We start from the raw sequence: 59403 nt of genomic DNA, 5'->3' as shown, positions 1-59403 counted from the left end.
AAAAAATAAAGTCTGACACTGTTTCCACTGTTTCCCCATCTATTTCCCATGAAGTGGTGGGACCGGATGCCATGATCTTCGTTTTCTGAATGTTGAGCTTTAAGCCAACTTTTTCACTCTCCTCTTTCACTTTCATCAAGAGGCTTTTTAGTTCCTCTTCACTCTCTGCCATAAGGGTGGTGTCATCTGCATACCTGAGGTTATTGATATTTCTCCCGGCAATCTTGATTCCAGCTTGTGCTTCTTCCAGTCTAGTGTTTCTCATGATGTACTCTGCATAGAAGTTAAATAAGCAGGGTGACAATATACAGCCTTGACATAATCCTTTTCCTATCTGGAACCAGTCTGTTGTTCTATGTCCATTTCTAACTGTTGCTTCCTGACCTGCATACAGATTTCTCAAGAGGCAGGTCAGGTGGTCTGGTATTCCCATCTCTTTCAGAATTTCTCACTGTTTATTGTGATCCACACAGTCAAAGGCTTTGGCATAGTCAATAAAGCAGCAATAGATGTTTTTCTGGAACTCTCTTGCTTTTTCCATGATCCAGCGGATGTTGGCAATTTGATTTCTGGTTCCTCTGCCTTTTCTAAAACCAGCTTGAACATCTGGAAGTTCACGGTTCACGTATTGCTGAAGCCTGGCTTGGAGAATTTTGAGCATTACTTTACTAGCGTGTGAGATGAGTGCAATTGTGCGGTAGTTTGAGCATTCTTTGGCATTGCCTTTCTTTGGGATTGGAACGAAAACTGACCTTTTCCAGTCCTGTGGCCACTGCTGAGTTTTCCAAATGTGCTGGCATATTGAGTGCAGGACTTTCACAGCATCATCTTTCAGGATTTGAAAGAGCTCAACTGGAATTCCATCACCTCCACTAGCTTTGTTTGTAGTGATGCTTTCTAAGGCCCACTTGACTTCACATTCCAGGATGTCTGGCTCTAGGTCAGTGATCACACCATCGTGATTATCTGGAACATGAAGATCTTTTTTGTACAGTTCTTCTGTGTATTCTTGCCACCTCTTCTTAATATCTTCTGCTTCTGTTAGGTCCATACCATTTCTGTCCTTTATCAAGCCCATCTTTGCATGAAATGTTCCCTTGGTATCTCTCATTTTCCTAAAGAGATCTCTAGTCTTTCCCATTCTGTTGTTTTCCTCTATTTCTTTGCATTGATCGCTGAGGAAGGCTTTCTTATCTCTTCTTGCTATTCTTTGGAACTCAGCATTCAGATGCTTATATCTTTCCTTTTCTCCTTTGCTTTTCACTTCTCTTCTTTCCACAGCTCTTTGTAAGGCCTCCCCAGACAGCCATTTTGCTTTTTTGCATTTCTTTTCCATGGGGATGGTCTTGATCCCTGTCTCCTGTATAATGTCACAAACCTCAGTCCATAGTTCATCAGGCACTCTGTCTGTCAGATCTAGTCCCTTAAATCTATTTCTCACTTCCACTGTATAATCGTAAGGGATTTGATTTAGGTCATACCTGAATGGTCTAGTGGTTTTCCCTACTTTCTTCAATTTAAGTCTGAATTTGGCAATAAGGAGTTCATGATTTGAGCCACAGTCAGCTCCTGGTCTTATTTTTGTTGACTGTATAGAGCTTCTCCATCTTTGGCTGCAAAGAATATAATCAATCTGATTTCGGTGTTGACCATCTGGTGATGTCCATGTGTAGAGTCTTCTCTTGTGTTGTTGGAAGAGGGTGTTTGCTATGACCAGTGCATTTTCTTGGCAAAACTCTATTAGTCTTTGCCCTGCTTCATTCCATATTCCAAGGCCAAATTTGCCTGTTACTCCAGGTGTTTCTTGATTTCCTACTTTTGCATTCCAATCCCCTATAATGAAAAGGACATCTTTTTTGGGTGTTAGTTCTAAAAGGTCTTGTAGGTCTTTTTAGAACCATTCAACTTCAGCTTCTTCAGCGTACTGGTTGGGGCATAAACTTGGATTACTGTGGTATTGAATGGTTTGCCTTGGAAACGAACAGAGATCATTCTGTCATTTTTAAGATTGCTTCCAAGTACTGCATTTCGGACTCTCTTGTTGACCCTGATGGCTACTCCATTTCTTCTGAGGGATTCCTGCCTGCAGTAGTAGATATAATGGTCATCTGAGTTAAATTCACTCATTCCAGTCCATTTTAGTTCACTGATTCCTAGAATGTTGACATTCACTCTTGCCATCTCTTGTTGTGGCCCTAGCACTCTTCAGTTGACACATTCACATTAGAACATTAGAGGAAGGACTGTTTACAAAGATGTGGGGAACCATAGTACAGTACCCCAGGAGCAAAAGAGGGCTTGGTACCTCTCTTAAGTCTGAAGGGAAGAAGTCAGGGGCTACCTGAAATCCAGAAGGAGAGTTCCATCGAGAGGGCTGCCCCCAGAGGACTTGAGACTTTAAATCCAATGATTCATCAGCTCAAGGCAACCAAAGCTCAAGCAGGTAGGGATCCCTGGAGGAGAGCATCCTAAAATCACTCTCCTCCCTCCTTCTTTTCTCCTGCCAGGATTCCTTGTTGTCCAGACCCATCAGAAACCAGAGGACAAGGAAACCTATTGAAAGGAAATAGAAATTGGCAGACTTTCCCTGTAGGGAGCTAGATGGTAATATTTTCAGCTTTAGGGGCCATACAGTCTGTCACAACTACTCAATTCTGACATGGTAGCATGAGAAAAGTCATGGCCTGTAAATAAATGAATGGGTGTGGTTGTGTTTCAATAAAACTTTATTAACAAAATAAACAGTGAACCATATGTCCTCGGGCTGGATATAAAACACTCCAGATAATCTACCAGGTCAGAAAATAGGGTGGGAGAATGTGAGGAGGGTCTCTAGGGTTTAACAGAATGCATCCAGCATCTCTTCTCCAGCCACCCCATCGAAAGTATAAAGTACCCCACTCCCCTCAGAGATACAGAAAAGCTGCTGCTGCTAAGTCGCTTCAGTCGTGTCCAACTCTGTACGACCCCATAGACGGCAGCCCACCAGACTCCCCCATCCCTGGGATTCTCCAGGCAAGAACACTGGAGTGGGTTGCCATTTCCTTCTCCAGTGCATGGAAGTGAAAAGTGAAAGTGAAGTTGCTCAGTCGTGTCCGACTCTTAGCGACCCCATGGACTGCAGCCTACCAGGCTCCTCCATCCCTGGGATTTTCCAGGCAAGAATACTGGAGTGGGGTGCCATTGCCTTCTCCATAGAGAAGCTAGTGGTTACCAATGGGAAGAGCGGCAAAATGGAGGTAGGGAATGAAGAGGTACAAAGCACTATCCATAAAATAAATATGCTACAAGGATACATTGTGGGCTTCCCTCGTAGCTCAGTTGGTAAAGAATCTGCCTGCAGTGCAGGAGACCTGGGTTCGATTTCTGGGTCAGGAAGATCCCCTGGAGAAGGAAATGGCAACCCACTCCAGTAGTCTTGCCTGGAGAATCCCACGGACAGAGGAGCTTGGCAGGCTACATACAGTCCATGGGGTCACAAGAGTCAGACACGACTTAGTGACTAAACCACCACAAGGATATATTGTACCAAACAGGAATATAGCCAGTATTTATAATAACTCTAAATGGAGTATTATCTGTAAACATTCTGTATCTCTATGTTGCACACCTGAAACTAAAATAACATTGATTGTAATCAACTGTACTTCAGTATAAAATAGAGGGTAAGAGGCAGTGGGAAGGCTCTAGTAAACAAAGAGTCCATGACTTGTCATTGGCTGAGTCCTTGCCAGGAAAGAAGAGGGATCTTTCTTCTTCCTGTTGGGCTCTATTATCTTCACAGGGCATGAGAGCTACCACTTCTGGTCTCCCACCTCTGTTTAATTAAAAAGTAAAGTGAAAGTTTTTGTCGCTCAGTCGTGTCCAACTCTTTGTGACCCCATAGACTGTAGCCCACCAGGCTCCTCTGTCCATGGGATTCTCCAGGCAAGAATACTGGAGTGGGTAGAGCCATTCCCTTCTCCAGGGGATCTTCCCAACCCAGGGATCAAACCCAGGTCTCCTGCTGCAGGCAGATGCTTTACCATCTAAGCCACCAGGGAGCCTTATTTTCAGAAACTATTTAATTGAAGTTTCTGATTATTTTTTATAGCAGGTTCATCCATGAATTGCAGAGTATAATCCAAAACGGAGCATTCTTATATATTATTAGTATATATATGTCATCCAATCAGCAAGGAAAATGATGGGATAGATACAGTTCTTCTCTGGTACAATGGAGGATGAATGGGAAAAGGATTGCATTTTAAGTCAGAGAGTTGGTGTTTTATCCCCCTCCATCCTCATGTGGCTTTACAAATTAACAGTCCATAATCTCTCTTCCCCTCATACTCCCTCTCCCACATTTTGCTCTTTTTTGCCCCCTTGTAAGAGGATCAGAACTGTTGGAAATTTGAAAGGTAAATGATTTTCTTATCATATTAGCCAAAAAGACACAGTTCTTTTGTAGCAAACTCCTGAGACCACAGCAGTTACTTTATGGCTAAAGCCGGGTAGTTGAGACTAATGCAAAATTTGGCAGCAAACACACTGGACTTCTTACCATTCCTAAGATCTGGAACCTTTCCCTTGCATTTTCACAGATCAGCAGATTCTCAATCAACGTCTCTCTCTTTCTTTCTCTCCCTGCCCCCTTACTCTCTCCCTCTCTCCTCCTCTCTCCCTCTCCTGTTTCGCCCCCTCTCCCCTTCTCCTGTTTCTCCCCCTCTCACCTCCCTCCCTTTATCTCTCTCTCTCTCTTCCTTTCACCTTTCTTCCCTCCTTCTATAATATTATGGAATCCTAGACATAACTACGGAGAAGGCAATGGCACCCCACTCCAGTACTCTTGCCTGGAAAATACCATGGATGGAGGAGCCTGGTAGGCTGCAGTCCATGGGGTCGCTAAGAGTTGGACACGACTGAGCGACTTCCCTTTCACTTTTCACTTTCATGCATTGGAGAAGGAAATGGCAACCCACTCCAGTGTTCTTGCCTGGAGAATCCCAGGGATGGGGGAGCCTGGTGGGCTTCCGTCTACGGGGTCGCACAGAGTCGGACACGACTGAAGCGACTTAGCAGCAGCAGCAGCAGCAGACATAACTAAGATCAGAAAGCATACATTCAGTGTCAGCCCCATTGAGTATTGTAGTTCTAGGGATCTATCTAGCATTGAGAAGTTGTTCTTTGAATACATCTCATTTCATCTCATTTGAATCCTCTCATTTCTGTAGTCCATTTAATCTCTGATTGTTTCCTTGGGCTAAACTTTAATTTTACCTTTGGTACATATCTTATACTGTAATTTCTGAGCCAGCAAGTCGGAGTTTTCTTTGCCTTTCAAAGACAGGCATCTACCCTATAAGGTCATGAGTCATAAAGAAATGATCACAAATGCTCGTCACTGGGTACAGAAGATGTCCATGACAGCATTTTCCATGTTTTCTTTAGTAACAGAAACCCACTAAAAGTAACGTAAATACCTGATTATCAGGGAATGGTTACCTAAGTAGTAATCCATCTAATAGAAAATGATGCAGACTATGAAAATACCAGCAAAGAATGTTAAGAGTGATATAACATACATGCATGTAGAAAGAGAATTAGAAGGAAATAATCCCTTATTTTCATGGTGGTTAACATTGGATGGTAGGATACATGTGATATTTCTCTTATTTATGCTTCTATTCATTTCCCAACTTTTCTAGAAAGAATATATATTATTTTTACATTTGGAAAATAAAACTTTTTTTCTGAAGTCAAAAAGGGTGAGTTGCTACATTGGGGTCCAGAAGGCTAGAGTGAGTTCTTTGCATCTTCTAGACTGGTCATTAGGAAGTCACTTTTTTTCTCTCCTTTTAAAAGAGGGAAGGTATTGCTACATTATTAAGCAGTCAGCCAGCCAGTAAGGTTCAAGAGCAATAAATTGACCTCTCAAGAGAAAATTAGTGAAGCTCAGGAAATATGAGCTAGAAACCCCTACCGAGTGGTCTAATGCATCCCTCAAGAATCAAGGCCATATACATTACACTTTCTGGTATGGGCACTTTCTTTTCAATCTAATTGTGAATATTTCAAGTGATTGCAGTTTCACTGCTACAATTTAGACCAGTCAACAAGCTATTAATCCATCTTCCCTGAACAGTATATCATAACTCTAGCAAACTTTAGAGATGTCCAACTACCTCTCTGACCTGGACAAGCTTGCTGAACAAGTATCCTAGTCATGGTTCAAATCCTGGTACCTCCACTAAGCTATAATGCCTTCCACAAGACCCTTTACCCATCTGATCTTAGGTTTCCTCAGCTTTAAGAAAAAGAAACCTCTCCACCTACTTTGTAAATGGGGAGCCTGGTGGGCTGCCATCTATGGGGTGGCACAGGGTCGGACAAGACTGAAGGGACTTAGCAGCAGCAGGGATTAAGTGAGATGATGCATCTAGGGAATGCATTGAACGCACACAGTAGGAAATGTTTGGTAATTCCAGAGTGTTGGACCAGTGTTGAGCAGTTGTTTTCCTGACAGAGGAGATGGGCGATTCTGAGTCAACAACCAATTATCTTTTTGTGTGTATTTTCCAGGATGACACAAGTGGGTTGGAGTGGATGGTGCAGTTCATGACCTTTACGCAGCAAAATTCCATGTGGTGCCCGATCCTTGGGTTTTATTATTCAGTCACTAAGTCGTGTCCTACTCTTTGCAATCCCATGAACTGCAGCAGGGGCTTAGTCACACTCACTAAATTCACCAGCCTCACATCACAAATATAGCTCATACAGCCCCCACTGGAGCTTTTTCATTGTTGATAAGAGCTGTAACTGGAACACTGGCCATGGGATGGGAAAAGAGGATGGGGTGAAGAGTTGTGTTTGATATGGAGTCAGTAGGGTATGAGGAATTGTTCGTGTAGAGGCTGAAGGAAAGAAAAGAATTAACGCCTTCAAGTTCCTAATGTGGGTGACTGCATGCACAATTTGTTGAGTAAGTATCTGTTTAGCACCTACTTAAGGCCAGGAACAAGGCCTAGGAGACACCACGGTGAACCAAATGAAAAACTCTGCTCTTGTGAGTTTGCCTTCTACTGGGGGAAACAGATAATAAATAGCAGACAAATTAGACAGTCTCTGGTTGTGATAACTGTGATGAAGGAAATAAAGAGGGTAATAGGATGGTGAATAAGACTATGGAAGTCTGCTTTATTTTTTTGTTATTGTTGCTGTTTTATTAACGAAGTATAATTGCTTTACGATGTTGTGTTAGTTTCTGCTGTTCAACAAAGTGGATCAGCTATATGTATACATATGTCCCCTCCTTCTTGAGCCTCCCTCCTACCCGCCCCCATTCCACCCCTCTGGGTCATCACAGAGCACCTAACTGAGCTCACTGTGCTACAGCAGCTTCCCACTAGCTAGCCGTTCTGCACATGGTCGTGTATATGTGTCGGTGCTGCTCTCCCAGTCTGTCCTACCCTCCTGCCTACCCTCCCTGTGTTCACGTGTCCATTCTGTGTGCCTGCATCTCTGTTCCTGCCTTGTAAATAGGTTCATCTGTACCATTTTCTATATTCCACATATATGCATTAATATATGATATTTGTTTTTCTGACTTACTTCACTCTGTATGACAGACTCTAGGTCCATCCACATCACTATAAATGATCCAATCTCATTCGTTTTCATGGCTGAGTAATATTCCATTGTATATATGTACTGCATCTTTTTTATCCATTCATCTGTTGATGGACATTTAAGATGTGGGAACATGATTTAGATATGATGGTCAGGGAAGGACTCTCTCAGAAGATAATACATGAATTGATGGGTCCTTAAAATTAAAAGGAGCCAACGGATGAAAGGGAGGAAGAGACGCATTCCTGGAAGAAGGAACAAGTCCAAGACCTTGGGTTAGAAAAAGGCTAGATGTACTCCTTGAGAAGGGTGGGGGGGGGGAGTCTTATGTAACTGGGCATAGAGGAGAAGATTGACTAGAGAGAAGGTTAGAGAAATGGGCTGGACCCATTAGCCACAGACCAAGCCTTGAGAAGTAGGTTCTTAGGGAGAACACTTTAATCTTTGATATGCTGAATTTGAGGCACCAGAGGGGACCTAAAAAAGAAATATCCAGGCCTACATCCTGAGAGCTCGAGATGGTATTGGGATTTGAGAAAATGTTCAGTTCCATCAAAATTACTTGGGAATGTTCTAAAAATACAGATTTCCCATGCATTCTAAATATAGGTTTCTGGGGTACCACTCTGGGAAATTCTAATTCAAGTAGATCTTGATCAAGGTCTGGAAATCATTTTTCAACACTCATAGGTAATTCTGATCCATTCATTCAAGAACTATTTCTTGCATCCCTAGTATGTGCCAGGACAATTCTAAGTTCTGGAGATACAGCCCTGCACAGGTTACAGAGCTTATAGTCTCAAGAAAGAGTAGACGGCAAACAAGTACACAAATAAATTACAGTGGTGATAAATGTCACCCCCCCAAAAAAGCTAATATATAATAATTATGGGGACCTACACTAGATGAATGTAAAGAGAAACTCTCTGTCTATCTGAGGAGGTGGCATTTCAGTTGACAGATAAGAAATAAGGAGGAGCAGCCATGTGACAGTCTCAGGGAAAAGCATTCCAGGCAAAGGTTTGGTTGAGAACTCAGTAGGTGAATCTAATTCTCTGGCTTATTCCTACTTGATTAACCATCCAAAATGGGGGAGAAGGCATGGTGGGAAAGATACTGTGGTATTTTCCCTTTTTTTTTTAAATCATTTTTTTAATTGCAGTATAGTTAACTTACAGCGTTGTTTCGGGTGTACAGCAAAGTGCATCAGATAGATATAGATACTCCTTTTCAGTATCCAGTATAAGTTAACATGATACTGAATATAGTTCCCTGTGCTTATACAGTAGGCTTTTGTTACAATTATCTGTTTTATATATAGTAGTTTGTATATGTTAATATCAAACTCCTAATTTATCTCTCCCCCCACAATGGGATCTCCTGCTATCCCCTTTGGGAACCATATAAGTTTGTTTTCTATGTCTGTGAATCTATTTCTGTTTTGTAAATAAGTTCATTTGTATCATTTTTTGTAAGATTCCCCATATAAGTGATGTGTCATCTTCATATGTTCACCCAGAAAGCTATGCTAAGCACATGTTTATTACAAAATATAGATATGTGCCAAGTGTTGACACAATGATGAGCAAGGCAGTTCCCTCTCTCAGGGAGTTTGCCATCCAGTGAGGGAGGTAGATATTCAAATCAGAGAGGGCTATGCAATGAGTGAGAACATCCCAGACCATCAATCAGTTTATGTTCTGAGTTGGTGAATGCATACCGCTTCCTCATCGCATCTCATTTCTCCATGTGATGGTGTGAGCAACTGCTTTTGAGACTGTGCACACTAAAATTATTTGCATTTCTTTGTGGTCCTGCCAACTCATACTAGCTGAATTTTTCATGAATTGTTTACAGCAAGAGATACTGGGTTTGAGATACTATACGTGTCTGTGCTAAGTAGCTTCAGTTGTGTCCGACTCTTTGAGACCCCATGAACTGTAGCCCACCAGGCTCCTCTGTCCATGGGATTCTCCAGGCAAGAATACTGGAGTGGGTTGCCATTTCCTCCTCCAGGGGGTCTTCCCAACCCAGGGATTGAACCTGTGTCTCCTGCATTGGCAGGTGGGTTCTTTACCACTAGCGCCACCTGAGAAGCCCTATAATAACTATATTTGGGGAAAATATCATCCTAATAATAGGTAAAATTTATTGAACACTTAGAATCTCCTGACTTAACATGCAGTCTCATAGTATTTAACAATATCTGTGATGAGGCAGGGACTCTCATTATTCCACAGTTGTTGTTATTTCTTTTGGACGAAAACATTGGCCGTCAGCAAGGTGAGGGAATTTTTCTGAGGTCATTCAACTCAGATGTGATTATTTCCCCACTACATCTGGTTTGGAGCCCCAGTTCTGGTCTATACCATCTTTCATGAATTGCTCAGACTGCTCATCTATCTCAGCTACCTTCACTCCAGTTACCAAAGTGGATCCCTCTCTCTCCTTTCCATTCCAGGTAACCACCTGGGTTGTCTGCACAAGTTAGATATACCTGCTTCTCTCTCCTCCAAGGTGGAAAAGTGGAGAGGAGAAGGACTCCTTGACGGCACACTTGGGAGAAAGTAGAGGGTACCGGGATAGGCCCTGCCTGGGTGGTGCCCGCTACCTGTCGACACACCCCCTCAGTGATGTTAGGTGCCCCAAACTGAGCACCTTGCTCCCTGCCCACCTGTTGGGGAAGATAAATCAGTGAGGCTCAGTGTTCAAACTCTTAGAAAAAGAATCATAGAGCAGGGAAAGCAAGTCATTAAAGTCAAGAGGAAGTAGTAAGTCTGCTACCTCCTGGGTAGGGCTGGGTGCGCAACTGGATAGAGTTGGGTCACCTCCTGTGATGCTGAATGAACTCAAATTCAACTGCTTTAAAAGAGGAGCTGGTCATCTTCAGCCTGTAGGTCAGTTAGTCTGCCATGTAAAGGGTCTTCCCTTTCCCTTCCCTGTAAGACTCTTAACCTGTAAATCTTTGTGTCTGCTTGATGGCCCCTGAGTGTGTCCTCAAGGGGTTGCCTTTCCCCTGTTTCTCAGGCTGGCTGGCTCCCTCTCTCCTCCCCCGCTGCCTCCCCCACGCCCTCGCTGGCTCGCTCCCTCCCTCCGGTGCCGGAGGCTCTTGGCCCAGGTCCCTGAGCCCAGGCAGGTGCAAGTGGAAGGCGCAGAAGGGGTGAGATTACGTCTCCCGGGAGTCCCGAGCCACTGGCTTTTCAGCGACTCGTCAGGAGCCTGCGGCCAAAGCCCCAGACCGCGCCGCCGACCGTGCGCTCTTGCGCCTTCCGGCACCGCCGACCTCGCCCATGTCTCAGTACGCTCCCAGCTCGGACTTCAAGAGGGCTTTGGATAGCAGTCCCGAGGCCAACACCGACGATGACAAGACCGAGGAGGACGTGCCCAAGCCCCAAAACTACCTGTGGCTTGCCATCGTCGCGTGTTTTTGCCCCGCGTACCCTATCAACATCGTGGCTTTAGTCTTCTCCATTATGGTGAGTAAATTAGGACCCGCAGCAGCCAGGCACAGAAGACCCGAGCGGCAGGACCCCCTCGAGGGGACTCCTCACACTCTCCGCTCTTCACCGCTCCCTTCTTCACTGCCCGGGGCACTGGGGCTTTTCTGTCCTCTGCTCACCTTTCTCAGACTCTCCGCACTCTCCCTCCAACCATCAGCGCCTCATTTGTGCTCCGGTGTTGCTCAGAACCCTGACCAAGCCTCCCCCGGGGCAGCTTTCCACTTCCAGCAGTGCTGTGCATTCTCTCCAACCCAAGCAAGTTCTTCCTTGGACTTTCTGGCTTCCCTCCCGCCTCCTCCGACATTCTTGGGCGCCCATCCACTTCTTCTCAACCTTTTTTTCTGGAGCCTCAAAGCGCACCACTCTAACAGCAACAGCGCACCCCATTCTCTGAGCGCGCAGACTCTGCGCCCTCCTTGCCTCTCTCTCCCTTGCTCCGGGTCTCAAAAGGCAGCACCGTCTGTATTTTTTAGCACATAGTCTTGTCTTTGCTGCTCCTGGGGCGCCGCCTGGGCCACTCTCTGAGGGTCCCTAAGCGATTCCCAATGTCTTCTAGATCCCTGGTCCCACACTTGAGTAAGCCCTCTCTGGGACACCAGTTCCTTTGTGCTTCTGCCTCCGCCAGCTGACCCTTCTTCACTCTCTTCCGCACCTCTTGGTCCCTCTATTCCAGTGAGCTTGCTCCCTCTCCAGGCATTTCTTCCGTGCACCCTGTGCCGCTCTCTCCTCTCTCTTACTCTTTCTACCCCAGCACGTAGTCGTTCCTCTCTCACTGGCTGCACAGGACCCTACCTGCGCCTCTCTTCAGTTCAGTCGCTCAGTCGTGTCAGACTCTCAGCACCTCTCCTGCCGTCCCCCAAAGGCTCCCAGGCGCCCCTCCAGGCCCGGGAATGCACTGGGGAACTCCTGCACTCCGTGCAGCTCGTCCTTTTTGCTGGCCTCCGCGAACTCTGTGCCTCTCTGCAGTAGAAGCAGCTGGTGCTACTTACTGAGCTCACTTGCACTACCTTCTTTAACTGCCCAGGTAGGAGCTCTGTGAGAACCCCGGTGGGCGAGGAGCTCTGGTGAGGTCCTAACCTTATTGACTGGGGCAGCTGGCCCAGGACAACCCTGCAGCGAGCTCCCTCCCCCTCCCACCCACCTCGCCAGACCCAGCTTCCCAGCCGCAGACTCTCGCAGACAGGAGAGTCCCAGTAAACTCCGTAAAGATCAAGAGCCTCTACCCGCTTCCCCCCTGCAAGTCCACCCACAGTTGCCCATGGGTGGCACTGTACTGGCTTCCTAGGTGCACACAGAGGCCTCATTTGCACTCACAGCTTGCCCTCTCATACCACATTTGTAGGCTGTCTGCACCAACATTCAAGTGTTCAGCCACTGAACTTCAGACTGCCTGAGTTCAAATCCTAGTTCCATCATGTACTAGCTGTATGATCTCCAGAAATCACTGCATCTCTCTTCACCTCTGCCTCTTTGTGAAGTGGGGATAATCATAGCCATATTTCTCAGGGTTGTTGTATTAATGAGATAAAGTGGGAACCTCTTGGAACAGGGCCCAGCATGGTGGTGCCCTTAGATCTTTACTCACATGTCACTTGCTGAGAGCTTCTCTGATCACTTTTAAAATCAACCTCCCTACCCCCACACACACACTCACAAGCTCTGTTCTCCCTTCCCTGTAATTTTTTGCTCAGAGTACTTATTTCTGTGTAATATATTATTCCATGTATTAATATGCTTATTGTCTGTGTCCCCTCATTAGAATATAAGCTCAATGAGGGCAGGGGTATTTGTTTGTTGTTTTTTTGTTGGTGTAGCTTCACCTAGAAGAAAATCTGGCTGGTGGTAGATGCCCAATAAATATTATGAAGTGAATGAATGTATGAATGTATGAATGGTGTTAATGGGTCACAATGTCTGTTCTCCTGCTACTTTATCCGTGCTGGAACCCCGGAACCACCGTATCAGTTTCCTTAGGACCAACCAGTCAGTTTCCTCTCTTCCTTCCTCTTCTGAGATATCCGGTCTGGGATGGTTTTTTGCAGCAAAGCAGAAAGGGGAGGTTGTAGCAGCCAAATTCTCTAGGCGGTAGCAGAGAATTGACTGGTATTGGTGCCCACACTCTGTCCTGGTTTATTAATGAGTCAACAGCCGATTTACTCCTTTCCCAGTGCCAAGTAGAAAAGTGCCTGCAGAGGCTCCCCCTCCCCCCCCATCCCACATTCATCTGAGATGGGCTGGAGCTCCAGCTGGTGGTGACAGGTTGGACGCTAATGATGCCACTTGCTGTGTCCTGGGGGATAAGACTTCTATGTGCTTTGAATAGAAACCTTTTTCTGGCCCTCCTATTTCCATTCCCTTCTGCAAAACTTTTTTTCACTAGATTTACAGCAAGAGACCATCCTATTGTCAGAAAGTAGATATTGGAATCAGAAAGTTGACTGGCCAAGTTTCATACCTTTTTTTTTTTGCTGAAGTATAATTGCTTTATAGTGTTATGTTTATTCTGTACAATGAAGTGGATCAGCTTTATGTATACCCTTTTAAAGTGTTGGCTTCTTCATCTAGAAAGTGGGAATATAAAAAGCATTTTAAGAGGCAGCAAAAATGTTGTAAGGATAAAAGAGAGTAAAAGTGTGTTAAGCCACCAGCGTTGCACTCGATATAGGCAATAACTGTCAGACAGATGGATAGATTTGGAGCCTGGAAACATCATATGTCATGTATGAAAACAAACAGAACATCAAACTAACGTCAAACTAAGCTTCCTACACTCTCCAAATTGTGCTCCCTCTAAGGTACTGGAAGCATTTTCCCTTTGAAACAGTGCAGAACTCAGTTTGACAGGTTTCATAATAAAGACTCTAAAGGATAAAGAGGAAGCGGAAGGGTGCATAGGAGGAGGATGGCTGACCAACTGCCAGGTGTATGCTTTCCCTGGGGAATCTGGTGATGTTCAATCGTGGCTATTTTCAAATCTCAGTCATCTGTAATTTGTGATCAGTTGAGGCACTAAATAGTGGTGCCATTGCCCTGGAGGTGCTTGGAACTATGTGGGAAATGCCTGTATATCAGTGATTTGGGGCGCTACAGGCATTTGGGGGGAAGGGCTAAGAATATTAATATCCTGCAATGCTAGAGACTGTTCTTCCAATGAAGAACTGACCCACCCCAAACATCAATAGCACTCCAGTCAAGAAACACAGGGAGATAATGCAAACTGACATAAATATTGACAAGGCTCAATATAATTCATTCCCAGAACTGTAAAAAGAGCCAGGAATCTCAAAACAATCAATATCTTTATTTATTAAATCAAGTCTGAAAAGCCTTCTGTCAAATTACAAAGTTGAAGTAGGTGCTAGGGAATCATAAAGCCTCTTTGAAAAATACACATTTGAGAAGAGTGTTCTTCAGGCTGTTGGCACCTGTGGTCTTTCCACCATCCCGGGCAGAACTAAGGGAGTCCTGGGGGTTGTGAGGAGTTCACCACTGAAGAGAATTGGTATGGCTTGTCATGTCAGAACATTGGTGGGTCAAGCATTGCCAGAGGCAGGGACATGGAAGTCTTTGCTTCCCCAAGTATTAAAGTCTATTTGTTGAAGGTGCATTTAGGGACTTCCCTGGTGGTCCCCGTGGTTTCACCTTCCACTGTAGGGGGTGCAGTTTCCATCCCTGGTCAGGGAGCCTCAGAGCCAAAAAAATCAAAACATGAAACAGAAGCAATCTTGTAGCATATTCAATAAAGACTTTAAAAGTGGTCCACATAAAAAAATATATATATATTAAAAAAAGTACTCTTAAACCTATACTCAGTTTCAGGGACACATATCTCATGAACTTCCTGCAGGCTGGATCACTGCTATCCCATATTACACGTGTGGATTTGAAAATAGCACTCCTCTTCCATACAGATGGGGTACACGACTTGGGAAGTAGAGCCCGGAGTGGTTTTAAGATCTCGTTCATTGTACTCCCGCCCATTCCAGGCTATCTGTTTATTCCATATGAAAGATGGAATGTGGAGACTGTCCATATGACTTTTACCCTGGAGAAAGATTGGTTGTTCATTCAACAAATATTTGTTGAGCACTGTTACTAAATGCCAGGCTCTTCCACACTTCCCTGGGCTTTCCTGGTTTCTCAGAAGGTAAAGAATCTGCCTGCAATGTAGGAGATGTGGGTTCAATCCCTGGGTCAGGAAGAGCCCCTGGAAAGGGAATGGCTACTCCAGTATTCTTAGCTAGAGAATTCCATGGACAGAGGACCCTGGCAGGCTACAGTCCATGAGGTTGCAAGGAGTTTGACACAACTGAGCAACTAACACTCCAGGCATTGGTATACTCCTTTACCTTTATTAAGTGATAAATAAGATCAGCAAGGTCTCTCCCCTCCTAGATCTGCAAGAAAAAACTTGCAAGAGTGTTGGCAAATTTCGGTTGAGATCTCCATCTATTAATATTAGTTTTGTAGCTGGAATTTGCTACCTGGCTCAAGAGACCGAAAGCAAGTCCATGCCAAGTTTCCATTTTTATGATATGATAAAGTCTTTTGCATAGGTGAGTCAATTTGGTCACTCTAAGTATGAATATATAATAGCCAATGAATTTTAATTAGGTGAATTATAAACCTTCTTTCAACAGAATTTCTTCCTCACACCCACAGAGTCTGTCCAGGTACCAAACAGTGAGGTTCAAAGCCTTTTGTGCTTTTTGCTACATCTGTAACCTCATGCAACTGTTTCAGCCTTTCTGAGGCTTGATTTCTTAATCCTGTAAAACAAGGGTTGCGAGGGTACCAAGTCAGGTACTGTTGTGGAAATTAAATAGTAAAATTTAAATGATTTTGTGGCATTACCTAAAACACAGCTAGAATTTAGTATTAAAGATGAAGTATGCATATATTTTAGGGATACAAGCCATTACCTGTTCCAGTAGCTTTTTCTATTTTTATTGAGACTAGTGAATTTGATTAAAAAATAAAAGCAATGACAAGTAAATGTGTCACTGGAATAAATAACTGCTGTGATCTAATGGTAAACATTAATTACAGCCATTCAAGATCTCAAAAAGAAATCTGATATATACCTTTTCTTAGAAAGCTATGGGAGGGTGTGCTCCCCTAATACAAGGAAGTAAATCAGGGAACATAAAGACAACAGATCAAGGAAACAGCTCCAACACACCCAAAAAAGGCAAAGAGAAATCCTCAAAACAAGGCAGCAGGTTTCATAAACCAGTAGAAGATGCAGTTGATAAGGGATGATCGATCTGAAGCCATTGTCAAAATCCATGATCTGGTCATGGGCTGACACAGTAAGGCACAGCCCTGCCCAGAACCTGACCACACCTGCTCTAGAAGACAAAGTCTGTGGTCAAAAAGAAAGTAAATATCCACAGAATGAAAGACAGACCAAACTGGATATTCTTTCTATCTGACCCAGGCTCCACCAGGGCTTGTCCGTCGAAACTGGGTTTCAACTGGATTTTCATAGGTTCAGAGGAGAGCTATTACTTGTGTGGGGTTTGGGGGTTTTGTTTGTTTGTTTTCAGTGATCAAGGCAGAGTTTGGAAATAACAGATCCTGGTTCAGGTAGCTTACCCAGGATGCTTGCCATCGCTTGTAAGTTGAAACTCTAAGTATTATAGTTCTTTGGGTCCTCAGTTGATTTCTGTCTTCTTTCTGTGGCTCTTTCTACATTATTGTCAGCTAAGAAGTAGAATATCAATATTATGGATACTTAGGACTTATTCCTTACGATTTCCTCCACTTGAAGCTCTGAAGAGTGTTAAGATGGTTTCAGATGACAATATGCACATGGCCCAGGCAACCCCTGCCTTGATGGCTACTTTCACAAGTTTCCCCAGTATGTGGCAGAGGGTGGCCACTGACATTTGGAATTTGGGAATATAGATTTTAAACTGCTATTGGGGTCCTTTCAATAGATCCTTTCAATCTAGTAAGTCCTAGATTATTAGAGGTACAAGATGTTAATCTGTGTGTTCCTAGAAAAGAAAACACATTTTGAATGTCATTTTAATTTACTGATAAAATTTTATAATGACTTTCTTATAACAAAAACAAGATTGGCCACTAATGGGTGGTTGTTAAAGCTGGGTAGATGTGTTGTATTGTTCTGTTGATTTTTAATATGCTTGAAAATTTACATAGTAAATGTGTTTTTTGTTATTGTTAAAAAAAAAAAAGTCCCTCCTAGAGTTGTTAAACATTGCCTAGGTAACAAAACAGCAGCTGTTAAAATAGTTGGTGAAACATGCCATGGCTGAGGTGCAGTTTATCATGAATTTATAAGCAAACTGCATCTGATTTATAATGAATTTTAATGGTGACTTTGGAAGACACCTTTAAATAGTCTTCAAGAGAAGGCCAGGTAGGAGGACTCATATCCTAGAACAGTGCTTTTCAAAATTTAACCACTTGAGGTGCTTGTTAAAATGCAGGTTTCACTCCTCTTTCAAAGTGCAGCCGAAAAACCGCCTCCTTTGTGAAGTCCTTCTTGATTACCCTCTTGCCCTCACCCTCAGCCTACAATTTGAATAGATTTCTCTCAGGGTACTTTTCCTTCTTTGCACCAGTTTGTGTCTGTGAGCCTCTTGAAGCTGCACTGTTGGCCACAGCACTTAGCATAATGCTGAGCACGTGGTTAGTAAGTAACGTATGTTTGATGAATGGATGGATGGATGGATGAATGAATGAATGGCCCCAGAGGCCTAAATGTGTTTCTACCTTTATCTCTGAGGATTGCCTTCCCTTCCCCTCTGTGTTCTGCATTTCTGCCAAAACTTTTTTGAAAAACATCCAGGAAAGTCAGGCTAATGCCAAGGGTTGCTGAGAAGTTAGCCACGGCTTGCTTCCCAAGGATAGTTTTCCTGGCTCGTCTGGCACCCACCAACATCCCCAGACCACAGGCCAATGGATCCACCTTTGGAAATTGGTTTCTGCTCTCAACTGATCTTCTTCCATTCAAAGCTGCTTTTCCAGAAGTATGATGCTTTCAGTGCAGGAACCTGAATACACCTGAAGTTTCCATTTTTGCAAGTTCAAGAATTAAACCAGATTTTCTAAATCCACTCTTCTCAAATAATCGGTTCTGCCCAATATTAACAAGTTTATTTTTTAAAAAGAAGTAAGGAATATGGGAGGGGTGGATTGAGAACACAAATACTAAGTTAAGCAAAAGTGTACTGTTTGCTTTCCTTGGGAGTCTCCTGAAACCTTTGACCAACCACTGTTTCTTGTGGCTCTTGGTCAGAAAAATGTAGCATAGTGCATTTACTAAGCATGTTGCTAAGCATCTTTTGATTTTAAGGCTAATATACCACAGAACACAAAAATACTGTTCTTAGTGATACATTGGTTCTCCTTTTAATGAGTTGACCCACTGTTGATAGAACAAGAATAGTGTTCCCTCACTAATGTTCTTGTCTAGAGACCCACCTCTCCACCTTTTTCCCAACAAAATTGGTTTTTTTTTTTCCTGATCAGATCTTGTCCTTTTATTTTTTTTTATTGAGGTATAAATAAAGTTTCAGGTATACAGCAAAAGTGATTCAGTTTTATGTTTGTGTATATATATGTGTGTGTCTGTGTATGTATGTATATATTCTTTCTCAGACTTTTTTCCATTGTAGATTATTACAAGATGTTGAATATAGTTCCTTGTACAATATCATAGGTCTTTGTTATATATAGTTCAGTTCAGTCGCTCAGTCGTGTCTGACTCTTTACGACCGATGGACTGCAGCACACCAGGCCTCCCTATCCATCACCGCCTCCCGGAGTTTACTCAAACTCATGTCCATTGAGTCGGTGATGCCATCCAACCATCTCATCCTCTGTCATCCTCTTCTTCTCCCGCCTTCAATCTTTCCCAGCATCAGGGTCTTTTCCAGTGAGTCAGTTCTTCGCATCAAGTGGCCAAAGTATTAGAGTTGCAGCTTTAGCATCATTCCTTCCAAAGAAATCCCAGGACTGATCTCCTTCAGAATGGACTGGTTGGATCTCCTTGCAGTCCAAGGGATTCTCAAGAGTCTTCTCCAACACCGCAATTCAAAAGCATCAATTCTTTGATGCTCAGCTTTCTTTATAGTCCAACTCTCACATCCATACATGACTACTGGAGAAACCATAGCCTTGACTAGATGCACCTTTGTCGGCAAAGTAATGTCTCTGCTTTTTAATATGCTGTCCAGGTTGATCATAGCTTTTCTTCCAAGGAGCAAGCAAGTCTTTTAATTTCATGGCTGCAGTCACCATCTGCAGTGATTTTGGAGCCCAAGAAAATAAAATCTCTCACTGTTTCCATTGTTTCCCCATCTGTTTGCCATGAATTGATGGGACCAGATGCCATGATCTTAGTTTTCTGAATGTTGTGTTTTAAGCCAACTTTTTCACTCTCTTTCACTTTCATCAAGCTCTTTAGTTCTTCTTCACTTTCTGCCGTAAGGATGGTGTCATCTGTGTATCTGAGGTTATTGATATTTCTCCTGGCAATCTTGATTCCAACTTGTACTTCATCCTGCCTGGCATTTCGTGTGATGTACTCTGCATGTAAGTTAAATAAGCAGGGTGACAATATACAGCCTTGATGTACTCCTTTAGCGATTTGGAAGCAGTCTGTTGTTCCATGCCCAGTTCTAACTGTTGCTTCTTGACCTGCATACAGTTAGAATACCAGGTGGTCTGGTATTCCCATCTCTTTAAGTGTTTTGCACAGTTTTTTGTGATCCACACAGTCAAAGGCTTTGGCGTAGTCAATAAAGCAGAAATAGATGTTTTTCTGGACCTCTTGCTTTTTTGATGATCCAATGGATGTTGGCAATTTGATCTCTGGTTCCTCTGCCATTTCTAAATCCACCTTGAACATCTGGAAGTTCATGGTTCACTTACTGTTGAAGTCTGGCTTGAAGCATTACTTTGCTAGTATGTGAGATAGGTGCAATTGTGTGGTAATTTGAACATTCTTTGGCATTGCCTTTCTTTGGGATTGGAATGAAAACTGACCTTTTCTAGTCCTGTGGCCACTGCTGAGTTTTCCAAATTTGCTGGCATATTGAGTGCAGCATTTTCACATCATCTTTTAGAATTTGAAATAGCTCAACTGAAATTCTGTCATCTCCACTAGCTTTGTAGTGATGCTTCCTAAGGCTAACTTAACTTCACATTTCAGGTTATCTGGGTCATGAAGACTTTTTTGTATAGTTCTTCTGTGTATTATATACTGTAGTGTGCATCTGTTAAACCCAGATTCCCAATTTTCGTCTTTTTCCCCTGTCGTAGCTGTAAGTAAGTTTGTTTTCTATGTCTGTGAGTTTCTTTCTATTTTGTATGTAAGTTCACTTGTATCATTTTTTAAAACTCCTACACATAAGTGATAAATGGTCTTTCTCTGACTTCACATACCTAGAGTGATCATCTCTAGGTCCATCCGTACTGCTGCAGATGGCATTATTTCATTCTTTTTTGTGGCTCAGTAATATTTTATTCCATTGTATCTATACATCTGTGTCTGTGTGTTTACATACACCACATCTTTACCCATTCATCTGTTGATGGACATATAGGTTTCTTCCATGTCTTGGCTGTTGTAAGTAGTGCTGCTATGAACATTGAGGTGCGTGTATCTTTTTGAATTAGAGTTTTCATCTTTTCCAGATATATGCCCAGGAGTGTGGTTGCTGGATCATATGGTAGTTCTATTTTTAATTTTTTAGGGAACCTCCATACTCTTCTCCATAGTGGTTGCACCAGTTTACGTTCCCACCAACAGTGTAAGAGGGTTCCCTTTTCTCCACACTCTCCAGCATTTATTATTTGTAGACCTTTTGATGATGGCTATTCTGAGTGGTATGAGATTATACCTCATTGTAGTTTTGATTTGCATTTCTACAGTAATTAGCAATGTTGAGCAACTTTTCATGTGCCTGTTGGCCATTTGTATGAAAGAAATATCTGTTTAGATGTTCTCATTTTTAAATTTTTTTATATTGTTCTCAACACATATTTGTAATGGATCTCACTAACCAGAGTTTTGCTGATGGTCTTCCTCCCTCATTATCTTTTTTCCTACATATGGAATTCAGAAACTTGACTCTCTTGTTTCTTTTGCCTTCTATTCCCCAAACTAAAGAACACCCCCTATAGTTACCTCCCTCTTCTGATAATTTCGTTTGTTCTTTGTTCTAGATAATTTTGACACTGTGGTATTGCCATTATTATTCTTATTACATTTGTCCGTAAGTATTTACTTCTCAAAGCATTTTCTCATGGATACAGTTGTATTTGTTTCTCAAAATTCCAGGGAGATACACAAGAAAGCTGTTATTTCCACTTATCCATGAAGAAACAGGCTTGCAAAGGTGACCCTAGTGGACAAAAGTCAAACATGACGGTCATCACCACCGTAAAGTTCACAGTCTGGCCTCTTGAAGCATTAAAATCAGATAGCTAGGTTTGCCCTTTGATAGGAACACAGCTTTGATGTCCTGAGAGCTTTTTCTTTGAATAGACTTGCCCCATCCATATAAGAAGCATTTGTGTAATACTCTCAATCAAGCCTGGCAGAATTTCTCTCTAGTTTTATTTTAGCGATAGGCAAAAGGACAATTATTCACTTGTCCGTGAAGATATTTATGAAGAGCAACAGCCCAGAAGCCCAAGAAGATGATAGACCATCTTGAATGGATGAATGGCGATGATGAGGACACATGCCTTATGATCTGAAAGTCTAGTCTTTGAATCCCCAGCACTACCTTTAGGCAGAAAAACTTAGACACAAGCAAAATCAAAACAAATTCCAGAGTCCTCTGAAAACGCAAGCATTATTACTAAAAATGTTCACTGAATGCCCGTATCCATCCTAGAACTTGCTATCTAGGAGTCTGGGATCTAAGACAATACTGATCTATGTAAAGTGAATTGTTACACCTGGACGTTTAAGTATCTCAGATTATGTTTAGGCATTGATGTTAAGTTTGCACAGGTATGTGAGTGTGTATGTGTGTGAGAGAGAAGAGGGAGAGAGGAACAGAGAGGCAGAGAGACTGAAAGGGAGAAAACTTACTTACTTAGCATTGGCCAAATATGGACCAGGGATAAAGGGATAGTGAAGATGAGGCTGGTTTTGAAAGAGGGAATAGATGTTTTAAAGAAAAGACACATTCTAAAATTAGGATTTCAGTATCGGTGACTCAGTAGATCAAAATACTGGCATAGTCACAAATAGCAAATAAAATGTTAAATACCAGAAATAAACATAGGAAATAAGCAAGATCTATACAAATAAAGCTTCACCAAGAGATTAAAATTTAAAAAAATTAAATGGAGAGGCATAACATTATATATTAGATGTTCATCTGAGCATTAGTGATGAAATGAATTATAAAGCAAGTTAATAAACATGAATCATGGTGCCTGGCTCAGAGTAATTGCTTAATTAATATTTGTCATTGTTGCGGTTTAAATGTGAAAAATTGAAGATGGAGATAAATAGTGATTCCAACAGAGGAGTGTGACTAAGTAAATTATAATACATTCATTTAAAACATAGAATATTTTCTTAGAATCATGTTTGTGAAGAATTTTTATGATACAGGGGAATGTTGAAAGTAAAAGATGAAGGGGGGGAGACTATAAAGTAGTATACACAATAAGATGCTGTCTTTATCAATTAAAAGTGTTCACACATCTACATGTATACATATGGCTGTGTCCCTTCGCGGTTCACCTGCAACAACCACAACATTGTTTATCCCTATCCGTTCTCTGTGCTTAGTCACTCAGTTGTATCCAGCTCTTTGCGACCCCATGGACTGTAGCCTGCCAGGCCCTTCTGTCCATGGGATTCTCCAGGCAAGAATACTGGAATGGATTGCCATCTCTTCTCCAGGGGATCTTCCCAACCCAGGTCTCCCGCATTGCAGGCAGATTCTTGACCATCTTTTTTTTTTTTTTTAATTTTTTAAAAATTTATTTTAATTGGAAGCTAATTACTTTACAGTATTGTACTGGTTTTTGCCATACATTGACATGAATCAGCCATGGGTGTACATGTGTTCCCCATCCGGAACCCCCTCCTACCTCCCTTCCCCAGATTCTTGACCATCTTGAGCCACCAGGGAAGCCCTAATATTTGCAGGATACTTGGTAAATCTTGGTAACCTTTGGCTATTATAACTTCAGATTTTACTATAATAAGTTTTTACTCTTTTTCCAACTTTTCTATAATAAATGTTTAGATCTTATTTCTAGTCTGAAATAAGGATTTTCCTAAAGATACTGCAAATCTTTAGCAAGAAGACGGAAGGAGTGATAGTAAATAAGTGAATTCTTTTCCACCTTGAAAGGTGGTTCTACTTCTAAATCATTTGTTCCTATAAAGCTGAAACTGTCAGCTCCATCGTACACTTAAGACAAATGTTTTTTTATTCTGATGTGTTCTAGTCTTGAGAATTTCTAAGGATAGAGAACTTAGCACAGTTCCTGCCCAAAGGAAATGATTGGAAAATATCAGCAGTTTAGTTATTTTGGTTCTGATTTTTACTGGGTTTTTACCTAAGCAAAAGCTCACCTCCACTAACATATGCCTACTTGAAAAAAAATTTTTGAGATCTAGTTGGTGTGTAATTTTGTGGAAGTTTGAAGTGTACATTACTCTGATATGATACATTTCTATATTGCAATATGATGCCATTGTACCATTAGTTAACACCTCTATAATGTCACATCATTTTCTTTTCTCATGGTGGGAATAATTAACATCTGGTCTCTTAAATCTTAGATATTTAAGAGTTTGATGTTTACACTATGATATTGTCTATAATCTCTATGCTGTGATTAGGTCCCCAGGACTTACTGGTCTACCAGTTGCAAGTTTGTACACTTAACGTCTCTCCTGTTCCCCAACTCCCAGCCCCTAGTAACCACCACTCTACCCTCTGTTTTTGTGACTTTGCCTTTTTTAGATTCCACATGTAAGAGATATCATAAAGTATTTGTCTTTCTTTGCCTGACTTATCTCACTTAGCATAATGCCCTCAAGGACCATCTGTATTGTTGCAAATGGCAGGATTTCCTTCTTTCTCGGGGCAAATAGTGTTCCATTGTATGTGTTTATGTACCACATCTTCTTTATCCATTCATCAGTTGATGGTCTCTTAGGTTGCTTCCGTATCTTGGCTTTTGTGACTAAAGTGAAAGTGAAGTCACTCAGTCGTGTCTGACTCTTTGCGACCCCGAGGACTGTAGCCTACCAGGTTCCTCTGTCCATGGGATTTTCCAGGCAGTAGTACTGGAGTGGGTTGCCATTTCCTTCTCCAGGGGATCTTCCTAACCCAGGGATTGAACCCAGGTCTCCCGCATTGTAGACAGACGCTTTACCGTCTGAGCCACCAGGGAAGTCCTTTGGAGAAGCTTTTGTGACTAGCGCTGCTATAAAGATGAGAGTGCAGATGTCTCTTCAGGATCCTGTTTTCATTCCCTTTGGATATATACCCACAAGTGGAATTGTTGTATCAGGTAGTGGTTCTTTTTCCAAGTATGCTGTGCTGTGCTGTGTTGCGCTTAGTTGCTCAGTCATGTCTGACTCTGCTACCCCATGGACTGTAGCCCACCAGGCCCCACTGTCCATGGGGATTCTCCAGGCAAAAATACTGGAGTGGGTTGCCATGCCCTCCTCCAGGGGATCTTCCCAATCCAGGGGTCGAACCAGGATCTCCTGCATTGTAGGCAAATTCTTTACCAGCTGAGCCACCAGGGTGATACAGAATGTTTTAACGTTTTTATTTATTTATTTGATAAATACTTTTCTTTCTTCATTCATTTTTAGCTGTGCTGGCTTTTCACTGCTGCACGGGCTTTTCTCTAGTTGTGGCAAGCCGAGGCCACTGTCTAGTTGCAGTGTGCAGGCTTCTCATAGTGGCAGCATCCCTTGCTGTGGAGCACAGGCTCTAGGGTGCATAGGCGTCAGCGGCTGTGGCGCGCAGGTTCAGTAGCGGCAGTGTCCCGGCTCTCGAGCATAGGCTCAGTAGTTGTGGCACACAGGCTTAGTTGCGCCAAGGCATATGGGATCTTCCTGGACCAGGGGTAGAACCCATGTCTCCTGCATTAGCAGGTGGACTCTTCAGCACTGAGCCACCAGGAAAGCCCTCATGTAGTAGTCCTGTTCTTAACTTTTTCAAGAACCTCCATACTGCTTTCCATAGCTAAGTCCACCTGTTTGTTCTCTTACCCATGTAGTGAGGGCACCTGGTGCTCCTGAGATGAGTCATTCATGCTTTTGAAGAACATGTGATCTGTAATATTTTTCCACACTGTCTCTTCAGTAAGGATCTATCAAGAGAAGGAAATAGCAGACACCAGAGAGGATGGCTCTGTTAGGGAGTTAGAATAGGAAACAGGAGTCCAGAATGGCAGTGGCTAAAAGACAACTGAAGGGAAAAGCCAGTGAAAATAGATCAAAGGAAGGTCCAAGGACCCGAGTGAGGACCTCAGTAGGAGCAAACAGCACTCCTGGCTAGCCCAGTTTACATAGGGCAGGCCTAGGGGGAGGCAAAAACATACAAAAAGAGGAGCCAAAGGGCCAGGGGTCTCTCTCTCTCCCTCGCCTGCGCACGCACGCACTCTCTCTCTCCTCGTCTTTTGGGTCGGCATGTCCTCAAGCCTCGAGGATGTATTTTCCTTTTTTTCTAAATAAAACTGATCTGTCTGAGAACTATTAACATGGTCTGTCTGAGAGCTGTGACGCGCTGAGGGCTTTAACATCCATCGCTTCAAGTTTTTGTTGTGATGAGACAGAACCAAGGAGATTATACTCCCCTGACAGCTCCATCCCTCAGATACCCCACAAGCCCCTAAAAATCTCTTCCACATTTGTGTTTGATTGTGGCAAAGTCTAAGATCCATTATCAATTAGAATGAAAACAGGAGGTAGGAATGTGGCAGATAGATTATCTGCATGGCCAAAAACAGAGGCAGCTTGGGCCACCAGCTTTCTCCTCTGTTTCTGGCTGTTCCTCGCCTCTGCCTCCACAGCAGGAAGCCGGATGCATGGCAGTTAGCTCTGAAGTTCAAAGAGAAAATCTGGGAGAAGATGAGGGAGTAGAGCTTCAAGTCAACACAAAGAAGCATCACTTGAGTGTGTTTGACACCCTCAGAGAAGGAGCCATAGGACCTGGGAAAATTTCAGCCACGGCTTCTCAAAGGTAGAACGCAGCAGGCAGGGATCCTCACAGTTCATTCATTCACACTTACTATGTGCCAGACACAAAGGTGACCATGTAGATACACGCTAGCTTTATACAGCTGACGTTCTGGACATCTCTAAGCTAATAGGTTCTCAGTGAACACTGTTCTTGTCCTTGAGAATTCTGAACCAGTTAAGAAATAAGACACAGAAAACAGACAAGTTGTTTGGAGCATGTCACTTCAAATCCACAGTCAAAGGGATCTACTCTGCCCCTAAATTGGACAGGTTATCCAGTCTCCATGAGAACCACAGGACAACCACAGCTGTCCCTTGCTTGTCAGATGAGGCGGTCAAGGTCTCAGCTCTCTGACAACTTAACGTATGATTCGGGGAAGACAGCCCATACCAAGTTAGCACATAAACAAAGTCATTTCAGAGTGATAGACACTGTGAAGAGAATAAACAGGGAAGGATGAGAGGAGTATTAGTGGGGGCAGGTGGTGAAGAGAATCTACTTTAGAAAAGGTGATGGGAAAAGGCTAAAAAGATGAAAACTAGCCAGCCTCATAAAGACCTGGACAGAGCCAGGAAGTGCAAAGGCCCTGGGGTGGAATAAGCTTTGTGTGTTCCAGGGACGTATGCTATGACATCTGTGTCATCCAGTTAAAATGGATTTAACTCCCCTGGGAAGGAACCCCAGAAAAGGCCACAAAATAGTAAGGTCAGGCTCTGTTAGCCAGTGGAATGTCACATGCGAGCTCTTAACAGACCATTGCTTTGCTTTGCTCTCAAGCCACCCCACTCCCAGACTTAGCATCAGTTCTTGGTTTACTCTTCCTTCAGCCCTCATTGCAAACTAGAGCAATTACTCAAAGCTAATTTTGTCCCTGAACTAAGATCTATTTTTGTCTGGATCCCAGTTTCCCTGGGCGTAAATGACCTGTGCATTTAAATGGGGCTTACATTAATGTACAATAGCCCAGGTTTCTCTGGCATTTTATCCCTCCCTGCTAAATCAGCTCTGCAGAATTCCTGTCTGTATTTTTAGATGTTTCTCACATGTTCACACGAAAGTCGAATCTTCTGTTAACATGTGCAAGCCTGGCTTCTGCTTCCAGTGGACTCTAGGATAACTACCAGGCACCCCCATGCTGATTGTAAACCCCACCACCATCTCTTGCCAGATCCCACCAGTTTCTCTAAGCCCCGTCATCAATCCACTAGAGCCCTCAATGCACAAAAGCTCGGTCACTAGGTCGTGTTTCTTTAAAAACAATATAGTGTACAACTTGGTGGATTTTAGTGTATTCACAAGGTTATACAATCATCACCACTATTTAATTCCAATAAATTCTCACCACCCCTAAAAGAAATCCCACGCCTATTAGCAGTCACTCTCCGAACCCTTTTCCTCTCAGATCCTGGCAACCACTAATCTGTTTTCTGAGTCTATGAGTTATTGTTGGCAACAGCTAATCTATTTTCTGGGTCTGTCAGTTTCTCTTGAGAAATCTGTATGCAGGTCAGGAAGCAACAGTTACAACCGGACACAGAACAGACTGGTTCCAAATAGGGAAAGGAGTACGTCAAGGCTGTATATTGTCACCCTGCTTATTTAACTTCTATGCAGAGTACATCATGAGAAACACTGGGCTGGATGAAGCACACGCTGGAATCAAGCTTGCTGGGAGAAATATCAGTAACCTCAGATATGTAGATGACACCACCCTTATGGCAGAAAATGAAGAACTAAAGAGCCTCTTGATGAAAGTGAAAGAGGAGAGTGAAAAAGCTGGCTTAAAGCTCAACGTTGAGAAAACTAAGATCATGGCATCCGGCCCTATCACTTCATGGCAAATAGATGGGGAAGCAGTGTCAGACTTTATTTTTTGGGGCTGCAGAATCACTGCAGATGGTGACTGCAGCCATGAAATTAAAAGACAGTTACTCCTTGGAAGGAAAGTTATGACCAACCTAGACAGCATATTAAAAAGCAGAGATATTACTTTGCCAACAAAGGTTCGTCTAGTCAAGGCTATGGTTTTTCCAGTAGTCATGTATGGATGTGAGAGTTGGACTATATAGAAAGGTGAGCAATGAAGAATTGATGCTTTTGAACTATGGTGTTGGAGAAGACTCTTGAGAGTCCCTTGGACAGCAAGGAGATCCAACCAGTCCGTCCTAAAGGAGATCAGTCCTGGGTGTTCATTGGAAGGTCTGATGTTGAAGCTGAAACTCTAAAACTTTGGCCACCTGGTACAAAGAACTGACTCATTTGAAAAGACCCTGATGCTGGGAAAGATCGAAGGCAGGAGGAGAAGGGGACAACAGAGTATGAGATGGTTTGATAGCATCACCAACTCGATGGACATGAGTTTGGGTAAACTCCGGGAGTTGGTGATGGACAGGGAGGCCTGGCGTGCTGCAGTCCATGGGGTCACAGAGTCAGACACAACTGAGCGACTGAACTGAACTGATCAGTTATTGTGGTTATTTCACATATATGGAATCATACAATTTGTGATCTTTCGTGTTTGGCTTTGTCAGGAAGGGGAAAATTTCCCCCTTTATCCCTCTTGAGTTCTTGTGGCTCGCCTAATAATAAAATTTGACACAAGACAGATTAAAAAGAGACAAATTTTCATTTGTGCGCACAGAGGTCTTTAGAAGGGGAACCAAAGAAGTGGCCAAAGCAGGCAGCTTTTATATCAGACAAACAGTAAATTTGTGAGAACGCAGCAGGACAATGAAACCATAGTTGTGGGTGCTTAGTTAATGAGAATCTGAACAGCATTTTGGCCTGGGTGGTAAATTTTAAAAGTAACAAAGTTTGTTTATACAAGCTTCTCAGCCTGAATTCCCTGTATCTGTCAATAAGGGGGTCTTTGTACCTCCAAATGGAGAGCCTGCACCTTTCACGTGAGAGATTTATTTCCTGCTTACAGGGAGACAGAAAGGAAGGTCAAAGGGTCCCTCTTGCATTGACCATTTCTTTAGTAACTTTAATTAAAAAATCATCATTATGCCATTAAAGCATGTTTTAGGGTGACCTGCCCTGGGCCCTAGCAGCTTCTCTCTTAGTGCAGTGTTTTCAAGGTTCATCCACATTGTAGCTTATGTCAGCACTTCCTTCTTCTTAATACTGAATAATATTCTGTTGTATGAATATACCACATTTTGGGTTTTAATTCACTTTGTTGTTGAACATTTGTGTTCATTCCGTTCTGGAGGCTATTGTGAATAATGCTGCTATGAATATTCACGTACAGCTTTTATGTGAACATAGGCTTTCCATTTTCTTGGGTGTATACCTAAGAGTGGAATTGCTGGGTTGTATAGTAATTCTGTTTAACTTTTTAAGAATCTGCCAGCCTGTTTCTAAAGCCATGGCATCACTTTCCTTTACACCAGCAGTGTCTGAAGGTTCCAGTTTCTCTGCATTCTCAGTAATACTTGCCACTGCCTGTCCTCACCGTTCTGGCCATCCTAGTAGGTATCTTGTTGTGATTCAGATTTGCAGATCCGTTTCCCTAAAGACTAATGAGACTGAGCATCTTTTCTTGTGCTTATTGGCTATTTGTATATCTTATTTGGAGAACTGTTTATTCACATTCTTTGCCCGTTGTTAATTGTCTTTTTATTGCTGAGTTGTAAGAGTTCTTGGTGTATTCTGCATATGAGTCCCTTATCAGATCTCTAACTTGAAAATATTTTCTCCTCTTTGGTGGGTAGTCTGGGCCTTGCTTCTTTCACTTGCTTTGTGAACCTTGTTGCAGGGAACTGTCTTTTCCAAAGTTCTTAGGGAAACCCTTCCTTTTTTTCGCTTGTAGCCTCTCTTTCCTTTAGTTTGCCATTTGAACCCTAGGCTGGCAGTAGATTTCAAAGGCAGGCGCTTAGTGGGTCCAGACTCTGCACTCAACTCCTGGATTCTAATGTCGACTCCATTCCTTCACCTAACTTCTCTGGGCCTAGGTTTCCCCACCTCTCCAACAGGAATGTTAATACAGACCTCTCTACATTGTTCTCAGAATTGCATGAGATAATGCTGGGCCCTTTTATACTCATCTCAATAAAGCCCCACCAGCAACCTGTGTTGTAGGTACTATCATCCCCATTTTACAAAGGGGGTTCAGATTCATCCCTCCAAAGCTTTATTCTCCTTTGGGTTCATGGCATCCCACTGTAGTATTCTTGCCTGGAGAATTTCATGGACAGAGGAGCCTGGTGGGCTACGTACGGTCCATGGGATCACAAAGAGTCGAACAAGACTGAGCGACTAACACATACTTCAGTTCAGTCGCTCAGTCGTGTCCAACTCCCGTCGACCCCATGAACTACAGCACGCCAGGCCTCCCTGTCCATCACCAACTCCCGGAGTTTACTCAGACTTATGTCCATTGAGTTGGTGATGCCATCCAACCATCTCATCCTCTGTCGTCCCCTTCTCCTGCCCTCAATCTTTCCCAGCATCAGGGTCTTTTCCAATGAGTCAACTCTTCGCATGAGGTGGCCAAAGTACTGGAGTTTCAGCTTCAGCATCAGTCCTTCCAGTGAACACCCAGGACTGATCTCCTTTAGGATGGACTGATTGGATCTCCTTGCAGTCCAAGGGACTCTCAAGAGTCTTCTCCAACACCACAGTTCAAAAGCATCAGTTCTTCAGTGCTCAGTTTTCTTTATAGTCCAATTCTCACATCCATACATGACCACTGGAAAAACCATAGCCTTTTACTAGACAGACCTTTGTTGGCAAAGTAATGTCTCTGCTTTTTAATATGCTGTCCAGGTTGGTCATAACTTTCCTTCCAAGGAGTCTTTTACTTATTTACTTACTTACTGCCATATTGAATATCCATCTGTCTGTTGTATAACATCTGTAATAAAATCGGGCTGAGCACGGTTTACATACACACATACAAATACTGGGAGGGTGGGTTCCATTTAAGTGAAAAATTGTCAGTGACTCTGACTTATGAAGTAAAGGCTAAAGGACTAAAATTCCTTCACAGGTGTTGACCTCAAGCTGAAAATTCCTTCTTCTGGTCATTCAGACAGCAAACCTGTGTCTGACATTCTAGGGCAGAAGCCCACCCTTCAGAACTCTGACATGGGAAGTTAGATGACTCAGTTTACCCTTTGTTCTGCGAACACCAAAATAACAGGTTGCCTTGGTTGGTCAGAAAATCATGCCGGTCGATTGTTTTGTTTTGGTGTCTGTTCTGCTTTGCTGGTGGAGTTGTTTGGTTTTTTGACCCCATCAAAGGGAATTAAAGGAGTACTAAGTGTCCTCCATCAGGCACTTGAAATGGAGGGGTGAGTAAAGAGAGACGTGATGTCTGCCCTCATGGAGCTCACGGTTACAAATACTCGACACGTCCGTAAGCAACAGAGTGAGTAACCCTGAGCCACACCAAGAACTGTGTATTAATAAGAAAGGAATTCATTGTGATGTTAGGAACTGCAATTCAGGAGACACAGATTCAGATGAAACTGAAGAGTGTTCCAGGGAAGAGAAAAAGACTCAGGGGCTTGTAAAGGCAAAAGCCACAAGGTTGTTAAAGTGGTCTGGCAGGAGTTACGATTGATTCTGACACAGAAAAGGAAATATCTTTTCCAGAAAGGATGGACTGACATGAATTATTTTAGGGTAAGGGCTTGATAAGTATCCAGAGTTTCTGGAACAGCAGGGAGATGAAACAAATGAGCTATTAAATACACTTCGGTTGGGTTCCCATTCCCTTGCCCAACTTTTCTCGTTCGTGATTTTTCCCAGCATTAAGAAAAAAAGACCTCAGTAAAAATCAAAAGTGCTGCTGCTAAGTCCCCTTCTTCCTTGGTACGGCATAGAAGGTACATTTCTGTTACCTGGGACTGGTAACCAAGTGGAGCCTTAGCTGTCACACTGACGCCTTAGTGGGAAGTTGCTCTTCTGGAAAGTTCCTGATGTCTGATAGTGGTCTGTGATCAGAGGGCATAAATCACGTGTAGGGGATGGGACCAGAAGCCCCTGAGTGGCCCCCCATCATTGACGCCCCTTGCCTTCCAAGAGATAGACTTTGTGGCCTTCCGTGGCCTTCAAGGTCTGGCCCCGGACAAGGTTCTCCAGAAGCCCTCCTCTCTGTTCACCTCCCCCTACCCTGCCCCCCCCTCCGCCTTTCCTGGCCCGCATCCTCGTCTAGGTCATTTCCTCTGCTTGGAGCCCTCTCCTCTGTCTGTCTCATGTGGCCAGTGACTGCTCATTCTTCCTGTCTCAGCTTACATGTCAACTTCCTCAGGGCCGCCTTCTCAGGTCACCCCATCCTAAGTAAGTCCCCTGACCTAGGTTCTGACTCAGCCCTGGTCTGTTTCCTTCAGGGTTCCAGAAAATGATGATCAAAATGGAGTTGGTATTGCTAAGAAAGCTCTCAAAAATTAAGCCAGGGGAGCTACTGAGAAAGTGTGACTTCTGCACATCTCAGCCTGGATGGAATCTAAACTTTGACCACTTATTATGAAGATGAAATTATATGGTACACAGAAGGTGATGAGGTCAGGGCCTGGCACAGTATAGGCATTCCATAAATATTAACTGTTTTATTTTAGCTATTTATTTTAATATAATTAACTATTTTATTTATATTAACTAATTTATTTTAGCATGATAATTCATTACTATAACTATAGTTATAATAACTATTATTTTATAAATATATAAATGATAAAATACAAATATATGAATAATAACTATATATTATTATTATAACGTTCATTATTATAACATAGTCCCTGGCTTCACCTCCAACCGTATCTCATATTCCCCTTCCTTCCTCCCCTCCCCCACTTTTCATGCCTACAGTCACATTGGATTTTCTTTAGTACCTTGAGCAGAAGAATTATTTCCCTCTCACATTTGCCGTTCTCTCTGCTGGGCATCTTCTTCCCCTTTTTGCAGATCTGGCTCCTTCTCAGGTCTTCTGGTCTTGCCACCTGCCACCACTTGAGGGAGAGCTTCCTCCCACCATCCCATTTTTCTTACCTTAGTAATATTCTGTATTCTTGTTTACTTGCATGTTTTGTTGTTGTTCAGTCACTTAGTCGTGCCTGACTCTCTGGGACCCCTGGATTGCAGTACACCAGGCTTCCCTGTCCTTCATTATCTCCCAGAGTTTGCACAAACTCATGTCCATTGAGTCGATGATGCCATCCAACTATCTCATCCTCTGTCACCCGCTTCTCCTCCTGTCCTCAATCTTTCCCAGCATCAGGGTCTTTTCCATTGTGTTAGCTCTCCACATCCAATACATCGGCCAGTGATTGGAACTTCAGCATCAGTCCTTCTGATGAATATTCAGGATTGATTTCCTTTGGGATTGACTGGTTGGATCTCCTTGCTGTCCAAGGGACTCTCAAGAGTCTTCTCCAGCACCCCAGTTCTAAAGCATCAATTCTTTGGTGCTCAGCCTTCTTTATGGTCTAACTCTCACATCCATACATGACTACTGGAAAAACTGTAACTTAGACTATACAGACCTTTGTTGGCAGGGTGATTTCTCTGCTTTTTAATACATTGTATAGGTTTATCATAGCTTTTCCTTCAAGGAACAAGCATCTTTTAATTTTGTGGCTGCGGTCACCATCCACAGTGATTTTGGAGCCCAAGAAAATTACATGTTTAAGTATTTTATTTTTAGTCTTTACCAAAATGTCAGCTCCATGTGGGCAGGAAACAGTGCCTGGCACACAGTTGATGGTTAATAAATAGTTTTGAATGAGTGAATGACTGGATGAAGGAATGAATGGCCGTCCATCCAGGACAGTGGTTCTCAACTCTTCTCAGAATGACCTGAGAAGCTCTTCAAAAAATACCAACGCTGGAGTCTCATCCCCACAGATCCTAATTCATTTGATCTGGGGTGGAGCTTGGGCACAGGAATTTTCATGGGCATTTTGGGGACATAGGTGATTCTAAGGTATGGGTACCAGTATAAAGAATGTTAAACATATCCATTTAGACAGTTTCATCTCAGATCTTCACCTGGCAGCCACCCCATAGGTGATGCTGTCTCATCCAGTATCATGTGGGATGCAGTAAGAGCTCTGCTCTAAAGACTAGAGGGAATGGACAAAGTACTCTCCATATTTTCCTGGCTCGGGACAAGAGATTAACTTTGTCATTGATATAAAGTGTCACAAAGTCCCAGAACATTGGACCCATTGGTGTTCAATGCCAGTTATTAAAATTTGCGGAATTTTTCTGGGTGTCTCCTTGGAAATGTGGCTTCCAGCAGTTACCTGTACCTTCTGACAGATGGCCAGGAGGCTTGGCTGCGTGGCCTCACAGCAGTCACGTTGGTCCCTGCTGCAGCCTTCTTGCAGTTGGGCATAGAGACAGTCATCCTCGTTTCTGGCTCCCAAACAACTTTCAGACAATCATCCTCATTTCTGGCTCCCAAACAACTTTCAGACAATCATCCTCATTTCTGGCTCCCAAACAACTTTCCTGCCAGAGTATTTGCATATCATGTGTCCATCCAGGGAAAGGATGTATAAACAAGCTTGAAATTACCAGATGCCGTGAGCATGACGTCACTAGTATTTACTACTAGAGAAAGGAACTTGGCCACTTTTCTGTTCCCAAGCATGACCTTTGCTGGTCAAGGCAGCTGACCAAGACCTGAAAGCTCTTTTTAGCTTTTGTAATGACTGTTACATTTTGCCAGCATAAGCCCAGCCTCACAGAAAAGGGAAGAACCACCGCTGGGGACTCTTGAGGCCTTATAAAATATTTGAGGACAACCATTTTTTCTACATGCTGACAAATATTCATTTGACTCACAATGGAAGATAAGAGCTGGAAAGAATCTAAAGGTCTTTCTTTTTAATGTACTTTGCATGGTGAACGGAGAGAGCAAATTGCTATTTAGCACCTTAAAGTGAAGGTACTTGGTTTATGAAATTATGAGGAAGTGTCACAGCTTGAAAGTGAACTCTGGGCAATATCCAAATGCCACAAACCTAAATTAAAGGACAGCAGACTTGGACATGAGAAAGGGTGTGACTTACAAAGGGTAACATGAGAGAATATCTTCTTTTTTAAATGGAAATATAGTTGATTTAAAATGTTATGTTAATTTCTGCTATTCAGCACAGTGACTCAGTTATATATATTTATATATATGTACATTCTTTTAAAATATTCTTTTCCATATGGCTTGTCATAGGTCCTTTTTGCAGTAGGACCTTGCTGTTCATCCATTTTGTATATAAAAGCTTACATGTGCTCACCCCAAAATCCCACCCCATCTCTCCCCCAACCACCACCCCCTTGGCAACCTGTTCTCTTTGTCTGTGAGTCTTTGTTTCATCAGTCAGTTCAGTTCAGTCGCTCAGTCATGTCCGACTCTTTGTGACCCCATAAATCACAGCACGCCAGGCCTCCCTGTCCATCACCAACTCCCAGAGTTCACTCAAACTTATGTCCAAGTCAGTGATGCCATCCAGCCATCTCATCCTCTGTCATCCCCTTCTCCTCCTGCCCCATCCCTCCCAGCATCAGACTTTTCCACTGAGTCAACTCTTCGCATGAGGTGGCCAAAGTATTGGAGTTTCAGCTTCAGCATCAGTCCCTCCAGTGAACACCCAGAACTGATTTCCTTTAGGATGGACTGGTTGGATCTCCTTGCAGTCCAGGGGACTCTCCAGAGTCTTCTCCAACACCACAGTTCAAAAGCATCAATTCTTCGGGGCTCAGCTTTCTTCACAGTCCAACTCGCACATCAATACATGACCACTGGAAAAACCATAGCCTTGACTAGATGGACCTTTGTTGGCAAAGTAATGTCTCTGCTTTTCAATATGCTATCTAGGTTGGACATAACTTTCCTTCCAAGGAGTAAGCGTCTTTTAATGTCATGGTTGCAGTCACCATCTGCAGTGATTTTGGAGCCCCCAAAAATAGTCTGACACTGTTTCCACTGTTTCCCCATCTATTTCCCATGAAGTGATGGGACCAGATGCCATGATCTTAGTTTTCTGAATGTTGAGGTTTAAGCCAGCTTTTTCACTCTCCTCTTTCACTTTCATCAAGAGGCTTTTTAGTTCCTCTTCACTTTCTGCCATAAGGGTGGTGTCATCTGCATATCTGAGGTTATTGATATTTCTCCCAGCAATCTTGATTCCAGCTTGTGCTCTTCCAGCCCTGTGGTTCTCATGATGTACTCTGCATATAAGTTAAATAATCAGGGTGACAATATACAGCCTTGACATACTCCTTTTCCTATTTGGAACCAGTCTGTTGTTCCATGTCCAGTTGTAACTGTTGCTTCCTGACCTGCATACAGGTTTCTCAAGAGGCAGGTCAGGTGGTCTGGTATTCCCATCTCTTGAAGAGTTTTCCACAGTTTATTGTGATCCACACAGTCAAAGGCTTTGGCATAGTAAATAAAGCAGAAATAGATGTTTTTTCTGGAACTATCTTGCTTTTTCAATGATCCAGCAGATGTTAGCAATTTGATCTCTGGTTCCTCTGCCTTTTCTAAAACCAGCTTGAACATCTGGAAGTTCACGGTTCACGTATTGCTGAAGCCTGGCTTGGAGAATTTTGAGCATTACTTTACTAGCGTGTGAGATGAGTGCAATTGTGCGGTAGTTTGAGCATTCTTTGGCATTGCCTTTCTTTGGGATTGGAACGAAAACTGACCTTTTCCAGTCCTGTGGCCACTGCTGAGTTTTCCAAATGTGCTGGCATATTGAGTGCAGCACTTTCACAGCATCATCTTTCAGGATTTGAAAGAGCTCAACTGGAATTCCTTCACCTCCAACTAGCTTTGTTCATAGTGATGCTTTCTAAGGCCCACTTGACTTCACATTCCAGGATGTCTGGCTCTAGGTGAGTGATCACATCATCGTGATTATCTTGGTCGTGAAGATCTTTTTTGTAGAGTTCTTCTGTGTATTCTTGCCACCTCTTCTTAATATCTTCTGGTTCTGTTAGGTCCATACCATTTCTGTCCTTTATCAAGCCCATCTTTGCATGAAATGTTCCCTTGGTATCTCTAATTTTCTTGAAGAGATCTCTAGTCTTTCCCATTCTGTTGTTTTCCTCTATTTCTTTGCATTGATCGCTGAGGAAGGCTGTCTTATCTCTCCTTGCTATTCTTGGAAACTCTGCATTCAGATGCTTATATCTTTCCTTTTCTCCTTTGCTTTTCACTTCTCTTCTTTTCACAGCTCTTTGTAAGGCCTCCTCAGACAGCCATTTTGCTTTTTTGCATTTCTTTTCCATGGGGATGGTCTTGATCCCTGTCTCCTGTACAATGTCACGAACCTCAGTCCATAGTTCATCAGGCACTCTGTCTATCAGATCTAGTCCCTTAAATCTATTTCTCACTTCCACTGTATAAGCATTAGGGATTTGATTTAGGTCATACCTGAGTGTCTAGTGGTTTTCCCCACTTTCTTCAATTTAAGTCTGAATTTGGCAATAAGGAGTTCATGATCTGAGCCACAGTTAGCTCCTAGAGAGGTTCATTTGTGTATATTTTAGATTCCATGTATAAGTGATTTACTTTTTGTGACTTATATCACTTAATATGATAATCCTAGTTGTACTCATGTTATTGCAAATGGCATTATTTTGTTCTTTTTATGGCTGAGTAGTATTCCATTGTATATAAATGTGCTGCATCTTTATCCGTTCATCTGTTGAGGGACATTTAGGTTGTTTCCATGTGTGGGCTATTGTGACTAGTGCTGCTATGAACATGGGGGTGCATGTATCTTTTTGGAATTACAGTTTGTCCGAATATATGCCCAGGAGTGGAATTGCTAGATGGTATGGCAATTCCATTTTTTGTTTTCTGAGGAACCTCCATGTTGTTTTACATAGTGGCTCCAACAACTTACATTTCCACCAAAGTATAGGAGGGTTCCCTTTTCTCTATACCCTCCATGAAAGAATTTCTTTGTGGCAATAGTCACTCCAGTCTGCAGGCGACAGAATTTCATAGAGCTATACACATACCAAAAAAATAAAACAATAAAAAAAAGAGTGCATGTGCAAACTGGTAAAATCTGAATAAGGTGTATAACTGAGTTAATATCAATCAACTTCAATTTCCTGGTTTTGACCAAATACTGTGGGTACTTAAGATATCATCATTAACCAAAGCTTGGTGAAAGGTACAAGGGGACTGTTAGTACTATATTTGTAACTTTTTGTGAACCCTAAGCTATATCAAAATAAAATTTATAATTTAGGGGAAAAAGACAATGGGCCAGGAGAAACTGGGAGAGAATTTTGCAACATACGTAATAGATTAATGTATATTGTTTTCTGTGCTATTCTTAGAGTTGCCACATGTGACTATTGAGTATTTGAAATAGCACCACAGATTTTAATGATAAAAGTTTAGACATGTTGGGTTAAATAAAATATATATTATTAAAGTTAATTTTACCTCTTTAATGTGGCTACTAGAAAACAAATTTATTTTACTGCACTGGGTCTTTGTTGCTGCATGCAGGCTTTCTCCATTTGTGGAGAGTGGGGGCTACTCTAGTTGCAGAGCATGGGTATAGGGCACTCGGGCTTCAGCATTTGCAGCACATGGACCCTGTAGTTGCAGCTCACAGACTCCAGTACATGGGCTTAGTTTGCCTTGCAGCATGTGGAATCTTCCCATACCAGGGATTCAACCCATATGCCCTGCATTGACAGGTGGATTCTTTATCAGTGGACCACCAGGGATGTCCAGAAAATTTTGAATTAAGTATGTGGTCCCCATTATATTTCTATTGCATGGTGCTGACCTATAATATGTAAAAAATTTCTGCAAATGTATAATTATCAGACAAATTAATAGACAACTAGACAAAAAGATATAAGTATAAAAATCATTAAGAAGAAATACATTTGGGACTTCCTTGGTAGCTCAGTGGTAAAGAATCCACCTGCCAATGCAGGAGACACAGGTTTGATCCCTGATCTGGGAAGATGTCATGTGCCACAGAATGACTGAGCTTGTGTGTCACAACTATTGAGCCTGTGGTCTCGATCCCAGGAGCTGCAGCTCCTGAGCCCACACACTGCGATGTGGAAACCTGTGTGCCCTAGAGCCTGTGCTCCACAAGGAGGGAAGTCGTCCCAGCCCACGCGCTGCAGCGAAGAGTAGCCTGTGCGCACCACAGCTAGAGAAAAGCCCATGCAGCAGCGAAGACCCAGCACAGTCAAATAAAGTTATTTAAAAAAAAAAGAAATACACCTGACAAACATTTATCTGTACATATGTTTGTTAATTCAACATGTATTTATTGATCTCCAGGCACTGTATTAGTCAGTTGGGAAAGTTTTAAATAAACTGATCTGAGAAGGCCTCTCTCAGAAGATGATGTTTGAGTGGAAATCTGAACATGATTCAATTTCATCATTAATAAAGAAATGTTATTTTGAGATTCTTTTTTTGCCTGTTAAAACAGCAAAAATAGATGAATAACATACAGTGTGGGCAAGGTTGTGGAGGAAAGGACACATAAATACTGTTAGTGGGAATGTAAATTTGTACAGTTTTTCTACAATGCAATTTTACTCTATCTCCAAATATAAATATACCCTTTGACTCTGTAATCCCATTCCTAGGAATCCATCCCAGGAAGACACTCAGATGTGTACAAAAATATATGAATGAGAGTGTCTGTTGCAGCATATTATGTAATTGCCACAAACTTTAAATAGCTGAAATGTTAGTGAGGTGTGACCATTTAAGTGACTAGTACAAATCCATTAAAAAGAGTGAGACAACTGTACTTGCAACTTTTCTGTAAGTCTGAAGTTCTTTGAAAACAGAAAGTTACCTACCAAAAGTTTATCATGACAAATTAAGGTTTTTCCCCAAGAATCAGGACAGTGCAACATTAGAAAGTTTATCAATGTACTTTAAATCATGACTGGATAAAGAAAACAGCAGTGAGACAAACCCAGAAGCATGAGCTTAGAAAGCCACCCCTACCCTATGACAAGTGGTAAAAAGCAAGTTACAGAACACAAATAGTATGCTGCTGCTGCTGCTGCTGCTAAGTCGCTTCAGTCGTGTCCGACTCTGCGCGACCCCATAGATGGCAGCCTGCCAGGCTCCCCCGTCCCTGGGATTCTCCAGGCAAGAACACTGGAGTGGGTTGCCATTTCCTTCTCCAATGCATGAAAGTGAAAAGTGAAAGTGAAGTTGCTCAGTCGTGTCCGACTCTTAGCAACCCCATGGACTGCAGCCTACCAGGCTCCTCCATCCATGGGATTTTCCGGGCAACAGTACTGGAGTGGGGTGCCATTGACATTTTTAGCTAAGAGGAAAAGAAAAAACTCTGAGAGAGAGGATCAAACCAGCTATGTAACTTCAGGCAAATTATTTTAACTTCTCTGTGACTCAGTTTTCCCATCAGTAAAATGGAAACAAAGCATCTGCCTCACAGGGTTGTTATGAAGACTGATGAAATAATCCTTGAAAAGTGTCTGGCCCGTAACAAATACTCAGTATATGTTATCTGTTATCATTATGATTTTTGTCAAAGAAAAAACTGAGGCCAAAACAATTAGAAAAGAAAAAAATTTTACTTGAAAAGAAATACAAGGAAGTCCAGCCTCAAAATGGCCAGCCAGCCAAATGCAAACCACAGTATTTAAAGGAAATGAATGCAAAATTTCCAGGATTACCAGGTTTTCCATTCATCTTTTCCTGATTAAAAAAAAAAAAAAAACAAAGCAAAACAGTATCTTTCTCAAAAGATTACATATCCACAAAGGAGGGGACCTGTGTTTAGGTATCCATGTCACAAAAGGCAAAGATGAAATTGTCTTTGCAAAGCCTTATGGGAAATACTCAAGGTTTCAGTATTGGAAGGATGCAGGCTAAACAGACTAACCTGTTGTTCTTGGTTTATCTCAGCATACAAATTGCTATTTCTCATGAACTGTGGTACATGATGTGCTTAGTCATAATGAAACCAGGAGAAAGTGTCAGTTTTCCTTTCATATTATTCATAGGAAAAAAAAAATCTAGAAGCAAATGTACTACCCTGTTATCTTTGGGAAATAGAATTGAGAGAAGAGCTTACTATCTACAGTGTACGTTTCTATGGCATTCAAATACTTTGCATGTTCATGAATTGCATTCAGAATTGGTGAAAGAACTAAGACGATCATGTAAATTTAAGTATCAAAGTCATCCCTTGTTTCTTTATAGTTCTTCCACGGCAGATGGACTAGTTTGCTTTTTAAGCCCTTCAGAAAAAGATTTATAAACCATGCATTTTCTCTCAAACCCATTTCTACCACTTCAATCTGTAGCATCTGCCAACAGACCTATATTAATACACAGTTCCAGTTGGGAGAGAAAAGAACTCCAGCCAATGAACTGAGGAGGGGGGGATTAATCCCTTCCTGCTCTGTTGTTGGATGATGACCCTGAAGCCAGAGCCCCTCACCAGTGAAGTCGTTTAAAGTGAAATGTGAGAGTTCTAAATAACCCCACCTTCATCCCTTCCCCCATATCCTTACATTTACCCAGCAGATTTACCCATAGGAAGCCCCTTCTCCAAGAACCAGAGGAAGAAAGGGATTCATAAAAGGACTCTTGGGAAGAAAAGAGTCTACAACTAATATTGAAAGAGGCTTTTCACCTGTTTTTCAAGCTAACCATGGATCCATTCCTGGGATGACTCAACATCTCCTTTATGAGCTCCAGAGGGATGGTGAATTGCCAAGAAAAGGGTTACATACAAGATGCCAGACTGCTAACAGGTGATGAAGGTTGGACAGGATTTGCCCAAGTCTTGCACCCCCATGCCCCTTAGCCAGGTCACCAGCATGGCTCTGCTGATCTGCAGCAGACAAGTGGCCTGGGTAGCCCCATTTCCCCTGCGCTCATGGGCAATGCACAGATGTAGATGTACCCTTCACCATGGCACACACTGGCTGTTGTCCCCACTGCTACTGAGAACACGAAACTGGGTTTTCATACAAACAGCCAGGGGTTGACAATGTTTGGGAGACAGATTGGCAAGGAATGTCTCATTGTTTTCTTTGTTTTATTTTTCCTGGTTACAGCAGTGCAAGTATATCACCATGACTAATCTCAGAACTGGGTTTTTTGAAGATACCATGATAGAATAATGATCAATTTAGGAGAGCCTGAATCTATATAATCTTAAACTGATTATGAACTCACAATTCAGGGTTCTAGGATTCTATGCAGTGACTTTACTTGTGAAGCCTCTAAAACAAAGTTTCCCAAACGTGGGTTGCCAGGTTCTGTTCTAGCAAGGAGTAGAGATTGATCACCTATAATTCTCATAAGTAGCCCAGAAGATTCTGTTTCACCCCAAGGACCTCAGCTTTAGAAGAAGAATAAAACAGGCAGTGGCAATTCATAGTAAAAGCTAATTTATTGAGTATAAATTATGTTCTAGACCAATGCTAACCACTTTGCATGCATTAACTCATTGGCCCCTCCAATATGAAGGAGGTGTTATTACTGTTGTCCCCAATTTATAGATAAGGACTCTGAGGCTTAGAAAGCTTGATAGCTTGCTGTAATTCTCACAGTTGATAAAACATGAAATTGGAACTTAGATCTCTCTGCATTTTAGAGCCCATGCTCCATGACACATTTTCTTGGGTTAAGTCTTAAGATGGTGAACATCTTGACCTTGCATGATGTTAAAGATAGTTGTCTAGACCAAAGGTTTTTGACCTTGAGAAGGTTTTTTAAAAAATACTCTGGCAGCAACCCAAGTATCCATCAATGAATGAGTGGTAAACAAAATGTGGCATATCCATAAAATGAAATATTATTCAGCCTCAAAAAGGAAAGAAGCTCTGACACGTGCTACAACATAGATGAACCTTGAGGACATTATGCTTATCGAGATAAGCCAATCATAGAAGACAACCATTGTATGAGTCAACTCATAAAATTCCTAGAGTAGTCAAATCCATAAGAACAGGACATAGAATGGTGATTGCTAGGGGCTGGGAATGGGGAGGAGTGGTGGGAAGAATGAGGAGTGAGTGTTTAATGAAAACAGAGTTTCAGTTTGAGATGATTAATGACAGTGATATTTGCACAACATGAATGTACTTAGTGCCATTGAATTGTACACTCAACAGTGGTAAATTTTATGTCAGGCACATTTTACCACAATGTCTACTTTAAAAAAACTGGTGTCTGGCTCCTATACCAGTTAAATTGAAGTCTCTCCAGAATAGGGCCGAGCCTGTGGCATTTATTTTTAATACTATCCAAGTGTTTCTGATGGACACACAGGGTTAAGAATTCAGGTTAAGAATTCAGGATGCAAGGTTCTGGAGTTCTCCCTGCCAGCAGCCCCTGGCATCATTTCAAGCTCTCACTCTCCCATTCACACAAGAGGCCTGATAGCAAGACTCCCTGGGGAGGCAAGTCTCCCAGCCTGTTGCTAAGATGGCCCAGATCCAAGAATTAATGGAAGGTTCTGGAAGCAGAAAGCTCTGTGGTTTACTGGGAGTTTCTCTGGCTTGTAATTGTCTGCATATGCCTCATTCCTCTTCATAGTCCACGAAGAAGGGTGATTATTACTGAAGTGCTGTGCTTTCAGAGTCAAGAATAGAGGTTCCCACGGAAACCTGCAATTCATGGCATGGATCGAATCATTCTATCCCTAACTTACAAATGCAGATTTCCAGTCTTCTTTGGGCTACAGCACAGCTTTGGGGGAAGTCTCGGCAGTGGGGGTTATGATAAAGAGGGCTTATAATAAGAGAGAGGGATAGCATCTGACCTTCAGCTCAGCAGCAAGGACTCTCTGAGCACCTCTCCTTTGCCTGGGGCTCCAGGATGCCATCAGTGAACTCATATTCTGTAGGAAAACTGATGTATTCATCACCCATTCAGCCAATACAGATTTCTTGAGTTCCTACAATGGACCAGACATCTCTCCAAAGGGCACAGAAGATTCTGTGCCTTTGCACAAGGATACCATCTTGAGCCTAGGGATACCCTGCATCATGGAGATGTCTGGAGAAACTCGGTGGAGAGAGCAGGATGGCTGGGAAATTGGGAAGTGGCTGCTGCTACCTAACAGTCAGTACAGAAGTTTCCCAGTATTCTAACAGCTGAGGAGGCTGTGTGAGTAGGTGCCAGGTGTGTGACAGTTTGGCTTCAGCAAAAGAGTGAACAGGTCAGCCAGGGTCCCTGACCTTCTAGCATAAGGAGCAGGCAATCTTTTTCTGTCATGGACCAAATAATAAATATTTTAGGACTTGTAAGCAATACGCTGTCTGTCCCAGCTACTCATTTCTGTTGTTATAACATGAAAGCAGCTACAGACAGTAGTAAACAAATGATTGTGACTGTGTTCCCTACAGACTTTGTTTACAAAAATCACAGGCTGGATTTGGCCTATGGGCCATGGCTTGCAGACCCCTGTTCTAATGGATGAGACAGATGTACCCATTCATCCTTTCAGCATACAGATATTTACTGCATATCATCTACATGACAAATACTGCATTGGACAGTGGTATACTGTGCTAAACAAGGAGACAATGGTCCCTGCTCGCATAACACTTATACTCTAATGGGAGAGGCCAAATCATTCTTTTCAATATGCTAAGGTAAATATTAAGATGAAAGTAATCAGGAACTACAGAAGAGGACGTTAACTCAGACTGGGAGTTCAGGGAAGACTTCCTGGAGGAGGTGGTAACCATGCCACTGGCTCAGATCAGCCTGGGAAACCATGTCTTTCCTTGTGGGTTGTCATCACCAGCTCTTCCCTTGTGTCCCCCAGGCTCAGAACAGCTATGAGGATGGAGACATTGAAGGATCCAAGCGGCTTGGAAGGAATGCCAAGTGGGTGGCCGTTGCCTCCATCGTTATTGGCCTTCTCGTCATTGCTATTTCTTGTGCAGTTCACTTCACTTGGAAATAGGTAAGCTTTTCTGGTTTTATTAATATTTATTTTTATTTGGCTGCGCCAGGTCTTAGTTGCAGCACATGGAATCCATCTTTGTTGCAGAATGCAGGATCTTTAGTTGCAGCATGCAAGCTCTTAGTTGTGGCATGCGGGACATTTAGTTGCAGCATGCGGAATCTAGTTGTGGCAAGAGGGATCTTTAGTTGTGAAATGCGGAATCTTTAGTTGCAGTTGTGGGATCTGGTTCCCCGACGAGGGATCAAACTAAGGCCCCCTGTATTGGGAGTGCAGAGTCTTTGTCACTGGACCTCCAGGGAAGTCCTCTAAGGTGCCTTTTCTTGAAAAGCCCACTGGAAACTGCTAGGATAGGTTAGATTGTGCTCCAGTAGCAGTCTCAAACAAAAGGGTTTTCATCTTTATTCACTACTATTCCATAGGCCACATGGGTTTGCAGAAAGTCTCTCCTCCACACAGTCCCTCAGGGTCCAGACTACACCATCTTGTAGCTGCTCTGTCTGAAACAGGAGTCAACAAACTTCTCCTGTAAAGGGCCAGATGATAAATATTTTAGGCCACTATTAACGTCTCAGTTGCAACTACTTAACTCTGCATTTTAGCACAGAAGCAGCCATATCCAATCTATAAATGCATTAATGTAGCTGTGTGTGATAAAGCTTTATTTATAAAAACAGGGAGCTGGCCCATGGCTCATAGTTTTCCAGCCTCTGATCTAGAACATGAGGGCTTCTCAGGCTAAGACAGGAGAGAGGAAAAGCCAGAGAATCCCACATGGGTTTTCACTGCCTCAGCCCTGGAGCGATACTTGTCACTTAGGCTCATATTTGATCGACTAACACCAGTCACATAGTTCCACCTAACTGTAAGAGAGTGGGAAGTGTATGACAATAAGTGGAACTTTAAGGTTATCACTTGCTCTGCCTTAGCATCTAATCTGCTAAATGATTTCCTACATGACACTGCATCCAACTAGCCTGACTGTTCTTAGTTTAAGAACAGAAGGCTCTCTGCCTATGTTTGGTATTTTCAGTGAGCTCTCTTCTCACAAAGAGATGATGTTTCTCTCTGGATCAGGACAAATTTATTCTGATTTCTCCAGCCAGTGGAGATGGGCTCCATCCACTAGAACCACTGATACTTTCCATCAGAGTTTTGCCAAAGGGCAAGGTAGTGTGATGGACAACCAGGATCTGGGAATGACAAGCCCAGATTCATCTCTGTCTCACTGTGTAACTCCTGGCCAAACAGATAAGAATTCAGAAACCCTTCCACTCTTCTCTCATAGCAGCACTGTTCCTCCAACACCATTTCCCTCAAGCTGGGAAGATCAGTCTTTTTGACCTGGTTTCAGGAAGGGGCCCATTGGGTGGGTATGGGAGGAAGGGGACACCTTTTAGATCAGCCAAGCCCACCTTGGCAACCAAGAGGGTAGTGGATGTCCCAGTGGGTCGACTTACTATCAGACAAGCCAGATCCATGAGCAATCAGGGGCCGCTGGGTGGAGGAGGAGATATCAAAATAGGAAGTGTCATAAAGGAAAAAATATGATCTCTTTTGACCAAAAGAGAGGAGAAAAAGACACTAAGATGTCAAAAGCACCTCAAAGTGTCTTGCCTACAAGATGGCAAATTGATGATGTTGGCCTGTGAAGGAGAAGGCAGTTGAAAGATAGATGAGAACACACCCGACTTTCCTCTTTAATGGAAGGGTAATGTGCTTGCATGTGTGACCATGGGGCCATGGGGTGTGGGGTAACACGGTGCAGGTTTGGGACCAGACTTCCTTGGCACAAGTACCCGCCCCCTTTACCACTTTCTTACTGTGAGACCTTCTGCCAACTGCTTGCCTCCCTCAGCTTCAGTTTCTTCCCCTTTAAACTGGGGTTTATAATTGTACCCATTTAATAAACCTGCTGTGAAGGTTAATAAGATGATGCACAGAATGTGTGTAGGTTGGCATCTGTTCCTTTTCAGTGCATAAAGAAATACAAACTATTTGTTAATTATTACTATGATTATCAGCATGACTGGAGGAAGGACCTCAAAGAGTTCAAGATGCTATTGAACTGAGTTCAGGGCTTTGAATAGATGAGCCAAACTCGAAGGACGGTGTTCCGGGTAAATAAGGCCAAGTCCTGGTATAACTCCTGGGGACTTGTGAAAATACATACTGCCCAGATCAGTGTTTGAGCTAAGTGGTGATAATAATAGCAACTGACACTGACCTAGAACTCACCATATGCCAGGTACTGTTCCACACTCTCACATGAATTAAATCTCACTGAGTCCTCACAACAACCCCAGGAAGTAGGTGATATTATCCCCATTTTTTGCAGATGAAGAAACAGAGGCTCAGAGAAATGAGGCTACTTGCCTGATATCTCGCAATTAATTAGTAGAAAAGACTGAGGGTGAGCCCAGGGTAACCTGGCTCTGGAAAATGTTTGTTGTTATTGTTGTTTTGCTATGCCAGGTCTTAGCTGAGGCCCGCAGAATCTTCGATCTTTGTGGCAGCATGCAAGATTTTCTTTTAGTTGTGGCATAAGAAATCTAGTTTCCTGACCAGGGATTGAACCCAGGCCCCTTGCACTGGGAGCACAGAGTCTCAGCCACTGAATTGCCAGAGAAGTTCCTGGAAGCTGTTGTTAACCACACTACCTCACAACCTCTAAGCCAGCACATCCTTTCTAGTACATGCACTAACAAAGGCCAGTAGATGGCTCTTACCTTGTGGATAACTCTAAAATTATAACTATAATGCTGGTGCCTTGAGGTTCCAACCCGCCAGAAGAACATGATGAGTTAGGGCCAAGGGTAAGAAAATCAAAGGGCTACAGGAGTGAGGCAGGGAACATATTATACATGCATGAAGCAGGTTGATCGGGAACAGTGGGGACTGTGGTGAGAAGAGGAGCACAGTTTAAAGGGAGCAGCCACCACTCTGCTCCTGCTGGTTGTCACCACTTAGAACGCAGACCTCATGGGCCCATTTTCCAAAAAACATTGGAAAGTTGGGTCTTTATTTAAAAATCTCCTGATTTTTAGATGTTGACAACCAATTCACACAGTTTAAACACATGATGAGGGCCCCAAACAAAACAAAAACATACAAAAATCACACCTGCAACCTGGACATTATCTACTTTATAGAGTTTCTGGTGGACAATATGGCTTTCAAAGTTCAGTTTGCCTATTAGATTCCAGGCAAGAAGTTTCACTGGGGACCCAGAAGTCTTCCTCCATTGAGGGAGTTCTCCACATGAGGACTTCCTCCATTTTCAATAAGAATGTTTCTGTATGCAGGTGAAGCTCTGATGTTTGTATCCTTGTGATTGAGGTTTTGTTAGTAGTAGTAATGAAGGATAGGAGAGGAGGTCACCTCTCCATTGCTTCTCCCTGATGGGAAGTGTTTCACAGTGGTTAGAAACTGGCCCTCAGCACTCTTTTTGCCAGGACTCAAATCCTAGCTCTACCACCCAGACCACTCTGGCATTTTTTTTTTAGTATTTACTTAGATCTTACCTATTTATTTGGCTGCACCAGCTCTTAGTCACGGCACACAGGATCTTCAGTCTTCATTGCTGCATGTGGGATATTTAGTTGCAGTGTGCAGGATTTTTTTTAAGTTGTGGCAAGCAGCATCTTCTAGTTGTGGCACACAGGATCTTTAATTGTGGCATATGAACTCTAGTTGCGGCATGTGAAATCTAATTCCCTGGCCAGGGATCGAACCCAGGCCCCCTGCATTGAGAGTCCAGAGTCTTAGCCACCCGACCATCAGGGAAGTCCCACCCTGGCAAGGAAGCTTCCTGTGCCTCAATTTGCCTCTCTATAAAGTGAGGATAGAATTGTTTCCCCATCTGTATGGTCAGGTTCCCTTTAGCTACTTTTCCTTCTGTGGTATCCAAAAAAGCAAAAATGTTTTCCAGAGTTAGAATTCCACAGAGAAACTAAAATTTAAAAGCTTTGTCGTGTGTGTGTGTGCATGTGTATGAGACAGTAAGAAACTAGACCTCAGTGAATGAAATCAGTTCTGTTTTCCTTTAAAACCAATAATAAGACCCGATTTCTCAGTAATCCTTTGAAATAAATTTCCCAGCCTGGCTTACTGGAAGAATTGAACCAAATTGTGGAATTACTAAAGTAGAGGTTCCCAAACTTTGGGCTGCAGAAGACTTACCTGGGGAGTTTTAAAAGAGTTAGACATCTGAGCCCTACCTCAAAGGATTCCAACTCACTGAGTCATAAGCGAGGACCAAGAATCTGCATTTTCAAGCTCCCCACTCCCTCCCAAAGACTGCTGCAGGTGATTAGAACACTCTGCCAGTCTTCCTTCCTCCCAAATCGAAAAGGAAGAACACACTAATAGCACTAGCCATTAACATAGTGGTCAGTTTTCATTTACATCAGCAAACTTGTCATCCTAACATGTTATATCAAACTCAAGGCCAAGGACGGGAATCATTTTACCACCCAGGAGGTGTACCCGCAGAGAGACGCTTTTGTAACAATCAAAGCAAGGACCTCCGTGGAGGGGCTGGGAAAATCTGACTTTAGAGAAGGCCTAGCCTAGAGGCAAGACCAAAAGCTTTGAGTATGTCAGTTTCCTGTATTTCATTAAAAAAAAAAAAAAAAAAACTGTCTGAAATCTCCTACTATCTTTTAAAAACTTGTTAAGTCCTGCAAAAAGGGCTTCCCATGTAGCTCAGTGGTAAAGAATCTGCCTGCCAATACAGGAGACGCAGGTTCAATCCCTAGGTCAGGGAGATCCCCTGGAAGAGGAAATAGCAACCCACTCCAGTGTTCCTGCTAGGATAATCCCATAGACAGAGGACCTTGGTGGGCTACAGTCCATGGGGTCACAAAGAGTTGGACATGACTGAGCACACGTGCCTTTATGTGTGTGTATATATGTGTGTGTGTGTGTATATATATTCCTTACCCTTATTAAGAAAACCATAACCAATCTCTTCTCTCTCAAATGATTGAAATCTCTGGTGGTTCACTTTCTTGGAACAGATTCAGGTCATGATAGTCTTCACCCAAGCTCATATGAAAGTCTCATTCATCCTAATTTTTTTTTTCCTTCCAGCTTTATCAAGATTTAATTGACATACAGCACTGTATAAGTTTAAGGTGTGCAGCACAATGAGTTGACTTACATACACCATGAAATGATTATCACAGCAAGCTTAGTGAATACCTATCAGCTCATATAGATACAGAAAGAAACAGAAAATTTTTCCTTGTGATGACAACTCTCAGAATTTGCTCTTTTAGACCACTTTCATATATAACACACAGCCGCGTTTATTTATCGCATTATATATTACATCCCTAGTACTTATCTTATAACTAAAGTTTGTACCTTTTGACCCCCACCATCCAGTTATCCCTCCCCTCAGAACCTGCCTCCAGTAACCACAAATATGATCTCTTTTTGTATCACCTGTCCTAATTTTACAGGATATCTCTGTAAGTCATGTGGTGGTTGGAGCAAAGAAAGCTAAGAGTTTGATGACATCAAATCTGTTAGAACTGGGAATTACTGAACTCAAATTTATTCAACAGTTTGGGATAGAATGCTGAGCTAGCAGGAGAGAAGTGCTCTGTTCATATGGAATCAGAAACTTGCAGTCTCTTGGAGTTATCAAATTCCCTGTTCACAGGTTGCTAGGGAAAGTAGAGAAATGAATCACAGAGGTGAAACATTTAAATACTGCAGCCATCTGTTTATTGATCCTGATTTTTCGCATCCTCAGCCAAAAACAACAAGTCTGCAGACTTTTACTTTCTGCTGGCATCTGAGGATTCAAGCAAGGTTAGGCTATTCTTGTCATGTTCCACAAAGCACAGGTCTCACCTGTGACAGATCCAGCGGGGATGCTTGGGAAAATACAGATTCCCAGACCCACAATCAAAACTCCGAATGTCCCTGAAACCTGCATTATCACAGCATTGCTAACCCCCAAAACCTAGTTCTAAGTATTCTAATGTTGTAAAAACACTATACTAAAGCTTTGCCTCTAATGGAGAACATTCTTTTTTTTTTGGACTGTGCCAGATCTTAGTTCTGGCACTTAGGATCTTTTCTTCTTTGCAGCAACAGGGCCCTTTAGTTGTGGCATGCAAATTCTTAGTTGTAGCATGTGGGATCTGGTTCCCTGACCAGGGATTAAACCCCCATGCATTGGGAGTATGGGGTCTTAACCACTGGACCACCAGGAAAGTCCCTAATGGAGAGCAGTTTTATATATTAATAGGTAGACGTAGGCTGCAAAGTAAGACTTTTTCACATTCCTAAGCCACCTGGAAGAAGCTTCAGTGATTGCTACTTCCCCTGCCCTACCTCCTAGAAAGTGTACACATCTCCCAAGTCTCCTCTTTCTTCTCTCCTTGTGATCATGCTCATGGTTGAATTCAGTGGAACTCCTTTAGCACAAAATCAGTTGACCAAACCTGGGTGTGAGGGAGACCAGTGTTGTCTGCCACAAATACAATAAATGACAACCAGTGGAGCTGCTGCTTACTCAGGGGTGAAGTTATAATGTCGGGGCATCAGGTGAGCTTTGAATAATCAAAATTAATCTTGGACGTATCTATAGGAGGGTACCCTATTTGAGAGTCACACAGCGTCTCCTGATCACCCCAATATAGCCAGTGTTCCCTCCACTGTGGGGACGGATACTGTCCTTGGGTTGAACACCAGCTGAGGTTGTTGGCTGTTTAGGGCTCGTGTCGTATGTTCAAACACTGGAACCACATTCTGAGCTCAACAGGAGTCCTATACCCATTCATACTCATAAGCATTGAGCAGCCTGGTGGCCAGTATCTCCATTTCAACAGTTGCTTTTTTTCTCTTTGACAAATACGAATAGTTTATTTCTGTAAGTTAAATACACATACATTGTACTTTCACTGACTTTACATCCCTAGGTGGCCTTGTAGGTACCTAAAGAGTCAAGCACACTCCCACCACGTATTAAAAACACTTGCTTGTCATTCTTAGCAATAAGAGACATTATGTTCCAAAGTTCCATTAAAGAAGAACTTGACTTCTAAGGTTAAGGATCCCATGACTATCTCCTATTAGCAGGTTCAGAGTTGGCAGATATGAACCCATTCTCTACTGGTAAAGCTTCTACATTATAAGGAGACTGAAATGAGTTCTTCCTGACCTCAGCATATCCTCCCTTTGCATTAGAAGGGAAGTAAGAATAAAGTCTATGCCCCAACCAGTAACGCTGAAGAAGCTGAAGTTGAATGGTTCTATGAAGACCTACAAGACCTTTTAGAACTAACACCCAAAAAAGATGTCCTTTTCATTATAGGGGACTGGAATGCAAAAGTAGGAAGTCAAGAAACACCTGGGGTAACAGGCAAATTTGGCCTTGGAATACAGAATGAAGCAGGGCAAAGACTAATAGAGTTTTGCCAAGAAAATGCACTGGTCATAGCAAACACCCTCTTCCAACAACACAAGAGAAGACTCTACACATGGACATCACCAGATGGTCAACACCGAAATCAGATTGATTATATTCTTTGCAGCCAAAGATGGAGAAGCTCTATACAGTCAACAAAAATAAGACCAGGAGCTGACTGTGGCTCAGATCATGAACTCCTTATTGCCAAATTCAGACTTAAATTGAAGAAAGTAGGGAAAACCACATACCATTCAGGTATGACCTAAATCAAATCCCTTATGATTATATAGTGGAAGTGAGAAATAGATTTAAGGGCCTAGATCTGATAGATAGAGTGCCTGATGAACTATGGACTGAGGTTCATGACATTGTACAGGAGACAGGGATCAAGACCATCCCCATGGAAAAGAAATGCAAAAAAGCAAAATGGCTGTCTGAGGAGGCCTTACAAAGAGCTGTGAAAAGAAGAGAAGCGAAAAGCAAAGGAGAAAAGGAAAGGTATAAGCATCTGAATGCTGAGTTCCAAAGAATAGCAAGAAGAGATAAGAAAGCCTTCCTCAGCGATCAATGCAAAGAAATAGAGGAAAACAACAGAATGGGAAAGACTAGAGATCTCTTTAGGAAAATGAGAGATAACAAGGGAACATTTCATGCAAAGATGGGCTCGATAAAGGACAGAAATGGTATGGACCTAACAGAAGCAGAAGATATTAAGAAGAGGTGGCAAGAATACACAGAAGAACTCTACAAAAAAGATCTTCACGACCAAGATAATCACGATGGTGTGATCACTGACCTAGAGCCAGCCATCCTGGAATGTGAAGTCAAGTGGGCCTTAGAAAACATCACTACAAACAAAGCTAGTGGAGGTGATGGAATTCCAGTTGAGCTCTTTCAAATCCTGAAAGATGATGCTGTGAAAGTGCTGCACTCAATATGCCAACAAATTTGGAAAACTCAGCAGTGGCCACAGGACTGGAAAAGGTCAGTTTTCGTTCCAATCCCAAAGAAAGGCAATGCCAAAGAATGCTCAAACTGCCACACAATTGTACTCATCTCACATGCTAGTAAAGTAATGCTGAAAATTCTCCAAGCCAGGCTTCAGCAATATGTGAACCGTGAACTTCCTGATGTTCAAGCTGGTTTTAGAAAAGGCAGAGGAACCAGAGATCAAATTGCCAACATCCACTGGATCATGGAAAAAGCAAGAGAGTTCCAGAAAAACATCTATTTCTGCTTTATTGACTATGTCAAAGCCTTTGACTGTGTGGATCACAATAAACAGTGGGAAATTCTGAAAGAGATGGGAATATCAGACCACCTGACCTGCCTCTTGAGAAATCTGTATGCAGGTCAGGAAGCAACAGTTAGAACTGGACATGGAACAACAGACTGGTTCCAAATAGGAAAAGGAGTACGTCAAGGCTGTATATTGTCACCCTGCTTATTTAACTTATATGCAGAGAACATCATGAGAAACGCTGGACTGGAAGAAACACAAGCTGGAATCAAGATTGCCGGGAGGAATATCAGTAACCTCAGATATGCAGATGACACCACCCTTATGGCAGAAAGTGAAGAGGAACTAAAAAGCCTCTTGATGAAAGCGAAAGAGGAGAGTGAAAAAGTTGGCTTAAAGCTCAACATTCAGAAAACGAAGATCATGGCATCTGGTCCCATCACTTCATGGGAAATAGATGGGGAAATAGTGGAAACAGTGTCAGACTTGATTTTTTTGGGCTCCAAAATCACTGCAGATGGTGACTGCAGCCATGAAATTAAAAGACGCTTACTCCTTGGAAGGAAAATTATGACCAACCTAGATAGCATATTCAAAAGCAGAGACATTACTTTGCCAACAAAGGTCCATCTAGTCAAGGCTATGGTTTTTCCTGTGGTCATGTATGGATGTGAGAGTTGGACTGTGAAGAAAGCTGAGTGCTGAAGAATTGATGCTGTTGAACTGTGGTGTTGGAGAAGACTCTTGAGAGTCCCTTGGACTGCAAGGAGATCCAACCAGTCCATTCTGAAGGAGATCAGCCCTGAGATTTCTTTGGAAGAAATGATGGTAAAGCTGAAACTCCAGTGCTTTGGCCACCTCATGCGAAGAGTTGACTCATTGGAAAGGCCTCTGATGCTGAGAGTGGTTGGGGGCAGGAGGAGAAGAGGACGACAGAGGATGAGATGGCTGGATGGCATCACTGACTCAATGGACGTGAGTCTGAGTGAACTCTGGGAGTTGGTAATGGACAGGGAGGCCTGGCGTGCTGCAATTCATGGGGTCACAAAGAGTTGTGCACGACTGAGCAACTGAACTGAACTGAAGAATAAATATCATGAGGGGTAGGAAGCAAGAAGCTGCTCTTACAAAAGCATAAGAGCAAATCTCTCTTATTCTTTGTATTATTGGCTGATGTAAGGCTTCCTTCCTGGCAATTGTTTTGCACAGATGTCTTCAGAGAATTTTTGTGATTCCATGATGAAAAATGGGAAACATTACCTGTTTCCAGAAAATCAGAAAGGCCTTTCTTGTTGGTTCAGATAAGTTGTGATAAAGATAAGTCAGACCTAAGTCATCAAAAATGGAAAGATTTTTGCTTTGAAAAGGATGTAAGATGGTGGGATATTGATGAAGAAGAATATTGATGAAGAATAAACATGAAAAAGGTGTTCATAAAAAAGAAAAAATTTGATGGAAGACTGAAGAAGTTTTTTAAAAAGTAAACCAAAAAAAGATGTTCGATTTCTCCAGTAGCCGGATAACTCAAGGTAACAATGAAATACTAGACGTCCATACACACACACACACATGATAATATCAAGGTTGGTGAGAGTGTGAAGACCAGGATACCACACTGTTGGTGGAACAGTACATTGGCACAGTCTTTCAGAAGGTCATTTTCTAAAATCTCTGTGCCTGCTTGCCCAGCAGTCTACTTCTCAGTGTCACAAAAAGGCATTTAAAACACATGAAAATCCCCAATGCCCAGCACCCAGCCTGGACCAGCTAAAACAGAATCTTCAGTGATAGGGCAGGGCATCAATCGGTTTAGGGCCCTCCAGATGATTCAAATGTGAAGCCCAGGGATGAGAACCAAGGATATGCAATGATGCTCATGGCAGCTCCACTTGATATAAGGGAAACCTTGAAACAGCCTTAATGTCCAAGAGTGGGAGAACAGTTAAATACACACTGGTTCATTCATAGGATGGAATACGATACTGCAATTTAAATATGAAAATACCTCCCTTACTATGGCTTTATAAGACCCCAAAGGATCTAGTTGCTGCTTCTCCATCCACATCTCCCAGCCCTTGCTCCCTCCCTCCTCCGCTTCAACTGCACTGAATTCCTCTTCTTTGAGCAACACAAGCATGCCACGTTGCCTTTGCACTTGCTGTCCTTCTTCCTGGAATTGTATTCCTCCTGATATTTGCATGGATTGTTCCCATCTCTCCTTGAGATGCTCCTATCTAACTACAGCTGTGATTTAAATGTAGAGGAAAATGCCTGGAGGGTGCACCCCAAATGTTAACAGTGCTGCTAACCCTTGAGGAGGAGAGTAAGATTCAGAAAGCCTCAGGGCCCATGATTGTGCCTACATCTGTATCATTTGGGTTTTTGCATGTGCAACATGTAAAACATATGTTCCCAAGTAAGATATATTTTTCAAAAAGAAGCCAGTGCTTAGACTCAAAAGTGTGCAAAGCTGCTAGTCCATGTCAGCACTGGGTGAATTAGAGTACTAGCCATTGAAGAGGGAAGCCCTTGCTGAAGAGGCTCTACGCTCTCTTCTCTCTCTCTTTCTCTTTTCTTCTCCCCTGCCATCCCCCCCGCACCCCCCGTCCCACCATCTGTTTGTCTGTCTCTCTCACTCTCACTCACTCTGTCTCTTGTACACGCAGAGCCTGAACAGCCAGCAGTCAGCCACGAGCATGGAGGATGGACCTCATCCACACACACCCCAGAGGAGTTTTTGAGGAATGGATCCTTGACTTCAGACTGTGAGATCTTTTCCTCCAGGACTCTCCAGAGGCAGGTCCCTGGCAAATGAGCTAAAACCAGAAAGAACAGCAGGCAACAACAACAAAAAAGTCCAAAATTTAGGAAACCCAGGCAGCAAAGCCAGATCAGCTGAAGCCATTGATTTTTTTTTTTTTAAAGAAAATCAAGCCTCACTGTTTCAGTATATCAAAAGCCGTTGTGTCCATGTGTGCGTTCCTCTTCTCCAGAGATGAGCCTCAGAAAATCTCGTTGCTTTTAATGGGGGCAGTCCAGATCCAGGAGGAGAGGGAAGTTTTGGGAAGAGTAAAGGATGCTGGTTTGCAGCATGGAGCACATTTGCAGCATGTTTAAAGCCATCGAATAGCGCCTTGTCTCCTTTCATTTTTACATGTTGTAGCTTCACTTTGGCCTTTAGCAACTCCTCCTCCATCTGCTCCATTCCATCATCAAAGATGGGGATGAAGGAGCTTTCTGCTCTTTCGCCTTAGTCTCGCCCGACTCCCTCCCACCAGCCCCTTGCCTGCAGCCCCCATGGGTCAACTTGACCACAACCTCATTTGTCACCTCAGACAGACTCAGACTCTGAGAATGTACTTAGTGGCCATCATAGGTCCATGGGCACCCTTCCCATCCCAGTTTTGGGAATATACTGCCTGTGTTTAATGAACTTACTTCAATCTCTCTCTCTCTTGAGCAAGTCTCAGGCAAGATCTTTGATTTTCCTGGATGCCACCTGGAAATGCCACCCAATGTATTTATTTTTCTGTCAAATGTAAACCCTGTAGGTGTGACTACTGGATTAACAATGCCACCATTTTCCTGCCTGCCGGAACACGCTAACCCCGTATGCAAGATATACCCCTGGTGGTGCACAAAGATAACTTTTAGGTCATATGCAGCCACAAGATTAAGTGTCACTAAATCACAAAGAACATTTGCATTTTTCTTTTTCAATCCTGATTACATTTCAGAAAATGTCTCTGTTTAGTGCTCATGGGTCCTCAACACCTTTCTGATTCTTTGGCTTGTTTCCCTTCTTAATAAAGAACAGACCTCAGGTTCAAAGTCTTCTGTTTAGACAAAATTTAATAACTTAATGGGTTTTATTTTCAGTCTATGTATTTTATTGCTTTCCATTTACGAGTCTCCACTTAGGAGTATAATTTTCTTGTCAAATACATTTACTTACAAAAAGAAGTAGACTCAAAGAAAATATTAAGTGGTTAATACAAAAGGTGATAAGGGGGTATATGTTAAAAATAACTTGAAAAACTAGTACTAGAAATCATGAAAATAACCTTCCTAAGCAAAAGAAAAGGCAGCTTATTCTAAGTGAAAGAACAAGTGTCTAAATCAAAACACCTGAGTTTCAATACCTTCTTTGCCACTATCTATCTATTCAAGCAGGTTTTAGGCAAGTTTCTTAGCCTTCTGTGCCTCAGATTTCTTCATCTGGAAAATGGAGATAAGAACACCTGCCTACTTATCTTGGAGTGGTCAGTATGATAATTAATTACCATGATAGATACGATCGCCCCAGAGGGAAAATTCTAAGTGTTACACAAATACAAAGCATTGTTCTTAGATGATTGTGGATCCCAGGCATTTGTTAAAAACCCTAGACCCTCACAAAAATAAACACGGGTGGACCACCTGTCATTTCACCCAGACATCTGTCATGAGCCAGCACTTGTCCCAGGAGGACATAAACCAGGAATACCAATTCTCAGCACACAGAGATCCCAGCATCATTCCAGTATATGGATCTTGATTTCTGTTCTACACACCTTGTTTTCTGTTTGTTTGTGTTCGAGTTCCTGATCTTTTATCCAAATCAAATGAAGTGTTGCTGAGAGGCAGAATAAAAATGGTTTTAAGAAAGCTGGTTTACCATGGTGTGTACGTTCTGTTTCCTTGGGGTTCCCAACCTTCTTGAGACTCCCATAACCATAATGGGCTCATTCATCCCAGCCTCAGGGAAGACCACAGAGAGGCTGAGGGTTGGGCTAAAGAAAGAAGTGAAAGTGAAGTTGTTCAGTTGTGTCTGACTCTTTGTGACCCCATGGACTGTAGCCTACCAGGTTCCTCAGTCCATGGCAGTTTCCAGGCAAGAATACTGGAGTGGGTGGCCATTTCCTTCTCCATATCTTCCCGACCCAGGGATTGAACCCAGGTTTCCTGCATTGTAGGCAGACAACTTTACTATCTGAGCCACCAGGGAAATCCGAGGGTTGGGCTAGCAAGGTATCAATTCACATCTAGCTTATAGCGTGAAGTGCCCTTCCAGGTGGCACTGAAAGTGTTGGCCCCACTAAAGTCAGAGAGCTCTGGGCTCAAGGTGAGGGTTTGATTTTTTTTTTCCGGGCCCCCAGAGTGAGGTGATGGTCTTCTCCTGCAGAACTCAGATCATGCCTTCTTCACTCCAGAAAGCACAGTTAGAAAATGGATTGGCCAAGAGCCAGGGGACTGTTTCAGCAGCCAGTGGACCCAAAAAAAAAAGTCTACAGCAAAGAGTTTACTTGTTCATATAGTTGAAAATGAAAATTCCAGAGATAACTTCAGGTATGGCCGGATATTGGTGTTCAGTATTGTTAAGAACATCTCCGTTATCTACTTCTCAACTTCTGAGCACATTTTGGTTTCACAGAGACACAGTGTCTGCCAGCATCTTCAGATTTCTTCCTACCAGCTAAGCAATGTCTATGGAAATAAAGTAACT

The 59403-nt window shown here is 42.6% G+C and overlaps 1 protein-coding gene across 1 annotated transcript; it reads left to right on the top strand.

The window, feature by feature from the left end:
- Window positions 1-10794: 10794 nt before the first annotated feature.
- TMEM233 (transmembrane protein 233) lies at window positions 10795-58565 on the top strand. Its single transcript, XM_019977763.2, has 3 exons — window positions 10795-11084; window positions 45109-45249; window positions 56585-58565. Exons 1-2 carry the CDS (start codon window positions 10899-10901, stop codon window positions 45247-45249), a joined length of 327 nt encoding a protein of 108 aa, XP_019833322.2. The 5' UTR covers window positions 10795-10898; the 3' UTR covers window positions 56585-58565.
- Window positions 58566-59403: the final 838 nt, after the last annotated feature.

The sequence above is a fragment of the Bos indicus genome, chromosome 17 (assembly GCF_029378745.1).
Source record: "Bos indicus isolate NIAB-ARS_2022 breed Sahiwal x Tharparkar chromosome 17, NIAB-ARS_B.indTharparkar_mat_pri_1.0, whole genome shotgun sequence".
Classification (NCBI taxonomy): domain Eukaryota; kingdom Metazoa; phylum Chordata; class Mammalia; order Artiodactyla; family Bovidae; genus Bos; species Bos indicus.
The sequence above is the reverse complement of the archived record's forward strand: the minus strand, read 5'-3'. Positions and strand labels throughout refer to the sequence as shown.

Bases quoted from the DNA above. Each gene is read 5' to 3' on its own strand.
- TMEM233 (XM_019977763.2), top strand. From the start codon at position 10,899: ATGTCTCAGTACGCTCCCAGCTCGGACTTCAAGAGGGCTTTGGATAGC. The intron at 11,085-45,108 runs GTGAGTAAATTA...TGTGTCCCCCAG, and splicing joins CTTTAGTCTTCTCCATTATG to GCTCAGAACAGCTATGAGGA.